The sequence below is a fragment of the Gossypium hirsutum genome, chromosome A05 (genome assembly GCF_007990345.1).
Source record: "Gossypium hirsutum isolate 1008001.06 chromosome A05, Gossypium_hirsutum_v2.1, whole genome shotgun sequence".
Classification (NCBI taxonomy): Eukaryota; Viridiplantae; Streptophyta; class Magnoliopsida; order Malvales; family Malvaceae; genus Gossypium; species Gossypium hirsutum.
This window is the reverse complement of record NC_053428.1, coordinates 105,197,634-105,269,722: the sequence shown is the minus strand read 5'-3', so window position 1 is coordinate 105,269,722 and position 72,089 is coordinate 105,197,634. Positions and strand designations below refer to the sequence as shown.

General features: G+C 32.2%; 4 protein-coding genes and 1 pseudogene across 6 annotated transcripts in view; 2 read left to right on the top strand and 3 right to left on the bottom strand.

Annotated features, from left to right (window-relative positions):
* Positions 1 to 1,906, top strand: part of LOC107960922 (phytoene synthase 2, chloroplastic) — a gene marked incomplete at its 5' end in the record, with an annotated part of 2,762 nt that extends 856 nt beyond the window's left edge. Inside the window, 4 exons of the mRNA XM_041112040.1 lie at positions 552 to 602; positions 880 to 1,052; positions 1,138 to 1,373; positions 1,464 to 1,906. Of these exons, the coding sequence (XP_040967974.1) occupies positions 552 to 602; positions 880 to 1,052; positions 1,138 to 1,373; positions 1,464 to 1,818 (815 nt within the window). The remainder of the gene's footprint in view (positions 1 to 551; positions 603 to 879; positions 1,053 to 1,137; positions 1,374 to 1,463) is intronic.
* Positions 1,907 to 4,051: 2,145 nt separating this feature from the next.
* LOC107959640 (TLC domain-containing protein 4) lies at positions 4,052 to 10,595 on the bottom strand. 2 transcript variants are annotated; one of them, XM_016895736.2, is made up of 9 exons: positions 10,364 to 10,595; positions 7,941 to 8,146; positions 7,581 to 7,669; positions 7,357 to 7,495; positions 5,694 to 5,768; positions 5,475 to 5,596; positions 5,302 to 5,377; positions 5,123 to 5,182; positions 4,052 to 4,466 (listed from the first exon to the last, which is right to left on the bottom strand). In XM_016895736.2, the coding sequence occupies exons 2-9, from the start codon at positions 8,052 to 8,054 to the stop codon at positions 4,338 to 4,340; spliced, it is 804 nt and encodes a 267-aa protein (XP_016751225.1). In that variant the 5' UTR covers positions 8,055 to 8,146; positions 10,364 to 10,595; the 3' UTR covers positions 4,052 to 4,337. The 2 variants fall into 2 exon arrangements, with proteins under 2 accessions (XP_016751225.1, XP_016751226.1); XM_016895737.2 differs by having other exon boundaries at positions 5,306 to 5,377; positions 10,364 to 10,591.
* A 23,590-nt stretch (positions 10,596 to 34,185) lies between these two features.
* LOC107959639 (DExH-box ATP-dependent RNA helicase DExH6) lies at positions 34,186 to 43,733 on the bottom strand. The gene is made up of 14 exons (XM_016895735.2): positions 43,452 to 43,733; positions 42,849 to 42,939; positions 42,346 to 42,655; positions 42,133 to 42,207; positions 41,837 to 41,881; positions 40,789 to 40,879; positions 40,628 to 40,686; positions 40,084 to 40,215; positions 38,423 to 38,475; positions 37,794 to 37,827; positions 37,601 to 37,690; positions 36,518 to 37,519; positions 35,087 to 36,211; positions 34,186 to 34,931 (listed from the first exon to the last, which is right to left on the bottom strand). The coding sequence occupies exons 1-14, from the start codon at positions 43,534 to 43,536 to the stop codon at positions 34,461 to 34,463; spliced, it is 3,663 nt and encodes a 1,220-aa protein (XP_016751224.1). The 5' UTR covers positions 43,537 to 43,733; the 3' UTR covers positions 34,186 to 34,460.
* A 1,356-nt stretch (positions 43,734 to 45,089) lies between these two features.
* LOC107959638 (oxygen-evolving enhancer protein 2, chloroplastic) lies at positions 45,090 to 46,580 on the bottom strand. Its single transcript, XM_016895734.2, has 4 exons — positions 46,088 to 46,580; positions 45,725 to 45,957; positions 45,591 to 45,641; positions 45,090 to 45,425 (listed from the first exon to the last, which is right to left on the bottom strand). The coding sequence occupies exons 1-4, from the start codon at positions 46,329 to 46,331 to the stop codon at positions 45,165 to 45,167; spliced, it is 789 nt and encodes a 262-aa protein (XP_016751223.1). The 5' UTR covers positions 46,332 to 46,580; the 3' UTR covers positions 45,090 to 45,164.
* A 14,522-nt stretch (positions 46,581 to 61,102) lies between these two features.
* LOC107959637 (uncharacterized oxidoreductase At1g06690, chloroplastic-like) lies at positions 61,103 to 69,815 on the top strand (annotated as a pseudogene). The gene is made up of 12 exons (XR_005927523.1): positions 61,103 to 61,187; positions 61,517 to 61,630; positions 66,406 to 66,594; positions 67,057 to 67,148; positions 67,228 to 67,268; positions 67,397 to 67,561; positions 67,644 to 67,666; positions 67,795 to 67,866; positions 67,960 to 68,127; positions 68,457 to 68,539; positions 68,613 to 68,675; positions 69,331 to 69,815. The product of XR_005927523.1 is annotated as an uncharacterized oxidoreductase At1g06690, chloroplastic-like (transcript).
* Positions 69,816 to 72,089: the final 2,274 nt, after the last annotated feature.

The window sequence follows — 72,089 nt, the reverse complement described above, 5'->3', positions numbered from 1 at the left end:
ACGTTTACATGTTTTGTCAAAATGGCCTTAATTGTATTTTTTTAACCTTTTTTGGCCATCAACCTTTGTTTTTTTTTTCAAACTGCTTTTTCTAACAGATTTGATGAAAGTATCGTCAAAAAAATTAATGGGGATGATGTGAAATATTTTTAATAAGATATAATTTATTACTTAGGTAACCCAATAAGATAATTACATGTGAAAAATAATAAAATAAATAAATCATATATGAAATTAAAAAATAACTCATAATTTACAGAAAATAAATGTAATAATCTAAAAAAATGTTTCAAAATAAATGCATGCATTTTTTAATTAGGGGTTTCAAAAAGATAATTAATAAATCAAAACGAGAATACTGAATGTATGCATTCATTTTGAAGCATTTTTTTAGGAACATTTTGACAAAACAATTTGAAAAAAAAAAAGAATATAGGTTGATGGTAAAAAAAAAAACTCAAAAATTTAATTAAGGTAATTTTGACAAAACATTTTCATTAAAATTTCTCCGTATCCAATTTATGGAAGGAATTGTTTGTTGTTGTTTGAAGGTACATTGCTTATGACATCAGAACGTCGGAGGGCTATTTGGGCCATTTACGGTATGTAATGTTTCTCTTTGGGGGCTATTTGGGATGTTGCTAAGGTAGATGTTATGTTATCAAGAATATTAATTGTGAGTATCAAATACGAGTATGTGTTTGAGATATGTATATGTTCAATAATTTTATATGTATTTGGATGGTTCATTAAAGATCATATCTTTATAATCATATCCAAATATGTGTCAAACACAAATAGTTGAAAAGACAAAAATCGAAATTTTTAGTGGATGTTTAGAAGGTGACTGTTAAAATATCCAGTCCTTTTGCCATGCAGTTTGGTGCAGAAGGACAGATGAGCTGGTAGATGGACCAAATGCTTCACACATTACACCAAGGGCTCTTGACACTTGGGAGAAAAGATTAGATAACATCTTTCAAGGCCGTCCCTATGACTTGTTTGATGCTGCTTTATCTCATACTGTCTCAAACTACGCTCTTGGTATTCAGGTTAGATGCATAGCCATGTTTGACATTCACAAAATTATTGAGATTTGGAACTATATCAACAAATTAATTAATTTTGTTTGTGCAGCCCTTCAAGGACATGATAGAAGGGATGAGATTAGATTTATTGAAAACCAGATATAACAACTTTGATGAGCTCTATCTATACTGCTACTATGTTGCTGGGACGGTCGGACTAATGAGTGTTCCGGTAATGGGAATCGCATCCGAATCAAAGGCATCCATCGAAACCGTCTACAGTGCTGCATTAGCCCTCGGAATCGCTAATCAACTTACTAATATACTCCGAGATGTTGGGGAAGAGTAAGTTCAATGGCATGATCATTACTTTTAGTGACAATAATAAGCTTCATGCTCATTTTAAAGATTTAATTTGAATAATTAAATTAACAGTGGTAGGAGAGGAAGAATATATCTTCCACAAGATGAACTTGCCTCGGCAGGGATATCGGAAGACGAAATATTTCGAGGACAAGTGAGCGATAAATGGAAAATTTTCATGAAAAATCAAATAAAACGAGCAAGAATGTACTTCGATGAGGCCGAAAAAGGGGTTGCGGAGCTAACGGAGGCAAGCAGATGGCCAATGTGGGCATCATTGTTGTTGTATAGACAAATCTTAGATGTCATCGAAGAAAATGACTATAATAATTTCACCAAAAGGGCTTATGTAGGGAAAGCAAAGAAATTTGCTTCACTTCCACTGGCTTATGGAAGAGCAATTATGGGCACTTCCAAATTCTTCTAACTTTTACATCAACTATTCCAAAATCGAATTGGGTCGGATTTCAAATCTTTTTTTATTCACAAATTCATCCTTACTTAAGAGATATTGAACTTTTTACTACTCCAACCCATTAATTATCGGGATATCCACTTAATTGCAACAAATCATTGGTCCGTAAATTTGTTGTAAAAAAGTTTCTACATTATGTAAATGCTGCTATCAAATTGAGCAAAGATTGACTAGAACCATTAATTAAAATAATTTTACTTAAGTTAAAATATGTCATAAGTTTGTGTATTTTTCGTAAATTTATAATTTAGTCTCTTATTTTTATTTTTTTTAGAATCTAGTTCCTTTGCTTTTTAGATTTTAAAATTCAGGTCCAACTGTTAATGTTATTAAAATTATTTTATTAAATTCAAGTTCATTACAAAGTATTTTTTGTAGTTACATTCTTACCAAGTGAGTAATTCTTTTTTTAATTTTAAAATGTCATACAAACAAATTTAACAATAAAAATGTAACAATATTAACAATTGAACCCGAATTCTGAAATCTGAAAAGTAGAGAAACTAAATTTCTAAAGAAAAAAAGTATAGGGACTGCATTTCAAATTTGTGAAGAATATAAGATCTAATGTTTATGAAATACTTATTTAATATTATAATTAGTTATCTAATACCAAGAAGTGTGAGGTAAAATAGTAGACTGATGGTGGTGGAGAGTTTCAGGTATTACTTCCACATCTTAAGGAGTACTAAGCATAGGTTGTTTGTTACTCAAGTACTTACTACACCTAACCTAGACTTGTTACCTTCATCATCATCAATAGTTCCTATTGTTCCGGCTTCTATACCTTCAATAGAAGCATAAAATACTCATACCATGATCAATCGCAACAAGGCAAACGTGTTCCAAGACTAAACCCTATATAGCACCAGCAATAGATGAGGACCTTGGAGATATACACACTATTATGCAAAATCCTTTGTGGTCAAGTGCAGTTAAGACTTAGATGTTCTCTTCAAGAAGAATACTTAGTTCCAAACCAGCAAATAGGAGAATTATAAGCTGCAGATGGCTTTTTAAAGTCGAAAGAAATATTGATGGCACTATCTCTCGCCACAAATTAAACAAGATTGGTTGCCAAAGGGTACTCACAATCTGCAGGATATATAACCTATATGAAACCTTTAGTCGGTCCTATGGTGAAGGTCAATGCAGTAAGAACCATACATACCCTTACTGTCATACAACATTGGAAGCTACCACAAGTGAATGTCAATAATGGTGACTTGCTCATGGAAGTGGTTATGGCACGACCCCTTAGCTTTGAGAAACTACAAAAAGATTCATATGTGCTCAAACAAGCATTTTGTGCTAGGTTCAAAAAGCTAAGAGGTTTTCAGTGGTCTAATTGAAGTTTACCTCATCTCAAGTTGATCTTTCCATTTTCTTCAAAAATTCTAAAGGGTCATGCTTGTTCTTGGTTGTGTATGTTGATGACATAATAGTCACTGGTTCGAGACAAGGTATGGATAGCATTGCGAGTTCAATGTTCAATTCTCTTTGAAGGATTTATGTGACCTAAGCTACTTTTTGGGATTAGAAGTGACTTCCACTGGTTAGCTCTCCGGCATTGTCATCATCGTTATGTGTTCCAATTGGAAATGCTACAGGTTATAGGAGTGCAATTGGAGCATTACAGTACATGTGCTAACTAGGCCTAACGTTGCCTACAACGTAAACAAAGTGAGCCAATACATGCAACGGCCTTTTCACATTCCGTGGTGTTTTTTTTAAGAGAATCCTGGAGTATCTGATTTGCTCTTCAAGTTGTCATCTTTCCTGGATCTCACTGGGTTTTCTAATGCGCTTATGTGGTAGCTATTTTGAGGATCCAAGGTCTACTTCTGGACATTACATTTACCTTGGTGGATGCTCCTCAAAGAAACAAGGAGTGGTTTCTCGCTCAACATCTACACAAGTCAGCTAACCATTACATTGTTTGGTTCCAGTCACTGATGAGTGAAGTTGGGATGGATTCAGATGGTAAACTTGTTAAATGGTGTGATTCTATTGCAATGGCTACAAATCCACTTTAAAGGATAGCACTTTTGGTGGGACATAATTTTTAAATCTAATAGCAAAACTTTTGACAAGCTAAACATGAAGAATCAATCTCGACTAACATTATTTCAATTCCAAACATGGATTCATGCATATATTTTAATTGAATATCCACAATATAATGTTTATTTAACCAGAATTTATCTTCTATTAATTCAATTCACTTCACCACGTACACAGATTTCCCATCATACACCAGGTATTTAGTTTTCATCGTTCCTTCAGATTTGTGACGTTGAATCAAAACTCTAGTTTTCACCTATACCCATTTACGTATTTAACAATCAAGAGGGTGAGATCAAATGCTAAGGACATTAGGCCTAATAGAATACAATGATTTTCTTTGCCGGTCAATCGGTCGATCCATGTCCCAATTCATCATCAGTTTCTGTTTTGCTATACCCTTTTCTTCACTGCCGCTTTGCTAATGTCTTCCTTAATCCCCTTATAATCTTTCCGAACCAAAATAAGTTCATAACTGATAGGACTGACGGCACAACGAATATTAACAACAGCCCATAGCTGTGCATCTGCTTTACCTGTTTTCACGAGAAAATTGCAGTTCGCTGTTAACTTATTTATCAGAAAAAAAAATGTATGATAACAATTTATTCATGTGAAAAATCCCTGTCAACATATTAAAAACGAGGCGTATGATGTTAAAGGTATCATATCAAGTTTTTCTACTGTTCTCAAGTGATATCAGGTTTGTTCATTACTTAACACAAGCAATAACAAATACACCTTCGATTTGAAACTAAGAACTAATTCAGTTAATTCATGCCTAATTGTTATCTCCAGAACTACAATCTCTTTTGTCAAAAAGGAAACGAATACATCTACCTTGTGTTACTCAGACTCAAAGGTAAACGTGAGATGCAAGTACGTGTCTAATACAGTTAAGCCTCATTTTTTGATGTTTTTCCTTATAATTGGATAACCATAACCCCATATCCGTGTCTAAATACAGGTCAGATACGAGTAACAGAAATTGATACCTTAGAGAAAACGAAAAGTCAAAACAATATAGCACCCAGTATGTGCCAGCTAAAGTAAGATAGTATAAAAGAAGTTTAATACTTAAAAGCCAAGATAATTTTAATAAAATTTTAGATTAAAAGGCAAATAAGCTAGTAAATAATAAACATGCACCCCTAGGGATGACAGCAGGTAAAGTTTTGCAGTAACAGTTTACCTGATCATAGTGCAAGTAGATGTGATAAAATAGATACATAAACAGGAGTACTCTAGCAACCTGGCAAAAACATCAAAGTTCATTATAAGTAACTGCAAGATAAATTAGTGGAGAGGACTTTAATAAAAGCATTAACAGAAAAGGAAAAGGACCAAGAGCAATAAACTGATTTCACTCACCAACCATGCGACAAATATTACAACTCCATTGACCAAGTAAGCTTTGGATCTCTTCATTCCAACTGTGTCAAGATACCTATATGAAACCAGTAACATCTGTAACATAGAGTAAAGTAACATGTATTTTACAATTGACATACAAGAAATGAAGTAGTCAATATGTAATCTTTTACCATCTCAAATTGATCCCAGGCGTTGTAGTCTCAGAGATTAGTACCATGAAGGTGTAAAGCTGCCCCTCCCCAGTCAACATAGAATATGCTACAGCTGCTAATGACAGAAGATGATGAAGGACCTGAATAACAAAAAATTTAGGTTGATTTACATCAGGATAGCTTGAATATCAGGGCTTGACATAGGCCAAGACTTAGACCCAATAATAAAATACTTACATACTCCATTCCACCTAGAGAAGGGTAAAACCAAATAATCATCCCAAGGTCAGCCAGAAAGTAACCAACAGATGCCTGTCAAAAGAAAATTTTCAAGAAATGGCATGTAAGATAATTACTTAGAAGCTGGCTCTGAGATGATAAGATATAAACCGAGAGAAATGTTAAACACAAAATGAAAACGTTCAGCAAGATGAATTTCTGAAATATATTTTCCTCTTGTACAAACAAGAGTGCTACAACTAGTTTCCAGCCACATTAAAAACTGAGTTGATAGGCAGAGTGTGTATCATGACTTTCACGGCTTCTCTGAGTGTATTTATTATTTATTTAGTCATTCATTAGACAGGTCGTCATTCTGCAATATAAAAAGGCTAACAGACTAAAAAAAAAAAAAAAAAAAGCCTTCTACTTTCTCAGATATCTCATATTAGCCCCTGTCTTTGTTTTATTTCAGACAAGGGCTTATAAGAGCTTATCTAAGAAATTCAAGGTACAGCTCATGAGCAATGTGATTTACTTATTGAGTTAGCAGACCATGCCTCATCGCCATGAAAGCTTACTGAGAGACACAGGATGACATTGTACATTTATAGTTTCTGCGACTGAGCTTTTAATCGCAAAATTGCAATCACAGTGAAAAACTTTTGCTGTATGCTAGCTACATGTGACATCGGAGATCTTTATTTTAATGAGTAGTCTTCACATCAAAGGTGAATTGAACCAGGGTCTGACTCCCCTCCATTAATTTCCATTACACATTAATCACCATTCAAAAGTGACTTTCACAACTTTCAAAAGAAAAGTATAACTTCCACAAATAATAAATGAGTCCTGCAGAAGTGAATGGTAATGATGGATGTATTGAAAAATAATAGACAAAAGATAATGTTTGGGATCCTAATCCATTGAACCAAGACTAGCAAATCCCTATGAAAACCAAGCCCAGCTTACTATAAAGTTTCAATGAAAAAGTTTGACCATGAATTCAAGAAATGCTTGTCCTAAGCTTAAAGTTAAGTTTATTAAATTTTGTGAAAAGGAGTTAACATGAATGCATATTTTTCCACCACAATTATGCTACTCGTTTTGCACAAAAACAAGAGATTTGGCTAAGGGTACATAAAATACTCTGTTAGGGCTATGAAACAAAGTGGCTGAGAACCTTAAACCATATTAAATCAGAAGAATTGCACTTGCAGGCATGACCAAGGATATACATATTACATAGACAGACATATGATGGTACTCTTCATTGCTGTCCCTGGAAAATGAGAGGTCAATTTCAGCATGAGAAAAAAAACAGCAATTCACAAATATTTGTCGTATCAAGGGTAGAGCCACCCACGTCATTCAAACTTATAAAGTCAAACATTTCCATTCACTAGAAATTTAAATATTCAATAAAGAAAACTCAACATTTCATTGCTTCTTCTAAATGATACAGTAAATGTGCTCAAAATAAACCACTCAGGAGAATTTTATGTATCACAATGCATGACTAAAACAATTATCACGATGACGTGTTACTAAAGGCAGGCAGATCAATTTTTTACTGATAGCCAATATTAAAAGTCAAGGATAAAAGACCAGACATAAATGATCAAATAATATCTCAATTCCAAAAGTTTTCATTGAAGATGAAGGAAAAGGCTATCCTCACCCCCAAACTGAATGTAGACAGTGCAGAACTGCGGAAAGTAACCATGCCAGCATATTGGTTGTCAGAATAGAGGTTTGACCAAAACACGAAGTATAAGGACATGGCAGTTATGAACATGGCATGAAAGGTTGATATGGATCTGCATAAACAATCCCGACATTAATTCTGTATATATAAAAGCAAATAGTAATGACAAATTCAAGATAACTAGAAATACTAGTCACCGGTTGCTCCACTCAGTGCGTTGAATTTTTGGTAGGCTAGGATAGCTCTTAAAGTAAACACTGCTAAACAACTGAGTAAGATCATATACCTGGAAAAGGATAACGCAGTCAAAACTTGAGAGGAAGAGAAAGAAGGAAAAGGTAGCACAAAGGAAATAAAGGGAAAAAAAGATGCTTAAACATAAGAAATGAGAAAAATAACAGAGAAAACTCAGAAGAAACTAAAGCTCAATGAAAAGTAACCAACATTATAGAAATAAGATAAAAAGTTCAGATCATACAGCTGCAAATCGTCATTCTAACTCAACTGAATTATTTTCAATCTGAACAGTAAATCAAAAAAATGATTAGGGAACATACCATCTTGCAGGCACAAATGCCACAAATGATTGATGTGTATGGGATGAAGGAATCCGCTAGTAAATATTCCTTTACCAGCAGCTCAGCTGGATTCTGGTAAGATTTTATCCCCATAATTTCTGTTTTAGAAAATGCTAACAGAGCATATTCGTTAACCAATCAGTCCAAGAAAATGAAATTCTGTTGTCTCCTGTACTCTGCTCGTTCTTCATGATGAATAAAACATAAAACAATTGAATGAACGTTAGAAAAATATTTCAAAAAGGAAAAAATTCTACATTCCAAGTATAGTTGATTTTAATTTGAATTATAATACACTAGAAATTCAAATATAGTTTGCACAACTAGCATTCCCCTCTAAACAAGAAAAAAGCACGAACCACACCATTCACCATATATGAAAGACAATCAGAACATCAATAGTGTCTTAATTTTCACATTCCAACCATCTAAAAGGGTGAGAATAGGTGCAAGAGAGGATGGCTATGACGTGAAAATCAGAAAATGTACAGAATCTGCAGTCAAAAGACAGTTAGCAGTCCCAGACTTGAATTTGGGATGGGCATATCCTCAAAGTCATCTTTAGGGCTGAGTTGAGACTTGCAGTAAAAGTATCTTGAATACATTTGAATCTTGAACACAGTTTATATTGGAAACAGCGTAATGAATATAGCAATAAGGATTTCCTTCAAAGATAAGGGGTATTAAACATAACAAGACATGCAATTCAAATAACATATGCTATAAATTCATTTCAATAAAGAATGCTCCTCCATTCATGTCAATGGTGGTTTAATATGAATGAAATTGACGATAATTGCTTAAGGAAAAGAAGTTCTAATCTAATTAACATACAAGAGAACAGCAAAGATTCAGAATCTCTTCCCCCCCATCCCTTCTTCAAAATGGAAATATATATATATATATCAGGATCTATTAAGTTTGGCCTAAGCAGCAGGGATGCAGATACAGAATACTTGTACAACAGATATGAACAGAGGAACACGAATTTTTTTAAAGAAAATTAGGCATGGATACAGTAGAGCACAACAAGAAAAAGATTTATTATGGAATAATAAACAATAAAACTGTAAAATTGATACCTTTGAATAAAATATTATTAACGTGAAAATAGTTTTTTTTTTCAATTTTTTAAATAAAATTTTAAGTTAAAAACTTGACGTTAAAATTTTCATTCAAATAAATTCCTCTTTATTGCTTCTATATTTGAGAGAAAAATGTGAAAAAGACCCTTCATCGCAAATCCAGCTGTGTCTAGACTTATCCAACTGTAAGGCCTATTTTATTTTTATGTGTACTCGTGTGTCCGACTTATATTCAGAACACGAGTCCTTGCATTTTTGACCCATTATTCCTTGTTCTTGGCAAAATGTTGTTCAAGTTTTTTCCTCTCTTTTTTTAAATATATATAATGATCCTGAAGAAGAAGAAAATGACATAAAGAGTCAAGCTTCTTTTTCTTTGCAGCCATTGAATTTAACAGAAGTAAATACAAATATTTCAGTAGGCAAGAGAACTCTAAACGTGATCAACTTATTCTCTTTTGCATCAATTTAAAACAACTGATTCAATCATCCGACGAGGTTTTTCCCCAAAAAAATTTTTAATTTAAAATAAAAAATGTATCAAACAAAACTATCAATGCAGAAAAACAAGAAGAAAACAACACAGCATGAAACAACAGAAATGAACCAAAATATTCAATAATTAAACAATTAAAACCAAATTGATCATCGCAAATCCAGCCGTATCTAGACTTATCCAACCATATCTTGACCACATTTCAGCCTATTTTATTATTATTTTCATATTTTTATGTGTCTGAACATGTCCGAAAAAGCATTCAGAACACGAGTCCTTGCATGTTTTAACCACAATTTTTTAGCCAAGTGAAACAGTAAGCGTCCGAGCTTCATTGTTCTTGGCGAATGTTATTCAAAGTTTATTTTTAATATATATCTATGGTCCTGAAGAAGGAAAAGATGACATAAAGAGCCCAAGTTCTTCCTGTTTTTTATTTCTTTACAGCCATTGCATATAACAGAAGTAAAGTACAATAATTTCAGAAGGCATGGCAACCCTAATCGTGATTAACTTATTATCTTTTGCATCAATTCAAAGCAACTGATTCAATTGCAATCATCCAACAAGGATTTGCAAAAAGAAATTAAAACTTAAAAATAAAATAAAAAAAATGCATCCAACAACAACATCAATGCAGAAAAAACAAGAAAATAACATATCATCAAAGTAACAACTGAAATAAAAATATGGAAACAAAAAAGAGCCAAAAATAATTCAATAACAAACCAATCAAAAACCAAAATGATCATGCAAGATAGATAAAAAGAAAAATATCGAAAAGACAAGAAAGAAGAAAGGAAGGAGGAAAATAGGAATACCGAAATCGGAGAAAAATTAAACAGCGGGAATTACGGAAGAAATCCGGGATTTAGTTTTTTGGGCAAACAGAAAGCGACGGAAACTGCTGCTGGATTCTCTGCTTATTTTTTCTTCTTTTTTCAGAAAAAATAATTTGAAGAAATATATAGGCGTAGGAATGAATACTCGATAAAAAAATTTCTTAATCAGTGCTTGCCATCCTGTGTGTCATATTTCGCCTTTTCTTTTAATTGATTGGATAGATAGATATATATATAATTTATATATGTATATGTTATTTTAATTTTAATTAATACAAGATTATGATATTTCTAGAATAATTTATGAAAAACTGAGGTCAAATAAGGTTATCTGTATATAATAGATTATATTATTTCCGGAATGCTTTTCCAAAAGACAAAGTGCAGCATCTATTCCACGTTCTACAATTATATTATGATAATTTATAATAGATGCAATAAAAAGAAGATATGATATCTTTTATATATATATATGATATCATATTTTTTAAAAGATGTTTGTACTATTTTAAATATAGTAGGTTGATTGAATATTGATTGCTTGATACTTAATCACTTATTTGTTTTACTGAAAGTAATTTTCGAAAAATAATTTTTAAAAAATAATTTACATTTCTGAAAAAATTAATATTTTTCGGTATTTTGATGAATCTATGTAAAATATTTTTTATTGTTCGGCAGATTTCTTGAAAATATTTCATAAAAAAAGTTGTTTTCAATTAAACAAACATACATTTTAAGATTTATGATAAGTAGTGAATTGATTATAAAGTGATGTTAAGGTGAAATTATAGTAAATGATGAATTTTCATGATGTTAAGGATTAAATTGTAAACTTTGTGAAATTTATAATTGAAACAAGAAAAGTTATATCTATGAAAATTTTTTATGTGAAATAAGATATTATAATGAAAAATAAGGATTAAAGTGATTATATGGTGAAAAATAAATTACATGGCAATAGGGACTAAATTGAAAAATATACAAAAATTTAAGTGTGAAACAACTTAATATGTGAATAAGGAAATTATGATAAAAGTTTAATGAATGTGTTATGAGATGATAAAATATGCATAAAGTATTGTAAAAGTGAAATTGTGGAGAAGTATGGAATTTTTATGATGACAAAGACTAAATTGTTAAACTTGAGAAAATATGTGGATAAAATAATAGAAGTGAAATACATATAAATTTCATATGTGAAACAAGATATTGAGATAAATTATATGCTTAAAGTGTAACAAGAAAGAAAATTGATTTAATATGATTAATTAGTGAATATTGAACTTTTATGACAAAAAGATACTAAATTGAAAAATTATAAAAGTTTATAAAATTTATTTGATGAGTGAAGAATGTAGTAGAGAATGTAACATTCCAGTGCTTTGACCTGATTTCCGAGTCAGGCATGGCGGTGTTATAGCGAATAGAGTCTTATCAGTTTGGAAAATGTCTTATAGAAAAAAAATTTGGTAAGACATTTTACGGGAATAAGAGGGTAATTTTACATTGACTAGAAAACTTTTTACGTTGACCATCATATTTTACATGAAACAAACATTGGAAAAGGCTGAAAATATTTTCTGTAAAAAAAATTTACGTTGAAAAAAACAGAGCTTAAATCTTAATTAATAGTGTTTTTTTCTGCTTTGTAGCACGTTTTTTTTTTCCGTTTTGTAGCACATTTTTCCTTTTCTCTTTGTTCTAGTTTCATTGGTCATTGTTTCTGTAATTGTTAAAGGATGACAAATGTGGAAGGGAACATTGCTGACCTATCCCTTAGGGATGAAGAGTACGGAGAGACCAAATCTAGTGGTTTCTTTTGATAATTATTTTGTGGGCTCTTTTTTTACATCAAATGTCGTTAGTTTTCAGTCAATATGAGCAACTTTGGTAAACATTTGGCATCCGATTTAGAGTATTTTGATTTTTTATCTGAATGAAGGAAGGTATCTTTTCGATTATATCATAAGGTGGATGTGGACAGAATTGAGGCTAGGGCACCATGGAATTTCAATTCTCATCTTCTCGTTATGCATCGATTAAAAGATAAGGATGATCCAATGGCCATGCCACTGTTTATTGTAGATTTTTAGGTTTTAATCCATGATCTATTGCATAGATTCATGTCCGAGATGGTGGCAAAGCAGCTAGTAATTTTATTGGGGTGTTCCTTGGGTTGCAGGTTAAGGCCCGATTTGATATTCAAAAACGAATAAAGCATAAGAAAGAGTTTGTGTTGTCGAATGCAAGGCAGGCTTCTACGAGATTTGAGTATGAAAAGCTCACACTTTTTTTGCTTTCTCTATGGCAAACTTGGTCATAGGGAAAGTTTTTGTCCTATTAGGATTCTCTATGTGACAGCCCTAATTTGACCCTAGTCGAAAAGTGGTTTCGGGACCACAAAACCGAGTCATAAAAATAATTAATTGTTAAATTCTATGTTTATTATATGTGTAAATGCATGTGTGAAAGTTTCATGCTTTGATTTTGTCATTTGTATGTGAAATTTATAAGATAAGACTCATGTGATAAAACTTGAAAGTGTGATAGGTAAATTTTAAAGTGCCAAATAATGCATGAAATGTTGACATGAGGGATTTGCATGTCAAATGGACCAATTTTGTTAGTGGCCGGCCATAAATGATGGTTGATGTATAATATATGTTTTAGTTAAGTATTATAATAAGTAATGGCTTTATTTTTGAAATAAATTAATTAGTAAAACAATAAAAGATGATAAAAAAAATAGATGTTCATCTTTCTTTCTTGATTGCTGAATTTGGGAAAGAAAAATAGTGAAGAAGAAGCCAAGGCATTCGGCCATGGTTATCTTCATTTAAAGGTATGTAATGCAATTTTTATTTGTAATTGATTATGAAATTAAATGGATAAATACATAGCATAGTTAACCCATGGTTTAAATTCATGAATCAATGAACAAGTGTCATTTCGGCAAGTGCTAAATTTGTATTATTTTGATAAGTTTTTGGGAAGATGTTAGCTATATGTTAAGTAGCTTAAATGATGGTTGAATAAGTAGAATTCATGGTTGAAAAGTATGAATTGAAATTGTCGTATGTGTGTATATGCATTTTGGAAAGAAAAATGTTGTTGTTTAGTTGAGTTTTCATTTGATTTGTACATTCGGTCAAAAGAGGGGGGAGGAATAAGATGAATTTAAAATGTTGTGGTTTGTTTTTAAAGTTTGTTAAATAGTTGTGGTCATTGCCGAATGCATTTGTGTTAGGGGAAAATATGATTAAATATCGGTTTGATGAGCTAAATATATATGTATATTCGGCTATATAAATTTGATGTGTACTTGAAAATATAATAAGCCTTAAGAGATTGTGTTTGTGTATGTGAACTAGATGTTTTATGGATATTCAGCTAAAAGGGTAAATGGTTAAGTCATAGGAATTGGGGTGATATATATTAGGTCATTAGGGTTATATGTACTTGGTAATGTGAGTTATGTATTAAGTAAGTTATTTCTTCGAAATGTATATTCAGTCATTGTTTAGCATAGGTGAAACCTATGTGCAATTTGCTACATTTGATAATGAAATGGAATTTGTATATGAAAGCTAAGTTTGAGTGGTTAGGGCCGAATGTGGTATATGAGATATATTAAGGCATGTTATGATTATATATCTGTGTGTATACGTGGTTGTGCATAAAATGAGTAATTGATTAAATTGTGTTAGTCACACATAGTTATATAAAAATATATGCCTTAGGTAAGTACCTTGTGACATAGAGACATTCGGTTATACATATATATATTATATAGATAAATTCGTGTAAATAATAGGCATGATATCGAGTCATGGTACATTTTATAAAACTTAACATGTATGGAAGTTATATGATTATCAAATGTGATTATTAAAGAATTAAAGTTGAGTAGGTAATTAAACAAATTCAACTGTTTAATTTTAAAGCTCAAGAGCAAAGAGGAACTAAATCAGATAAGGGGAAGGAGAAAGCAATCGAGTAGCCTATCCGTAACTGTTCAATTATACCCGAGGTAAGTTTTGAGTAGTTTCTTTTAGTATGAAATTGATGACGCTTTTATAAGAGTATATTAAGTGAATTGAAATCTTTGGTTTGTTCTTGATTATAGTTGTATAATAAATAGTGTATGTATACCATTATAGTATAATGGTCACTTTTGGATTAAGCTTGAATGATGAAATGAATGTGTGGTATTAAGTATAACTCTTGAGCCGAAATGTGAATGATGATGTGCATATTGAGCTTATATCCGAATGCAGTAAATGACTACTAAAGTGATAGGTTGAATGAGATATGTTAAAATATGACTAAGTATGCATGGTATTTGAAATATATCTGGACATGAGGTCCGCAGGCTATATGCTGGAAATATATCCGGACTTGAAGTCCGCAGGCTATGTGCTGGAAATATATCTGGACTTGAAGTCTGCAGGCTACGTGTTGGAATGGTACCCGGGTTAAAGACCCGTGGACTTGTGTTATAAATGTGTTTCGAGTTCTAAGACTTGACAGGACCGAGGCTAGTAAGTTAAGTAAGACTACGATATTGAATGTCCGTGGTAACCATCGTCGAGTAAGTAATATATATACTTTACATGTTAACGTACGTATTATGTGCTCATATGTGAATTGATTTCAAAATGATTTATTAGTATCAAAGAACCATGTATATATATAGGTGTGTGGATGAATTCGGTATTTGAGGATAAGATAATGACATATTCGGTCACTGTAAGTCATTATAGGAAAATATGTGACTAAACGTAATTGTATAAACCATGTAGATAATGAAACACGTGCTAGAAATTTTCTTGTGTATACATAAATACATATTCGGCCAATAGGATTTATAACTAGTGTACTTATGTATATTCGGCCAAGTGAATTACAATTACAATACGAGTTTTGTGATATTTAATGTTCGTTTTATATGATACGTTTTGATTGTTTGAAATGCTTAAAACTTACTAAGCATAGTAATGCTTACTTTGTTGCCTTAATTCTCTGTTTTATAGATCTTGTTCGTCAGCTACGGTCTCGGGATCTCAAAGTCGAAGTCGTCCACACTATCTAAGCCTTTTGGTACTCTAGTAGTTAAATTTCGATAATGGCATGTATAGGCTTGACTTTTTGTTGTTAAATAATTATCTTTTTGATGATGTATATATGTATAGCCATGCGAAAATGGCTTGATAAGTTACTATATGTGTTCCAAATGGTTTATGTGAATGTGTGGTTGAGATTTGATTAATGTTTTCAATGTTTGATATGAATTGAACTTAAGAATGAATCACTATACCTAATTATCTTGATATGACTCTTTTGTATATGGTAATACTCTTTAACCCTCCGGCGACGGGTATGGGTTAAGGGTGTTACACTCTAGGAGAACCAGGATTTTGATTTGGGGTTGGACATCTCTCTTCGAGCTCCGGTCAAGCAAGCTGTGGCACCGAAGAGTCTTTGGCTGAAGGAGGAAGACAATTTTGGTACTCCAAATTCTAGGGTTACCAATGTCAGAATTTTGGGGATAAATGAGAGATCTCCGAAATTTCATTCCTACAATTTAGGTGATAATCTTCAAAGAGATATGGTTGAAAATATCACTATTAATGTGACGTCAACAGGTGTGAAGTCCTTAGGACCGCGAAACAAGGTTATTATTGGGTCAAATGTTGACTCAATTCTAGCCCATAATCAAAGGTCACAATATGTAGATTTTGATGAAGAAATGGGTGTTGAAGGGGAAGACAGACTGATTGTGCAAATGGATAGGCTTAAGCAACCCCGTACCCAGTTAGCTAAATCAGGAGTTTCTAGTAATATGGTTTCGAATATGGAAAAATTTCTCTATCGGCAGACCCTGCTTGGTAGGCCAGTCGGTCGCAATGAAACTCTTAAGTTGGAACGTCCGGGGTTTGGGGAACCCTCAGACAATTCGTCGCTTTTAGCATGTGTTGAAAGATCTGAACCCCTCTGTAATTTTTTCAGTTGAAACGAAATTACAGAGTACTCAAATGGCGAATGTACATCGAATGTGTGGATTTTAGAATGGAGTTGATGTTGATTCAATTGGCAGAAGTGGTGGTCCCTCTTTTGGTTAGAAGCATAAATGTATTGTTTCTTTTCATTCTTTTTCAGGAAGACATATTAATGTTTTAATTACTAATGATTCTGAAGGAAATTGCTAGAGATATATAGGTTTTATAACACACCTAAGGAACAAAGAAGAGTGGAGTCTTGGAATCTATTAAGACAGTTGGATGATTGCTCGAAGGTACCATGGCTTGCAATTAGGGAATTTAATGAGATTACTTTTTCTTTTGAGAATCAAGGAGGATTTTCGCAAAGTGAATGTCAAATGAATGATTTTCAATGTGCCTTAAAGGATTGTTCTTTGGAGGATTTGCGTTACAATGGTGTCTAGTTCACTTAAGAGAGAGGGAGAATAGCGAGTAATAATATTCGGGAGAGGCTTGATAAGAGTGTCATGAATGGATGATGGTGGCGGTTGTTTCCGCATTATAAAGCATCCCATCTGCCACATCCTTTTTTTTATCATTGCCCTGTTTGGTTGAGACTACTTTTGGCCTCATTAGATCACCTAAACAGTGGCATTTCAAGTTTGAGACCACATGGTTATTGAAAGAATCTTGTGAACCTGAAGTGAAGAGGCTTTGGGAAAGCTCATTGGGTCCTATCCCAGATAAACTTCGAGTTGCTAGTGAGGGGCTGAATGTGTGGTTTATGAAGATAAAGCGTGAAAAAAGTTGATTGAGCTAGATCTCAAGGATAGATTCGGAAGTAGGATTCTTTCTTGAAGTGCTCAAAATCTCTCCATAAGGGGTAAGGAAGTCTTCATAAAGTCTATTTTGCAGGATTTACCGACGTATGCAATGATGTGTTTTTTATTACCTAAATATTTTTGCAAAGAACTGGAACCTTTAATGGCTCATTTTGGTGGCAAAAGTCTACTAAGAAAAGGGGAATTCATTAGTGTACTTGGTCTTCATTATGTGACCTAAAAGGAAATTGTGGTCTTAGCTTTTGAGACTTATCAAAGTTCAATATTGCTTTACTTGCTAAACAAGGTTGGCACCTTTAACAAACCTGACTACTTCCATGGGAAGGATACTAAAAGCAAAGTACTATCCATCTACAGGTTTTTTTAATGTGTCTTTGGGTTCTAACCCTTCTTTGCTCTGGCAGAGCATATAGTGTGCGGATAGGCTTTTGGAACTAGGCCCTAGATGGAAGGTTGGCATGGGTAATTCAATCTTAGATTGGAATGATTACTGGTTGCTCGACCCTATTCCCCAAAAGATTTAGTCCCCACAAGTGGATTATTTTACTTGGGTGTCAGACCATACGGTGCAAGATCCTATGGCATGGAACTTGGATCTAAGTAATTCTATATTTTCCCATGGCGAAGCTACTATTATTAAGAGTATTCCCCTTTCGAGTTTTTCACAAGAGAACTATGTAGTATGGGGTGGTGAACACTCAGGCTTATATAGTGTTTGTAGTAGATATTGATCATTACTGAGCCCTTCTAATTTACACCCCAATGGATAAAATATTATATCAACAGATATAGCTGCTCTCTTACCCTTCAAAAATTTGAATCGCTCTGTGGAAATTTCTGAAATATTTTGTACCTACAAAATTGAGTTAGTATAACAAGAGAATTGCAAATGACCTTCTGTGCCCTAGATGTTGTCATGCTGTTGAGGATGTGAATCACATTCTACGATACTGTGGTTTTGCAAGGGATGTGTGGCTAGCTTTATACTATGTTAGCCCAGGTAATAACGAACATATCAACTTTCATGAATGGTTATCATGGATGTTAGAAAATTATTCTGCGAATAAAAGAGTGAAGATAGTAGTGGTGTTGTGGGTTATTTGGTATGCTAGGAATAAGCTAATACATGGGGGTACAAACTAGAGGATGAGGGATTTGGTTGCCTTTGTTCGAGGCTACTGTGCGGATATTGAAGTGCTTGTTGCAAGTATATATCGGTCGTCTCCACCTCAGGCTGTTAGCTGGTCCCTTTCTCCGATATCATTTGTTAAGATTAATGTCGATGCCAATATTTCCCTTATACAAAGAAAAATATGTTCAGGAGTAATTATTAGAGATGAACATGGACAGATTACAAGGGTATGTAGTCGTCTTACCTTACATTCGCCTACAGTATTTGCGACCGAAGCTCTAGCGACAGTACATAGGTTAAGGTTTGCACTTGATCTAGGCTTTTAGTCAGTCATCCTGGAGAGTGATTCCAGGTCGGTCATCCAAAAGTTAAACGTAAGCTCAGAAGAATTCTCAGAAATTAGTATACTTATTTGGGAAGTAAATGAGCTTTCAAAACGGTTTTTAGACTGTCGGTTCACCTTCATAGCTAGATCAGGGAACCAGATTGCACATGCAGTGGCTCCAAAGGGCATGTTAAGAACGAATGATTGTTTTTGAGTATAGGAAGTATCATTGTTGGCCACCTTTGTTGCCGACGAAGACAGAAGATTGTACAATCCACCTTAGTCTAGGTTTCAGCAGGCTTTAAGTTGGGGAATTTCTTGATATCTTTGTTTCCCCAAAATTTCCTCTCAAGTGATTTTTCATCGTCCACTTGTTGTTTTGCTTGAAGGCTTAGCGTCGGTTAGGGTCTCCTCCAGGAGAGAGGCCTCTTTTGGGTTTGGTTTGCTTTCCCAGTTTTCTTTATGATTTTCATTTTCTATATGGTTTGTGTCATTTTGTTATTTCTCATTTAATAAAGTAACCAGCATTATTTTCAAATATATATAATAGGGTCATAAATATAATATTCCTTGATAAACTATAATCTAGAATCAAATTAGTACAAAATATTAGAAATTTTATGAAGAATATTTAAAGAAATTTATTAATATTTTGTATAAGTTAGTATTTATTACACTTGTAACACCCTATACCCGGTCCGATTACCTGAGCCAAGCTATAAGGTATTACAAATATTAAACATTTCTATCATACAAAGATTCGACATAAATAATCAAAAAATCTATTAAACAACATTAACACAAGTGTGATGTGATTTACAATCAAAATCGGGCATTAATTAAGCATACAAGACCTTTAAACCAACTTGGTAACAACTTAGGACTAAACTGAAACTTTTACAAAAATTCAAGTAAAAAGTGTAAACATGGGTCACACGACCATTTCGCCAAGCCGTGTAACAGACTGATACCATGTGAATAAACTTGCACCAAAATCAAACAGACCACATGGTCATGCCATACAACCACATGTGGCACACGACCGTGTGCACCTGAACATGCCTTCAAAACGAAGCCATCACACCTATAATCGCTTAGGCCACAAGTAATGCAATTACCATCCATTAATCCTACATAAAATGCATCAAAACTTATCAAAACATACCAAATAGCATTCAACTTAAGTGCCTAACCAATATGTCATCATTAGCACCACAGTTCAAACATTAAACTTTAATGATTCAAGCATAACAACCTAACATTCTATACCTATTCAACCATTAAACTAACTTCATTTTCTCATGTTCACATTCATAAAACAAAGTTTATCAATTTACCAAATACATAAACATCATTTAAGCTTAACATCAACAACAACAAAAATAATATTTAAGCTTTACATCCAACTACTCAATTCACACACAAGGTGACATAAACCTCAACCAAAGTTCTCATATAGAAAAGTTACCAAACCCTATTTACATGCCACTTATAATCGAGTCAAAATAAGTAAATAGCTATTGAAAGAATTGACGCATAGTGTGATCTTCAGAAATGGTCCAATCTATAGCTTGAATCTAACAATCTATAAGAAAGAAAACAAAACGAGGTAAGCTTACTTAAAGCTTAGTAAGTTTGTATAAATCAAACATCACATACCTGTCATTTTAAGCATACAATTTAATTTAACATATAGCAACAATTCTTGCCTTATTTCACATTACCTACCATACCAAAAGATTAGTAATCTTCATAACATTGGCAATATCACAAGATATAAGTTCCATATACCCTTTCACTTCTATTTAAGCAAACAACCATTCATGCCATGAGTTTCATTCCTAAATATTCCAAAATATTAAAAGCCTGGAGAACTTTAGTAACTTACTTTGGATACACGGGGAAATGAATGTTCATACAAGCTGACAAGAATCTGTAATAAATGCTAGATTACAACTATCAGTACGGTATCCACCACCGGTACATAGTACCTGGATATATATATCACCGGCACAGAGTACCTGGAACTGTAACACATGTAAATAGTACCTGGAAACTGTAATCACTGGCACCTAGTGCCTGGAACAGCCTAATGACATGTCATCTGTATCCTAGCTACTCATTGAGTTCACGCTGGCCTTAACTTGTATACCTTAATATTTTCATAATTATAACCTCATACCATGATCAACTTGATCACAAACATTCCATATAATAACATGATTCAATTCAAACAAGTACAATTGTCATGCTTTAAATTTAAAGCCTTTATTTCCACCTTCAAACTTACCTCATTTAATCATGCCCATTATACACATATACATATACACATATATGATTAGAATTCAAAATATTAATAAACATAACAAATCTCGTACGAACTTACTTAAATGCAATAGCTACCAACACCTCGATGAGGACTACTCGACAATTTTTCTTTTTTCGCGGTTATCAACTGGTTGATTCATTTCTTAATCTATACATATAATAATTTAACTCAATTAACCAATTCAAATACCTTAAAATGTCTAAATTCATGTAATTAACCCTTTAATGATATTTTATATTATTATCCTAAACTTTTACCTTTTACTCAATTTAGTCCCTAAACCTGAAACTTATACAATTATCACAAGTAAGCCCAAAATAAAGCTAGCTGAATTTTTATGTATCCATTTACAGCCCATAATTATTGAAATTTCAAAAGAATTTCATGTCAAGTTTATTATTTTATCATTTTAGTCATTAAACTTAAAACTAACCAAAATTCTTTTACAAATTAGTCCTATTCAACAACTAAGCTTAAAAATATATCATTTAACTTCAAGAACATAAAAAATCATCAATGGAAATTTTCAAAACATTTAACAATTTTGCAAAATAGTCCCTAAGTTAGCTAGAATAAACTACAACGATCTCAAAAATATAAAATTACTAAAAACGGGTAGAGAAAACACTTACATGCAATCAAACTAAGCTTGGTTGATTCCTCCCTAATGAAACAATGGTGATTTCGGTTGCTAAGGAAACAAATAGAGAAGATGACCACTTTTTCCTATTTTGTTTTTGTTATAAATTATTTAATTACTATTTTCCCTTTAATATTAACTTAAATTTCACAATATACCATACTTAAACTGTCCACTATGGCTAACATGGGTTATTTACTTCATAAAACCCTCCAATTAAGATTTCTTATCTATTTAGCACATATAAACTAATAGCGATTAATTTTTTCAACTTTTATGATTTAGTCATTTTTCTTTAATTAACTATCCAAACATTAAAATTATCGTACCAAATTTTAATACGACACTCCAACAACTTAATAAATAATAAATAAATAAAATATATTGACTCACTGGTTGGAATTGTAGTCCTGAAATCACTATTTCCAACACCATTGAAAACGAAATGTTACAACACTGATCTTATAATTTTTTTAATCCATAGGCAGTCTTGAAAATTTGACATGTGAATACTACCAGTGAAGTTTTTAGACTCCATAGCAAGGTCAAAGGTTAACAAGTCTCTTATAGAGGTATAGTAAAATATTGAAAAACTAGATATTAAAAAAAAGACACATGGCAATTTTTCAATATTACTTGTGAAATAAAAAAAAAGTTTAGTGCTAGTGTACCAAATACTTACCTTTATATATTTTTATTTTTTAAATATTAATTAAAGAAACTTACCAATATTTTAAAAGGTAAACTATTCTATTAGTCACTAAACTATGGGTAAGTTTTTGTTTTGGTCACTTAACTAAAAAACATTACAATTTGGCTATTGAATTATTCAAAAGTTTTCACTTAAGTCATCAGGTTGTTAAAATTGGTACGACTTTTTTTGTTCGCACTGTCTACACCAATTGAAAGCTCACTTCACTCTTCTTTTCTCTAGTTCATTTTTTTTATTAAATAGTTTTGGATGTCATGAATCTATGAACCAAAATTCAAATAGTTTTTTTTTTCTGATCTTTGACACTGACCGCCGGATTGACTTGGATTTAAGGTATGTTCTTCTACTCCTCGATGGGTATGTTGGATCCGGTTCCCTATATGTATTATATTAATTTGTAAACTTGTAATTTTTTTGAAACAGCTTGGTTAATAAAATGATTAATGGATTACATTAATATTCTTTGTATAATGTCTTCATGTGGTTTTTGCATGCAAAGCAAAATAGAAGCAAATATTAACTCAATAGTTGTCTAATGTTTAAACTAATACTAAGTGGTATTACATGGTCAGATCGTAATACGGAAAGACAACTTATATTAGTAGATGAACCTAAACATGTTCTTAGTCTAACCGGAAATGAGCAAATCGATTTAAAGATTAATATGTCGTCTATTAAGTCCAATTGAGGAGGTGTCTTGTTTTGGGCATCAGAGTAGATGACTCCTAGAAGATAGAGACATAGATGTGACTGACTGGACTGGTAGTACATCAAACTGGACCCAAGCAGAATAAATCCTGAATCCATTTATGGATTTATTCACTTGTCACGTTCATAGTGTGGCATACATTAATCCTGAGTGAACGATGGACTATGTATGCATGACTCGTATACTTTGGTGTAAGCAAAAGTTTGAGTTCAAATAGATAAGGAACTGAAAGCTGGTACGTTGGGTATATGACTTCTACAGTATGTAGCATCATTCACAATAGTGGAATTTATAGCCGAAGACATGGATAAATGATATCCTCTTATTGGAATTACTTGATAGATGAAAAGTAAACGTGGCCACGTGCAACATCCCTCGCCCATATCCGACGCCGGAACAGGGTTCGAGGTGCTACCTGAATTAAACAATAATAAACATATAAAACCGAGTCATAAATTTGTATTTCAATTTAAAAATTTCTCAAATTTCATCTTTAAGTCCTTAATATGGACCTACGAGACCCAAAATATGCTTAGGAAGTGATTTGGAACTAAACCGGGAACTTTGAAAAAATTTTCCTTGAAAATAGGGGCACACGCCTGTATGGCCTAGGACATGCCCGTGTGGCCTGCCCGTGGGCGATTCTGACTTTACCACACGGCCTGGGCACACGCCCATATGACTTGGCCGTGTGAAAACCTCATTTTTAACTATTTTTAAGCTATTGTCACCTATCAAACACACTTAATTTATACCCAAAACATTGATTTATAAATCTTGATCAAATAACATTCTTTTATCCATTTTCTTGTACCTAAACACAATTATACACTAATAGTACCCAACCAATCAATTATTTCAATCCAAAATATGTATATTTCATTTTCAAACACAAAACATCACATTTAACATACTTTACATATTTAATCATTCACACAATTACATTATCAAATCAACTCCTATACATGCCATATAAATCAAAAAGTTGTTTAACAAAATCTACCGGAGTAAACCTGGATAGTGTGAACCTTGATGTAGATCCGATCCTCCGTATGTATATAAGTCAATCTACAAAACAAATAACTTACACAAGTAAGCTTGTAGAAGCTTAGTAAGCTCATAGACATAATTACACAAATCTTACCAAATATTATACACAATTATATATCTATTAACTTATCTAATTCATCCTGCAAATCACAATTTCATTAATAAACTCATTTGGATAATTTCCAGGTTGCTATTCACAAATTTAATTCCCTTGGGCCCATTTCTCATTTACTTCCATTGTCAAATTAAGGAACAATAAAGGAATTGAGTGCTTCATTATCACATTGCCATAGTAAACTATGGACTTTCACATTGTCACACATCACACACTGAAGCCATAGCCCTGCCATGGTCTTACACGGATCACATAACATACTGATGCCATATCCCAGATATGGTCTCATACAGAATCACATTATCACATCACACCGATGCCATAACCCAACTATGGTCTTATACGGGAACTCAAGTCACATTGTACCGATACCATAGCCCAGCTATGGTCTTATACGGAAGCACATATCACATCTTTTTCATCAATTCATTATGGTCACAGAATGGAAGCACTCAAATCTATTGTTCCGAATATTATGTATTTTTACTTAAATACTATTTCATACTTTTTTACAATTTAATAGTATTCATATACAATAATATACTTAAAAACCATAATATTTTCATAACGAAACATTAAATTTGCCATATGAACTTACCTGGGCTAATTTGCAAAAGTCGTAGAAAGTCAGGGACTATTCTTGAATTTTCTCCTCTCCACGATTCACTTCGTTTTCTTGATCTATAATTATAAAATCATTCCTTCATTAGCATCTATTTCGATTCTATTCTATTTCACAACTTATGCCCTTAAATTTTTAAAATTACACTATTATCCCAAACTTTTTAGTTTTTACAATTTAGTCCCTATTCAATTTATTCATCAATTAAACTAATTCCTTTCAAATATCATTTTATCTAAACACTACAAACTACTTCACAGTATTTGACATTCAAGTTTCAACACAAAACCCTAATTCCAACAACTTTCACAATTAAGTCCTAAAATAAATTTCTATGCAAATCTCTTCATAAAATCATCATATAATGAAATTAAAACCTTAATTCCATGATAAATCATCATAAAATTTCAGCACTTATTCATGGAAACTTTCAAAATTACCCATGAAATCAAAAACTAATGAATTAAACAAGTGGACCTAGTTGTAAAAGTCTCAAAAACACAAAATTTACAAGAAATAATCAAGAATTGAGCTTACATGTAGTAAAAATATGAGAGACCAGCTTAAAATAACCCTTCAATGGAGTTTTTTTTCTGGAGAGGATGAAGAAAAATGAAAAAAACTCTAGATTTTACCTAATATATCATATTTTACAATTTAATTTTTACCCTATTTCTAATTTTGCCCTTTGTTCACACTTGATTTTTTATTTTTCCTGCACACTCATGCCGTCCAGCCCAATAATAGGTGTTTAATTTCCTATTTAGTCCTCCTTTAATTATTACTAGAGCTTTTTAATCACATTTCACAATTTTGTACTTAATTCAATTTAGTCCTTTTTACCCAATTCACTACTGAAACCTTAAAATTTCTTAACGAAACTTTAATACTAACTTACTAACACTCTATAAATATTTATAAAAATATTTATGGCTCAGTTTATGAATTTGAGGTCTCGATACCTCATCTTTATCTTATTTAATCTACAAATTTCTTTTAATTCATAATTTCACTAATTCGAAATTATTTCTAAAACCACACTTAACTTTTACTTACTAATAACTAAACTCACATGTCGGATTTAGTGATCTCAAATCACTATTCTGATATCACTGAAATTTGGGCCGTTACACACGGGTTGTTCGTCTTTGTGATGAATGACTTAATTACTGTTTGATAGTAATTGACTTTTCATGAAAAAAGATATAATGGTTCCCATGAGATAAAGTAGGATCATATTGGGAGAACGGATTTATCCTAATGAGATTAAAGATATCATTTGGGGGTAACACACTTATAATAAGGACATTGGACGAGTACAAGTCGAGTTGCTTTTGTAATGGTATGTCATTAGGGAGAGCTCAGCCATGATACTATAGTAGAATGATTTTGTGACTAAATAAGTTTATAATTAATAAGCTAAAAGCTAGAACTTAATTATAAATCATCTGAGCGCTAATCACATATGTCTAATCGGTCCCTTTGCTACCTCGTTGAAACCAGAAATGAATTGTATATTGAATCAAATGCACATAAATGGATATAAATGGTAAAGTTAGAGAAATGTGAAACATTTGTAAATGAATGTGATTTTCCTATCATGAAAATGACCTGAGAATTAATTTATGGTTTTTTAATTAGTATTTAATTATTTAATTAAAAAATTAAAGTTCAAAAATGAAATTAAATTAATTGATCATTATGAATCATTAAATGTATAAATATTAAATATACATTTCATAAATTCTTTTACGATAAATTTATCATGATTTTAACAGAATCAAAACCGGGTTGAGGAAATTATTTAATTGGAAAATTAATATATGATGTTTATTTTAGAAAATGGAAAAATATGTGTTGGGTTAGATTGAATTATATAGTGTTTGGTTAAAAGTTTAGAAAGCACTTATAATTAGACCCGATACAGGAGAGGCACAAGAGCCATTTATGTTAATACATGAGATGGCAAACTTTACTATATTTAACTAATGTTGTCGCCCACTCTCTCCTAGTTCAACTTTGAAGTTATTTTTCTATTAAATAAACTACTTATTCAATAAGAGTTTCACTTCTTCTCCCTATAAATAGATAGTACCAGTAGGGCTAAAAACATAAGAAGTTTTACACAACTTTGAGATATTGTTATTTTGCACGAAAATAGTGAGAATTTATTTCTAAATATAAATTCTATTTTCCGGAATAACAATTTTACCGCTTTTTATTAGAGAGAGATTTTTGTTTTCCCATTAAAAGTAAAGTAAATAATTTCTAGTCATGTATTTGATTCGAATTCGTTCGAGCCCAAACTCGAAGCAGTTCGTAGTATGAGAATAGCAGAGAAGACTGTTCGGTTGAAAGTCAGGAACGATAAGAATCCGTCTAGCCGAAAACACAAGAGCAATTTCAAGTAAAGTTTATTGCTATAAATATCACAACCGACTCGGTTTTCAAAACTTTAATTTTCCGTTGTGTAAGAAAGCTATTCTCAAACCAAAACTTTTCCAACTGAATACTGATCCACCGTATCAGTTGTGAAATCATCACTTATAGCTTGCTAGTGGAACTTTTTTTTTAAAAAAAAATTAATAGCCCAATGTCTTAAATAAAAACTTTTGAATAGTTCAGTGAATTGAATGAAAATTTTTGAATAGTTTAGTGACCAAATTGTAACTTTTTTTAGTTAAGTGACCAAAATAAAAACTTACCCATAGTTTAGTGACTAATGGTGTAGTTTACAAAAACTTCAACACATGTATAACAAATAATTATATTTTCTTTTTATTGGCAACAATAATTATATTTTTTGGGAGCAAAATATTTTTGCACACTATTAATAGAGTTTTTAGACTACACATGGTTAGAATAATGACAAGTGTCCTATAAAATATAATAAAATATTAAAAATAGATATGTATAAAATAAACGAGACACGTGATAAATTTTTAAATATATTTGTGGAATATGTTTTAATTAAAATAATAAATGTTTTTTCTTAAGAAACACATTTAAAGTCTTTGTTTGTTTGGTGAATAAAACATTTGAAGACTTTAAACGTACGTTTAGTATATGTAGTCAATGAAGCTTTGAAAAAATTATATATATTTATATTAATTAAGAAAAATAGTCACTTCAAGGTGTTTTCATTTTTCCAAAAGACTATTAAAGAAAGTTTAAGTTGTTTTATATATTTCAGCTTAAAATTTTATTATTGTGAAAAGAAATTGAGTTAAATTTATAAGTTCGTAGACATTTAAGTGGAGCGCAATTCTTTGAAGTGATATTGTTGAAATCTTAAAAATAACGAATAATTTCGTATTAAAGACAAATAATTTTCTATTCATCAAATTTATTCTTGATTAGTATAAATAAGTTGTTATTATTTTTAAATTTAAATTTATAAATATTACTAGATTTTTTCCTACCTTAATCATATTTAAAGAGTTAAAAAAACTTATATAAAATAATTAAAAATATTTATAATTGTTGTAGACATTTTTAATCCATTTCCATCGCTTACGTTTTCCCCATTTTCTGCTCGCAATAAATTTCCTTTAATTTCTTCCACTGTACCTTGTTTCATTCATTTCTAGAATTTTTTTTTTGTGGGTCTTCTCTTTATATTTCTCTCCTCCCATAAGATTTTGGCCAACTTTGTTCTATTAATTGCATAAATTAATTTTATTTCAATTTTTTTTTTAACCATTCTAACATTCTTCTCAATTTTTATTTATGAATTAAGGTTTGGATGGATTGGATGGGGTGTAATGTATTTAGTTTACTTTTTGTCTCACGCTATAATATTGTTACAGTATTTAATCTCACCGCTACCGCTGTTTTTACACTAACCGCAACTAAACGCACTACCCATCTAAACTACTGTAAATAGTGTTGTACGTGACTGAAAATAACCAAATATGATTTCTTTTACTCGATATCAATTGAAGACTTAGGTATAAATTCTTTACCACTTCATCTACAGTTTAATTAAATTGAAACATAAGTTAAATAAAAATAATTATTGTTTCTTGAGAAATCTTATTCGTAAATAGACGTAATCATAGGTCGGGTCAGACTGATGCAGAATTTTAGGTTTGCTTTGTAAGCCCGAGCCCAACCCAAAAATGGGCTTAAAATTTTTCTCAAGTCTGGCCCATATTAAAAATGCTTAACCCAAGCCTGACCGTAATAATTTTTTTTAGATTTTTTATACAAAAAAATTTTTAAAAATATTATACATCAATACAATAAAAATATTAAAATAAATTGTTAAATTAAGTTTTATTTGATAAATTATTTTAATATAACAAAAAAAAATGTTTTTGAATAAAAATAGTTTGTGTATTGATACTTGTAATTAAGTCTCGACACCTATCAAAAAATTATTGATACTTTTAATCAAGCATCATAAATCTCTCCAGATATTGATGTGAAAAAGGGTCAACAGTCATTGAATTAAACATTAAATGCTTTAAGTATTGATACTCATCAAAAGCTATCGATACATGTTGTTGCAGGTGACATTAATGCTCTGGTTTTTTATATCCTAACGGTTTTATTCAATTCTACAACAACAACGGTTGTAACTCAATTTGGGAGTATAAATATCATCTTCTAGGGTTCGATGTTTTGAAAATTATTCAAGAAATTACCCTGGTATCGATACCCATAAAAAATAACCGATACTTATAATCAAGCATCGATAAATCTCTCTAGGTATTGATGTGAAAAAGGGTCAACAATCACTAAATCGAACATTAAATGCTTTAAGTATCAATGCACATCAAAAGGTATCAATAGTTGTTGCAGGTGACATTAATGCTCTAGTTTTTTATTCAACAGCTCTATTCAATTCCACAACAATCACAATGGTTGGAAATCAATTTAAGTGTATAAATATCATCTTCAAAAGGTTCTACAACAACAAGAGAGTGCAAAAGGATCAAAAAGCTATGTGGTGTGCCTCGTATTTACGAGATGACATCACAAAAAGGATTATGATGTCGCGACGACATGATGGACAATGCCCCGACGAGGAAAAAATGACACTGCGACGTCTTCCCAAATTCAACCGAATTTTCTTCTCCTAATTAAACTCTACTATTTATTCCCTAAAACTCTAATTATTCTAGGAATATTATATCCATATTAGGACTCTAGTTTTAGCCTATTTAAAGAGGCCATTATATCCCTGATTCTAGAGGCCAAAATTAGACGCAAATCAACAATGATTTTTTTTTATTTGAGGGCGACAAGATGTAGTCGCATATGATTTTTTATGAGAGTTTTGTGATAATTATGGAGAGTGTTTTATACCCCTTTTTGTGAGTGTGTTATGAGATTTAGGATTTTGTTAACCAGTTTCTTCTTTGGGATTGTACATTTAGTACTTTTAGGTTTATTTTTTCCATATTGAACTCTCGTTTGTTTAGTGAAAAGCCGAAGTCTCATTTGCCCGTAGCTTTTTCCCTTTTGAGGGTTTCTCACTTAAAATATTTGTGTTCGTGGTTCTCCACTTTTACTATCTCGTTGTTTATAAGGCCAAACCCCAACAGTTGTCCTATCAACCTTTGTGCTTAAAAATCTTCACATTTTTCTTATATACACTTGTGAGCATTCGTTGTTTTTCTATCAACTCAAGTGTTTCTTTGTATTAGTGCTTAATTGACAAACATCCTAATCTTGTAAGGATCATTTCCTTGTATGCTTATTTGTTTGCTCTTTTGAGAGGGTTTGTTTATTAAGATTTGGGTAAAAATTTTAAGGGAGTTGTAAGGTTAAACTTTGTCATCAAATTAGTGAGTTTGGAAAAATCTTTAGTTGTAGAAAGCTAAGGTAGTGGAAAAGGCAATTAAGACCAAACCACTCTAAGTTATTGTATTCATTGTCTCATATTTTTCTCTTTTGCTTCCACAAATTTTTTAAAAGGTCAATTCATTCCCTCTCTTAGCTATTTTCAGTTGATTGATCGAGCTAACATAAAGAATTCTCAATAATTTTTTTAAAAAAAAGTATAGGAATGTGATTTGAGTTGGTTCTGGGCCAAAAAATTCTGCTCATGACCCAACTCGTTTAAAAAACAGGCCTTATTTTTTTATCCAAACCTATTTTGCGAAACTATATTTTTATCCAACCCCTCTCATGATCATATCTATGATCAAGTCTTTTTAAGTTAAATGTCTCTTTTTTTCAAATAGAATAATACATTCACTATAAATCAATATGAAATTAAAATATCTGAGAGGAAAGAAAAAGTATGAAAAAAAATAATCAATGAATTAATCAAATTCTAATCCAGGGCCTACATATAAAATATTAAGAAAGAAATTGTCCGTTTCAGTAGGAATAGCATCAAACAGAAAATTTATGATTTCAATGGAGAGAATAAATCTATGATATATATATATATGGTCAAGAGTGTTACTGTCCCAAGTGTGATTTGAGTTTGAGTCACGTTAGTCATGTTTATTGTTCAGGTTTTGTCATGTTGTTTGTAATTCATAAAAAAAAAATCTCTCTCGATAAATTAAGCATGGTAGAAGTGTTTAGCCTTGCATTTACGCATGGCATTTTTATTTATTTATTATAAAAAAGTCGTTTTAGACTTTCGTTTAATTTTTAATTTTTTTAACCTTTAAACTTATATCGTTTATCAAATCACCTCGAAAATAGATAGAAAGTTAATGTCATGTGGCAATCCACATTGTGTCAACAATTAATTAAGTTTTAGAAAATTAGAAAATATTTTAAAAAATTCATAATTTTTATTTTTTAATATATTTTTGTTTTTTTTAATTTTTTAATTTTAAAAAAATTAATTAATTGCTGACGTGATATCCCCGTGATAATTATGTGTATGTCACATCAGTAAAGTTAACAGGCGTTAACTTTTTTTTTATCTATTTTGAAATAATTTGGCTAAAATGCAAATTTAAGGGCTAAAAAAGGTGAATATTTAAATAGATGACTAAAATGTTTTTTTTTTATAAAGTTGGAAGGTCAAATAAGTCATTACACCTTATTTATTTAGTTGGGTGAGGCATTAGGGAAAGAAGAGAAGGGATTGGTTTTGGTCCTTTTACTATATTTAGATATGAGATTTAGTCCCTATAATTTAATTTGACATAATTTTTTCATCTACTTTTATAATATCAAAATGTGATTTCGGTCCTTTTATTATACCCGAATTTGAAATTTAGTCAATACAATTTAATTAAAAATAATTTTGTATCTACTTTTATAATACAATTAGTTAGTCCAACTAATTAACATGGTAATAATTTTAGTTAAAAAGTTTGAAGTGAATATTTCCTTAAAATGCTTATTCTAACAAAGAAATATATATATATTAGTATCATTAACTAGATTAATACACTCAATAAATTCGTAGATTTTTTCCTTTTAACATATTCATTCCAAAAAAGAAAAATATGTTTTAGTATGATTAGTTAGAAGGTGATTAAGCCGTGAATTAGTTAGAAGGAATGAACTTAAGAAAAAAAATGCATAGTTAAAATTGTTAGCTTTTTGGAATAATTAATGACATTCTAAAAATAAATTAATTAAATTATGTCAAAATTAAAGTATAAGGTTTTAATTCTAAATTTGGGTATAATAAAGGGACTAGCACCAAGAAATTATAATTTATTAAAACTTATTTTAAAATTAATTTTAAATATTAATTAAATAAAAATTATCAAAAATAAAACCCCCAATGTAGCGAGGTTACAATTCTAATTAATGATTAAAAATCCCTATCTATTTTAAGTTATATAAAAGTACGGGACTAAATTCATAATTTATGAAGAATATAAAAACTTATTATATATTTTAACCAAATAAATATAAACAAATAAATAAACATAGCAAAGTTTTTTTATTACAACAAAATTATATTTTATTGTGTTTTTTTTTAATCTTTAGTTCCATTGAATTTTCTTACCAATTCCCTTTGTTTTTCTTTCTACTATCGCGAATCCTTAATCTATCCCTCGTTTTTTTTTTTTTTTATGTTTCGTTTTGGTTGAAGTAATATTTTTCAAAAATAAGAAAACTTGTTTAAGAGAAGAAGTTGAATTGATAGCAAGACAAATTTATATACGAACAATAAAGAAAGCGATGTAATGTATTAAAAATTTTAATTATATTTATTTTATTTTGAAGAATTTTTTAAAGTGTGATGCATTTTCAATATATATATTTATATTGTGACAATGTATCAAATACATACTATTTTCAAAACACCCTACTTTTATTATACGAATATCCTGTTAAATCACATCATCAAAATTCTTTAGCAACGAGACACTAAAATTCACAGTTATGTCCAATTCATTTGGCGACATTTCACCGGACAACTCACAATCAAAACAATGCACCAATTGAGTTAGAACAAGTTTAACTTTGATTAGCCCTAATTTTTTCCTTGAGCATATTCTACTACATGCACCGAATGAGATGAGTTCAAAATCTTGTCCATGAAGATCTATATTATTATTAATGAACCTTTCTAGAGAGAACTCTTCAACATTATTGGACCAAGTATTAGGATCTCTCCCAATTTCCCAAATGTTCACTAAAACCTTTGAATTTGTCGGTATGTAATAGCCATTAATGACTATGTCCTCAATTGACTCGCGAGGAAAAATATGATGATCAGGAGATCACAACGAATTTCTAGACTCGAAGGTTATTTGATTATATGTAAATAGATTAAAGTGGTTCAATTAACATGATGCTAAAAAGGAACCTATCTCTTTTTTCATTTTTTTTTAGTGTTACGCATATCCGTTTTACAGAAACCTAAAACCTAAATTATCTCAACACCATATGGGGAAGAAAAGAAAAGAAATTTGATTAAACACAATTTTATTGCTCAAATAAAAACCCAACTCTTTTAATATTTTTCTCTTCACCAGATAGTTGCCGCAGACGTCGGATTCCACATGAATACCATTTTTCAATCCGGACAAGATGCTTGTCGCACAGCCCTTTGATGATGGTAAACTCAACTAAGGAATCATCTTTACCCACCATAAATACAAAAAGATGCCGTGCATATTAAAGCCTCCATTTAAAGTGCAGTAAAAAAAAATTCAAGAATTAAAAAGTAAATATATTTAAATCATGCTTGTGGAATTAAGATATTCCATTTGCAATGTACCAAAAACAAAAAAATAAAAAATAACATTAACTGTTAATGATGAAACTCAAACTTAATCCAAAAGTTTCATATTATATCTGTTAAAAGAATCTAATAAATCTAAATTTTGAATATTAACATCTGCAATTTTTCCTCATCTATCAAACTACAACCTCTTTAATAATAGTAACAACAACAATAATAATAATAAAGATCTTTTCCATTAATTTAGCAGAGGAAAATATTAATTACGCAAAAAAAAAAGGTCATATAAAACAGCTAAGTGGCTGCCATAGGTTAGTAGTATAATATTCCCTAGTTCATGTAAGTATCGACTCTTATATGTCAGCCTGTAGCATAGACAATGATTCTCAACCCACTGGGTTACTTCAATGGAAATGCAAAACCTTCAAAACTATGAGCATAATCCACCATCCACTTGCTCTTCTAGTTTATAAAATATGTTTTATACTACCTTCACGGTCTAGATATAGACCTCTTCCCGCGTTGTCGCTTGCAAGAACCATTTCCAGAACCCTGTGATTTAGACACACCTGAACCGGAAGCAACTGACGTAGGGTCCTGCAACTCAGCTTGATCTAAGCTCATCCCAGCTGACATTACAGGTGCCTCTTGGTTGTAACTCATGGACTCAACTCCATTTGTTACAGCCCCTACTGCAGGGCCCTTAACACCTTTCTGGAAACTTGACCAGCTGAATGGACTTCGGTTCAAAAGTGACAAAAGGAATCTACTTGGATTGGGACTTGTATCTTTCATCACTGGCATAGATTTGTTGATATCAGTAGAACGCACCCTCGAAGTCAGTGAATCTACAGATTCTGCTGGCGTTGGGATGCCTGATAACCCATCATAAGATAGAATACAAGCTATTGCATATACAGACGCCCCGAGAACAGGAGGAAGAACTTCGTGTGGATGCATTACCTGGAAAAGTAGAGAAGAATATAACAAGAAAATGAGCACGCTTCACGGCTGCACAAGTTTAAATGATACTATTGATCAAAGAAAACAGGGACGGAGAAGGTGGGCAAAGTGTATTTTAGCTCTTATGTATGTACGCAGTCAATGGAAATGCCTACCTTGAATAAGATTGCTGCCAATAATCGTTCTCTCAAGCAGTAAATTTGAGCAACATCAAGTGCTGTTGATCTGAATGATAGCCAGCGATCAACAACCACCATAACAGAATTATCGGGAGAGGACATGACCTTATCTTCTTTTCCACCTGACTTACTAACAACCAATTTTTCATCACCATCAGTGTTGCATGCATCACCATCACCATCATCACTTCCATCATCATCATCACCATCATCATCATCCCCATCATCTTCATCTTCATCATAAACAATGCCTTTTATAGGAGCCACTGCAATCTCTGTTGCAAGAAATAACAATGGAAATGGCCCAACAACAGTACAGTTCCTTATGAACATACCCCCATCCCCACGGGTTATTTCATCATACATAATCAAAGGGCAATCTTCGGGTTTCTTGGGTACTAACTTTGAATTAACAGAGCGAGTGTGTAACCGAACTTTACTGCCATTGGCAGCCTCTATAATCAATCGTTTACCCTGTTTTACAGGGAGTATCCTTCCCACCATTGGATACAAACCAGCCACAAGGACTGCATGGAGTATTCCAGGGTGATTTGCATTTAGACTACAGCTTGAGACATCATCTGGAATAAACCCATGCCGTATTAGTTCACCCTGGAGCTGCTTACGCATGCCAAACAGCAAGTTCATGGTGCTTGATGAGACAAAGTATTGTGAACAAAAACGTCCCTCTAGACCCTTTCTTTTAGCATTCTTCCAGCACTCAAAGGCAGCTATGAGTGCCAGCTGATCACTTTGCCCACCATACAGAGACGCAAGCTCATGCCTGGCAGCAGCAGCCTTCTGCTTTTCATTTGGTCGCATGGGAAGGACAAATGGATCCTTGAAGTCTGAAGCACATGCTAGTGTCAATGCCGGATCAAGGCAATTCATCAATATGGCAAAGAAAAGCATCCTGCATGTCAATGGATGAACAGGAAGATAACCAAGCTTCTCTCCAAGTTCTGTCAGTTCCTCATCTTGCGTGAAAGCCCCAATATCTTGAAGGACTCTAAGTGCATTATGTACAGTTTCAGAAACAGGAGGGTCCAATGTCTTTCGCAAGAAATCCTCTACTTTGCAAGCTGGGTCAAGCAATTTCACCTGCCAGTGCAAATAAAATCATGCACAAACTGTTACATTTCAATTATTTCCTTCTTTGTCAAAGAAAGTAACACCTCTTCCCCCATCCCTGCAAAGCCCTTTCTGTAAAATAAGCAAAACCACACTTGGGAGAGAAAAAAGAGGCACAGCCTACTACATTGACAGTATCACAATATTAGTAAATAAATGTAAAAGAAAGGAGATGAACATGGTTTATGACAGGAAAACTTCTGTAGCAGATATCCCCCCCATCTTCAGTGAGAGAGACAGAGAGACCTAACAAGCACAAAGCAGAACATATATTACCTGTAAACAGAGCTCTTCAATTGGCATTCTCTTAATCTCTGGAACTTGAAAGTCAAGCATAGAAGCTGCTCGAAGTTTTGAAAAAAGATGATAACAAATTCCAGGTTGACATCGACCAGCTCGCCCCTCTCTCTGCTTAGCATTTGCTTTGGAGACCCATGAAGACTGAAGGGTTGATACATTATTATATGGATCATAGTTTTTCTCTTTCATTCTACCACTATCTATAACATAGACAACATCATCGATTGTAATGGAACTTTCAGCAACATTGGTTGAAAGAACGATTTTGCGGCAGCCCAAAGGTGGACGATTAAAGACCTTCTTTTGATCAGCAGATGGAACCATTGAATGCAAAGGTACTATAATAAATCTGGAAGAATCTTTAAAAAAGGGGTTGGCGAATAATTTCTCTTTCATTCTGTTTATATCCTCCCACCCAGGAAGGAAAACAAGGATGGCTCCTTCATTTGAATCAATACATATCTTTCTTAGTAATTGTTCAATAAGAACAAAATCAATGATTTCTGGATTACCTGATGCTATATACTTTTCGAGTAAGTTCTGTCCCCCAATATTATTTTGGGAACTTTCAATATGATTTTTAATTATTTCAGCAGCTTCCTGCTGGTTTTCCTGCTCAGCCCAATCCAAAGCACTCTTCCCGTCCTTGGAGATTATACTGCAGTCTACACCAAACGAGAGGAGCATGCAAACTTCCTCCACTCTACCCTTTCCAGCAAACACCATTAGTGGCGTTAGTCCAGTCAAAGAATGCTGGTAATTATGAATCTTTGACCCTCCTTCAACAGAAATCAAATCTAAAAGTGGATCAAAGTCATCAATTGACCAAGCCAAATTAATAGCTTCATCCAATGCGATCTTATCTTCTTCAGTTAATTCTGGGTCTTCATCCTGGGCACTTGCATTAGCTGAAATAAGATGATTATCGTCTGTGGATTTCAGGATAGAAAGCACATCCTCTAAATAGAAACTTCTTACCTGAATTAAGAATATCAAGAAAATTATGACGTGATCCAAAAAAGAATATAAATGACAAAAAAATCAGTGATAGAATTTTACAGAATATGTAAACCCAGGAACACGGATAATTGGGCAACCACCAAAATATTGTGAAAACCGTTCAGAATCAAGAGTAGCACTCATCAGTACCTATCAAATCATACAACAAAAGAGGAAATACTAATTAATTTTCCATCAAGATTTTAAAATAAAATTGGAGCAATATTATGAACGCATGAGGTGAAGAACTAACCACCCGTAGATGAGGGTACGAAGGAAGTATATCCCTGCAAATTGACAAAGAGAAAATTAAAATGTCAAACATTCTATTCAACTATTATCTTCCATAGTTCCATCTTCAAAGACAACATGCCCCTAGGGAAGAAAATAATTAACACGAGGAGGGTATAAATTGAATTTGACTCAATCAATAACTTGAGCTTCTGGAGCTCGATATTAGCTCAATAATGACCGAACCAAATTTGGAGTTTTTTTCAAACCTAACTCGAGTAGGTTGCGAGTATAATTGTCTCGCTTTCTCTCTGCATATTAGATATTCTCAGGAATTTATGAAATCTATAAGACCATCCCTTAGGATATATTGCCAACGGGATAACCTACAATTTTCAGGGTTGTTCTGACTCAAAACAGGCAGCTATGTGACTAGGGGTGAGGCCCAGAGAGTATGGATATGACTGCCACACCATATACAATATACTAAATTGCTTAAAGAATCATTGCAAAAATGGTAAACCCTAAACCATTTTAAGCCTTAAATTTAGACTCATATGATATAAAACTTGATGTTAGTAAAAGCAAGCAAACAAGGTTGGCCAAAAATGCAAACAAAGAAGGTGAAATTTTGAATCACAGTACATGTACCTGATAATTGCCAACATGAAATCGCAGAAGCAGTCCCTTTCATGAATTTCATCCTACAAATTTCAGAAATTAGCAACTACAACTGTAAGCCATAATAAATATAAACAAATGTGCATGCACAAATGAGAAAAATAATTTATATGTATATACAGCTTTGAGAAGAAAATAAATATGGATTTATCTGAAAAACAAGAGTTCCCCAAGAAAATTACAAGCACAAGATCCCCATCACCCATCTAAACCAAATAAAAATATTCCAAGGTTTTTGGACTGAACCAGTCCAAGGAACTAATTGCCAAATAAATCTTTTTTGCCTGGAAGGGCCAGTATATGCCCAGCATCCACCTTATTATTAAATTCTCCTGGTATTGCTGGGTTAGTAATCAATTTTCAAACTGCTCATCGTAGCTAGTCAGATGCAGAAATAGAGAACCTTTTCCAGTTCTCAAACTCAAACACTAATCTGTCCTTTTTCTGCGGAACAGTCCTGGGAGAAGAAAATCTTAGGTTTGGAGTCAAGAACCAAAGGGAAAATAGCAAAAACAAGCCAACCAACATGGTGCCTATCATGATCCATAAAATTCCTAGGAGTAGATAAAAGGAGGGTAGGATACAATTTTTAAACAAGTACATATGGCCAGCAAAGACCCAAAAGCCTTTATATCTTAATTAACATCACGGAGAGAACAAAAGGAGAAAAAAAAAGGCACAGTTCTTCATTGACATTGGACAAAAGCCAAAAGCTGAGAGGAGCTAGTGCAGCCTCTAAAAATTTCAAGAGGAAAGAACAGTAATCCATAGAGGGGATCAGAACTTCGGATCAGTGAAGGTAAATAGACTTGTTAGAAAATGTTTTAGTTTCAGTTTTATAGAACAACAAATACTTCTTGTGGTATCACCATAAGAAAATTGTTTTCATATAGAAACACCTATATTTGGAACTGCCTTTCCTCTGTCTTTTCTTCTCTTTCTTCAGATCTCCATGCAAATGTAATTGAACCACACTTAAAATGGAAAAACCACTAACAGCCCATTCCATTCATTTTCAGTCTTTTACACAATAACCACTTAGCTTTTTCTAGATAAACCCTTCTACAAGTAAATACCGAAGAAGGGTAACAATTATATTTCATTAGCATATAGAGTGAGAAATAGAAGTCAGGTTTTTATGGAAACAGTAAGCATTTTATAGATAAACCCAAGAAGTTTCCAGGATTTTAGCAGGGGCAATTGGTCCTACTACTCTACATCCCTATTCTAGTATAAGTCCATTCCCAGCCAAGGATGCAAGCAATATAAGTGGGGAAGTTAGTCTCAGTATCCTATATCCCTATCCCAACATGCATTATCCCTAGCAAATCATGTTGGCAATACAACTTTAAAACAGTCAGTCCTAATATGAAATGTGGAATGAAACAATGTCAATGTAGAATCTGGTAAGCACCTTGGCCACATTAATATGAACAGCTATTAAATCTAAGCATGTTAATAAATAGGTTCAAGAAAATTCTGAGTTTATGTTGAAATATATATTCTCCCCAGCCCATATTAACATATTCCCCCTAAATTTTTCTGAATTTTACCAAAGAAAGAAAGCTGTTTTTAATCAACTGAATGAAATTTAAGAAAATTTACAAGCAAAACAAGAGTAAATTAAATACCATAATAATGTGAGTCATGTCAGAGATGTCTTCCCTCTTTGATCTACTGTTTGCAACCAGCACTCTCAATAATACCCCATTCGTGCAGAAGACGATTGATGAGTGTCGACCGCCTTTACTTTCCAAGCGAATCTTCATAAAAAGATCATAACCTTTAGCAAGGTGGTATAAACTTAAAGCTTTTCCATTAAAAAGCCAAGAAATCAAACACTCATTAGCATGTTAGCTAAATGCAGCATTTCCACCTAACCTAGAAAACAATAAACTGCTGGATAAATAGCAAGGAGCCACACTGAAAAATATACATTTGCAGCAAGAAATGCAGATACTTTTTAATTCCTTCAGTAGTTAAAGAACTGTGAAAGTTTGAACAAATGGTTCTAGTTCTATGCCTTTGGTAAGACTACCTCTAATACATTACCCCTCCTCATGTGGTTAAAATGCAGTGAGAAGCAAGCAGTAATTTCTCTTAAAATGCCATGATTTTAACAAGTAAGATTCGCATCACACTTGCATATTTAGAAAAAAAGTTTAGTAACAGTACCTTGTATCCAACATTTTCTCCAACACTTTCCCCTCTTTCATTAGCGATTCTCTCAGCCACTAGTAAATAAAGAAAAGAGCAACCATATGAAGGTTAGCAAACCATAAAAGCAGGGGAAAAAAAAGTAGAACAAGGAATACACAGGCCTAAATTATCCACACCTGATGTAGCTGATATACGCCGAGGCTGAGTACACAGTATTTTACAGGCCTCACCTTTCCCCCACATATAGTCCAAAAGAAATTGTGGAACCTGGACCAGATGCACCGGCAACATAAGTCACAAACCCAAAAACAAAAGAATCCTTACATCATGAACTTCGTGGAACAGTGAACTAAGTTCCTCAGTCTTGGGTATAATTTGAATTGTACACTAATAATTCTGAGAAACTTTGAGGTAGCAGTACTTCTATAAAAGCGACTGGTTCTTGATATTATTCTTTTAAGAAAACAATTGTCATACCTTACTTCTGGCTTGATTTAATTATATATGTTTAATCATTTATAATATAAATTCATTTTTTAAAATATTGTATATGCTCTCTTTTAGACACAATTATAATATAAATTCAGTTCATCATCATTAAGCAGAACTTCACTTAATCTTGGTATTCATGAACTCTACTTTCAATTGATTGTATCCATAGAGAGAAAGCCACAATTAGATTCTGATTCTTAAAAGAAGGTATTATTTGAAGTACTAAGATAAGATCAGAAGAAGACAACTAAAGAAAAGCCTTCACAGATCCCAGCTACCAACTTTCTACTAAGAATCCTATAAGTAACATAACACAAAATGCAGTAAATTAGCACCCATTCCTGACTTTGAGTTTGAGAAGCTGCACACAGATGAGAATTTAAGAGTCATTTCAGAAACAAGATAAAGAGCCTCTGAGTTAGACAACCAAAAAGTTGCAGATTAGTTTGCCACAATAGCAACCCTTTATTGTTGCATAAAGGATTAGAATATTTTAAGGACAGTTTCAGCTGCATCAAGAGCCTTAAAACCTGCTCATTTTAATTTCATAGGATTAAATAGGATTTCATTAGAATTATCAATTATAGCTCATCAAGCATCATGTGAGATACATTTCTTCTCTGTCCGTGTAGACTAATCAAGAAGGTAAAATGATGGGCAGGGGTACTTCGAAAACAGATAGTTCAAAAAGTTCTATTAAATATACCCAAAAAAGAAAAGATAAAAGAATACCTGTGTTGTCTTGCCACACCCAGTCTCGCCAGAAATGAGGATAATCTACATTGGAATTTGGAAGAAAAAATAAGTATAACAATATGAAATAATCCCAACCATCCAACTGTAACTCAAAGAGAACAGGAAAATATGGACTTCTCATTGGGAAATAACAACCAGATTGAATTGAGACAAAGGCAGAAATAATTGAGAATACCAATATAAGTAACTCTGTATTACTACTACATTCTGAATCTGTGCACCAGGCACAGACACACGTCTTAAAAATAAATACGTCGAAGACAAAAGGCAACCTGGTGAGATTCTACTGCAGATGTAATGGCATCCCTAAACCCAGAAATTGGAAGCTTTGACCTCTCTTCATCAATCTGCATGCGTGATGTCAGAAAACCTTCTCTCATAAACTAATTTAGAGAAACTACAAAATCCCCCCTTATGCATAAGAATTGAGTGAAAAAATAAGTAGCATCCAGCCAAAGTTTCTAAGCCAGCTTGTAAGGAAGAACCTGTCTCATGTTTGGATACTTCTCTCTCTTAGATGCAAGTGTTTTAACCTTCTTTGCTATCTCCGCAGCATTCATCAATGGCTTCGAGAAAATATCATCTTTCTTTCTTCGTATTTTAGCAGATTTTCCGCTATACTTTCCAAATACCTTCTCTTCAAGCTCTCCATCATCTGGTGGATAATTTGTAAATAAGTCCTGCAAAACCAATTGTGTCCCCTCCGAAAATGACACAGTAGTTAGATTCTTCTCTGTCATACTGCTGGCTTTCTCTTTGATTTTATAGACAGAGACACATCTCTGGCTCCCACGCCTGAAAACAAAATTCAGGCTCCTAAGAAACCAAACTGGAAAACTCATTTGCTAAACCACTTAAAAGAAAAAAAAGCAGTGAGTATCTATTCCACAATTAAGAAGGAATTCATCAAAATAGTAACATTATTTAACATTTTCTAAGTTAATATTATTAATATCAGTGAAGCATGAAACCAGCAATTAACACTTACCCTTTACTTTTGGATTTCATACCCATTTTCCGGCATGCCTTGTGCACCAATGCTCGTTCTTTGTTAGTAAGGTTGGATTCAAAGGTATACACTACATACAGCATCGAAAACTCAATAAGCTAATATAAAAACTTAACCACAAGAAAAATACTGCAATGAACGTTTAATGCATAAGAAGCAAATAGCATTCTTCAATATCATTCTAGCCATTGTAATCCAATTAATCACCAAAACATCATTTTTTTTTAAAAAAAAGCGAGAATTGTCGGATTCAATAAATATATCAACACAAAGAAGCAAACAAGGTAGAACTTTCTCCAATTCTCAACATTGAGACAAAATTCGGTTTGCTAGCATTAAGTTACAGCATTCCCAAAAACAAGAAAGGTTTGTTGCTACGCAACAAACCACGTCATGCAATTTTGAAGAACACATTTTCAAAGAGATGAACAACCAACCTCCCCCCCCTCCCACACACACACACTCAATAACTATAGTATTAAGAAGCCCTAAATAAAACTATGATAAAAAAATCCAGTATTCCCAATGCATTTAATCTTCAAAATAGAAAATTTGAACGAGATTTTAATAATAATAAAAAACCTTCATCTTCTGATTCACGAAATTTCTCAAGTACGTTGTTTAATCGGATAACGGAGATTTCAGCTAAGGGGTTCTTCTTTCCCATTGATTGGGGTTTGTATTTGGTTTTCCAAATGCAGAGTGAAAGAAGAGCAGGGTAAAACAAAAACCAGAAAAGAAGGAAAGTAGGAAAAGAAAGAGACGTAGGTGAAGAGGCGCCTGTCCTGTCTCTTAATTGCTGCCTTTCGGGTTTAGGTTTCACTCCTCTAACTTCAAACCTTCTATTACATTACCACCGCTTTACTCCCTTCCAATTATTATTTTAATATTTTTATATCTTGTTTAATAATTTAAAAAAAATAGAATTTCATTCCGGATAAGTCTTAGCCCTACTATTATGGATATTTTTATTAAGATAAAAGGACTGGTATTTGAATGTAGTAAAAATTTACGAGTTAAAAAGAGAAATTATGGATATTTGTAAGTATTATCTTATAAAATATAAAAAAATATAAATAAGTAAATATTAAATGTACTCCAATTAGTTTTTCGTGTAGATATTGTTTTATAGTAAGTTTAAATGTGAAGTTTCATTAAACATGTTAACAAGATGTTATTTTGGCAGAAGAAAATTTCAATTATCGATCGAGCTGGTGTATTTAAGATGTTTAAGGTTTTAGGTTCAATCTTATTATATACATGTTTTATTTCTATTTAATTTTTTTATAAAGATAAGTTAGTTTCATTACACATCATCAAATTATGACCATCATTTTAAATTAGCCTCTAAATTTTAAAATGTTCTAATTACATCCTAAACTATTAATATTATACCAATTAGGTTATCTCATTATTAAAATTGATAAATGATACATGAAATCTTATATAGTTAAATTTAAAATGAATAAATAGAATATTGTTGTGTAACTTTTAAAAATAAAAACTAAAAATAAAGTAAAACTAGAAAAAAATGGTGAACAATAAAACTTATGTAAAAGTTTCAAAAATCTTAAAATTAATATTTTTAAAACATCTATTTTTACAATATTCATTTTCTTAAACTTTTCATTTTAAATTATGTCACATAAGCTCTAACGTGCTATTTAACAATTAAATTAATAATTGTAATAACAAAATGACCTAATTGATATAACATTAATAGTTTAAGGATATAATTAGAATATTTTGAAGTTTAAAGACTTATTTAAAATGAGGGTCATAGATTAGGAATGTTTGATGCAATTAACTCTATGTATGGAAATTAAAAAATACTCCTTAATAATATTTCTTAATTGCATAAAGTTGGTTTTTTTTTATATTTTCACCAATAAAATTTGATATTGAATTAGGTATAATATTTTTTAATTATATTTTTTATAAAATAATTTATAAATAATACTTAAAATTATTCATTTTTTTTTCTCAACTCCCATTACCAACAATGTTTATATCAATCAAATTAAAACTTAATCCCAACCATTTATTTTTTCTAGTAAAAGAAAAACCTTAATATTTATAATTAAAATCAAAACATGAGGCATTATTTTGAGAATGATTGGTCCGACCAGAAGTTAATATTCAACATCCACAAGTTTCCCCTAAAAAGACAAAAAGAAGAAATAAAGACGACAAGGTTTGGACGATAAAATAGCCAGCAAATTCAAATCCAACAAAATCATAACTCGTAAATTAATAAGATTTACATAAAATCCCTCTTCCATTTTTAAGCTTTGTTTAAGCAACACTGAAGGAACTAGCAGCACTCTCCACAAACTTTCTAGCTCCCTTGAACCACCTCTTGTCCCCAGCTTGTGCCTTGCAAATGTAAAGCTTGCCGTTGTTGACGGTGGCTGTTATTAGCTGGTGCTTCCCGCCTTCGTCTCCGTCGGCGGTTCTTGTCAACACTGACAAGAAGTAGTACGGCTTCCCGCCGACTGTTGAACTTGAACTCTCCAATATGTTTGCGGTCGCCACCGCACCGGAGTCAAAACCACCCTGCATATGCGCGCGCGCACACACATGTATGTACTCAAACCACGTATGTAAATGGTTGCTTTAAATTCGAAAAACAAGGGAATGGCCGAATGGGAGGTACCAAAAATGAAGTCTATGATAGCTATTACATATGTTATATATTATATGCATATGTTAGTGAATCACCTCAGCATCAGTTTTACCAAAGTAAGCTTGTTTTCCAAGAAGATAATCCACCTGCAAATATTCAATGAGAAGCAAATGGATGAGCAAAGATTAAATATTGATAAAATATTTAAGCTGGTGGGAAAACGGAATACCGAAGAGAGGAACTCCTCAGGGGAACCGTAGTCGGTGATGGACTTCTTGTCCGTGGGAGTGATCATGACGCTCAAATTGCTGGTGGTGTCGAAGTTGTCCTCGTACCTCAGCACTTGACCTGGGAACTCCACCTCTTTGCTTGGGTTCCATTTCGATGGTATCGAGAGCTTGAATCCATCCCCACTGTATGGCATGAAGTCTGTGTCTGTTTTTGGCTTTCCAAATACATTTGCTGCATCCAAATCAACCCACTCATTTTCATTCACTTAAATTAATATCATTATCTCTTCATGCTAGCTAGGGTTCATGAGCCTAAACGTACGGCTGATAAAGAAAGGAAAAAGAAAAAGGAAGATAATTACCAGCTTCACCATAGGCAGCATCAGCAGGAGAAACCTTAGAGCCAACAGCGGCAGCACCAATGAGTACAGTGAGAGCCAACCTACGGGACACAAGGCTTCCATCATCTTCCTGCTTTTGAGCCTTGCACACCACCTGCTGGGTAGGCTTCATGTTTGAAACCTGGCGCAGCGACGGCGATAATGATGATGATCTGCCATTGGTTGTGAGTGCGTGGTGGTGCAAGAAACATGCGGCGGAGGCCATGGTTGCTACTAGTGCTAGTGCTAATGCTAGTGCTCTCTAGGCTGGTTGGAAAAAATAAAATGAGTGTGAGAGGATTTGGATGTTTTAGATATGTGAAGGGAATTGGGGGTAGTGTGTGTCTGGATATTGGATGAGGAAGGAGGATTGGATCATGGATGTCGGGATAAGGCTCTTGAGGCTCTTATTCGTGCCATGTCACCTTTCTAACTCTTCCCTATGTCCACGTCAGATTTCATTTTGAATGGTTATGAACCAACACATACCACTATAATAATTTATATATATGTTTTATTTTTTTATTTAATGAAATATTTTTATTTCATGTTAAAATAAGTAATTACTAGTTAAATTAGTCTTATATGCCAGGAAAAAATTTGATAAATAGGTAGATTTTTTTGAAAATTTAAAGAAATATATTATTTTTAGAGGGAGTGCGTAAAAGTATGTCCAACTGAGTGAGTTTTTTGCTGACATGTTAGGAAAAGCGTGCCTAGTTAGTTAGACGCGTATTCTTTGGAATTTACAAAAAATATTTCCAATTGGGTGTACTTTTCTTGACATGTAGCTGGACGCGCTTTCACACACTCTCTCAAAAAATAACATATTTTCCTAAATTTTTAAAAAATCGACCTATATGGCCAATTAACAAACTTTACTGACATATTTGGCTAATTTAACTGTAATTACTATTAAAAATAATTAAAATATACTAAATACTAAATATTAAGAAGAGTTGTGTAGTAGTAAAACACATTACACTTTCAATGGAAGATGCAGATTTGAAAAAAGGCAGCTTCAAACATGAATTAACCAAAGTAATTTGATTTTACCCGAAAAACATATAAATTCCAGTTAATTCGATTAACCGACTGAATTAATTAAAAAAGTTCGGTTCGTTAATTTTTTTGAAAAAATATTGGTTCGGTTAACGGTTAAGGGTTTAAAAGAGTCGATTAATTCAGTTAATAGTAGTTCGGGTCGGTTAACCGATTCCACTATTATAGAGTGACCAAATTGACAACTTTTCTAACGAGAGTGATCAAAATAAATAAAGTTTTAAAATAGATAACTAAAATAAGAACAACGATAATTTACCCTTATTGTTATATAAATCTATTTAATAAAAGTTATTTTAACATAAACAGAATTCTTATTAAAATTAAAATAACATAATATCAACTTCATAATTAAAATTATAACATATATGGAGGAACAGCAACACAAAGAAATGTAAGTTTTAATTATAGTATTAAGTTTGCCTGTAGTTGGAGTTTAAATGATGAAGGAATGGATTGGAAAATGGGTGAAGAGGATAGTTGAATAAATGAGATGAATGAAGTTGGAACATCTACATGTTTCAATTGCTAAGCTTGCAAAGCTCCCCACATTCTATCTTGAATTTTGTATGTTGGCTTGATAATTAGGGTATTTATCACTTTAGGTGTGGTCCAGATTTGGGTCATACTAGTCACGTTGTTTTTAGGACTTTATCCTCTTTTTGTAATTCACACACACTAAAAAAAAACTTTCTTTTTATACATGCTTATATGTCATAAATCATATATAGTATACGAAGTATTTTAGGAAATTAATTTTGTGTCATAACTATGTATTCGTTATTATTTGTTAGTCTAAAAATCAAACACATATAATTATTGAAATAATATAAATTTATTAAAAAATTATGGGATAAATATCAAAATTATACATAAATTTTGATAAATTTTGTAATGTTATACATCAACTTTAATTTGGTATATTTGTATACATCAAACTTTAATTTTGATTTAATTTTCACATTTCATTAATCTTGTTATTTCTGTGGAACAATTTTCGTTATCTATGTGGCACAATTCTTCATTAAGTCACGTGTAAATTATTGATAAGACATTTTATTAGCTTAAAAAACAAACAAACAAACAAATTTAAATTATTTCCTCTTGGATTAAAAAAATTAACACACTTGATAAAAGGTATCTTAATTTTCCTGGAAAATCTATTTTTTTAATCTAGTTGGAAATAATTTAAATAATTTATTTGTTTTCTAACTTAATAAAATGCCACATCAACATTTTACATATGACTTAACGAGAAATTGTATCATATAGATAATGAGATTAGTGAAACGTAAAAATTGAATCTCAATTAAATTTTAATGTATAAAAAAATTAAAAGTAATTTTAGAAAGCTATCTACAATATTTTTAAAATTTTTTCAAACCTAGTTAGAACTTTTCAAACAAGGAATAAAAAAAATTATGGAAAATCAATTAGCACTAAATGCATATTTTTTTCTACCCTATAAATATTATGATAAATTCATAATTTAGTATATGGCAAAATTAAAATAGAAAAATCTCTGCATACACAACTAACGAGCATAAGAGAATTAAAAAAACCGATAGTTTAAAGGTAAAAAGAAAAAAATTGTTATTTTGTTTTTAGAATGGTTTTGGAATATGCTTAAATCACTTTTGAGATCAATTTGAAACAAGATTCAAAAGAAGATTTCAAAAACAAGTTTTTCACTTGATTTAAAAAAAAAAGGATAATGGCAGAAATTACTCTTTTACTTTACTAAATCTTTTAATATGGTACTTGAATTTTTAATTTGTCCAATTTGATATCTTTACTATTTTTCATCTATCACTTTAGTACTCCAAATTAATGGTGTTAACTTCTGATAGTAATTGATATGAGGCCGTCGACCATACTTTCTATGGCTTACTCTAGTCTCTAGCACCAACAACGTCTTCCTCCTCTCTTTTCTCTCTTTGCCTTCTCCTTCCTTATTTCTCTTTTATTTAGACCACCATCAGTCTTATCACTCTCGACCACTCACACCCCTTAAACCATCCAATCCCTTCTTGTAACCCCTTTCACCCAGTCCGGTCGCCAGATCCGAACAATAGGATGTTACAACTAAATATCAAACAATTACAAGCAAATTATAATTTTGAAAATCTAAATTAACCATAAAAAATCATAATTAAATAAATTAACATGTGTTTCAATCAATTCCGGGTTACTAGCGAGCTTACGAAAAGTTAACACTAAGCAGACAATCAATTTGGATCAATTTGAAACAAATTTAAAAAGATAAGAAAAATATGAAAACATGAGACACGCGGCTGTGTGAATGGGTCACATGGTCGTGTGAGTAAACCATGTAACAATTTGATGCCGTGTGAAATTGGGGACACACAATTGTGTCGCTAGGCAACGTGACAAAGCTCAGCCCATGTGCCTCAAGAATATGACCATGTGGCCAGACCGTGTACACTTCAAATATAAGGTCACACAACTATGTCACTAGACTATGTAACTCCCTGAGACTGTATGGACAAACTTGTACCAAAATTAAATAAGCCACATGGCCATGTGGGGTGACCATATGGTAGACCGTGTACACCTAAAATAACTTCAAAATCAAGCCATTTCACCTACCATTGTTTGGTTACCAAGCCATACCATTTGCACCTATAAATACCCATCTCAAAACACACCAAATCATATCAAAACATGCCATATATCATTTGACCTAAGTGCCTAACCAATATGCCCACAAAGACACCTCAATTTACAATTCAAAACAACCAAAATGAAAATGCTCAAACATACCAAATCACTAACATTGTATGACATCTTCTCAATCACTTACTTAAGCATAACTAACCTTTAAAACAACTTCATGTTTCAACATCCATATATATATATATATATCAAAACATATCAAACATAATGCTTAACATATAACCATTTCATCCATGAAAACATTTAACAAATAATTAAAGCAACGATCAAGCTATCAACAAAGTGACCATTGCTATTATGCTATACATATTTACATAACCTACAAAACCAACAAGATTTAAAATACCATCAACTACAAAATAAACATTTCAAACACAAGACTTCCTAGGTACATGCCAAAACCAAAATAAGAGCATCACCAACACTTAAGTTCAAGATTGTTGTTGGATGCTGAATCGACATACGAACCGAATAGTACCTAACCTATGCACGGACAAACGAAAACATACGTAGAGTATAACTCAATGGTATTTCTATAATCTGAACAATAAGTATAATATGAATCATAAAGGATCATAAACTTAAAATGAAAATAACATGCAAATCATCAAGCCAAATATGTTATTTCACATAATCATGTACTCAAAACCATCTTATTTCTCTTATATAAACTTAAGTCTATCTCATTTTGCATCATATAACTTATGTAAGATACATTTCATCTCAAAATCCAACTTCATAATTTTATGGAACATAACATATTAATGTTTCCAATTCAATTCACAATTCAAAATTCACATTTCATTTTCCATTCTAATTTCATTTCTTGTTCTTTTTGCCATATCAAAATCATATAAATCATTTCACTCTTTATATCCCTATTAACACAATTCGGACTCAGAAGGATACACGGATCCAACCAACACACTAGTTTGGCACCCAGTGCCTCATTCGACAAATTCAAAGCAAATAGTAACGCTCAACGCTATCAAATAGATTGACACCCAGTGTCTCATTGGCTAAACCAAAGCATATTGCCACTTAGTGCCTCATCAACTCATAGTCAAAGAAATCCCTGAACTTTTCCTATCTTATAGCATGGCAACTATATCCGACTCTACCTGAACATTTAATAAGAGTTTTCATTTCGTAATCCAATACTAACCAATGTCTTAATTTCACAATTATTTCAATCAAGTTAACATTTATTCAACATATATAGTAGCCATAGTTATCCCAATTCATACTCAATTTTCATAATTAATAAAAATACACATATTTGTCAAACATATTCATTTTAATCCTCAAACTCATTATTCGATTCTAATCATCCAAGTGAACAAGAATTTTTACCTCATATCTTACCATGAACGAACAAATCAATATGCATCAATTTATAATTAGTTCGTATTATAAAAACACAAACTGTAAACTCCAAGCTATTCATTGATGACTTTATCTTTTTCCTTTTTTTTTGAGAAATCCAGGTTGACGTTAGCTATGGAATAAAACATACAACACATTTCATCAATAAACAAACAATTTCACATTCAATTGCTAATATATGCAACTTTTATATTTTTTTCAATTTAGTGATTTTAAACTTGTAAAATTGGGAAGAAAAAATTAAAAAGAAAAAAGAAAAGAAAGAAAGAGAAAAAAAATAAAGGGAGAATTTTTATCCTTATAAGGCGAAACTTGAGTGTTATGATTTGTAATATGATTTGTATAAAAAACTTAGTACTTGTCATATAATATATTTCATTTTTTATAAGTTGGTGAGAAAGATTGGGAAAGTGAAATCTATAACCCTTGGCCACATTGAAGGTGTTGAAGTGAAATCATGTCACTCAACTTTACAAATGCGAAAAAAAAAATTTGTATCTCTCTAGGTATTGTGTTTGTGTTTAGTCAACAATAGAGCATGGATGGAGTTAAGGTTTCCACCACCATATAAAAGGAGGGAGAAGAAAATTTGTATTTAAGGTTTTTAATTTTTTTACCTAAAAAAGGAAAGGGAAATTTTTTTCAAGTCCTTTGCTAATTATTTAACTTTTTTCGTTCTTTTAATGGGTTAGTGTTCTCCAATGTTAGAAATTAATACCATTAGATTAGAGTACCGTAATGATAGACTCCAATGCTAGAAATTAATACCATTAGATTAGAGTATCGTAATGATAGACAGAAAAAAGTACAAGTACCGTATTGAAAGATATGATAAAGTATAAATGTAATTTCTGCCATCATCCCTTCTAAAACAAATTTAAAGTTCGGATTTTTTATTTGATATTTAAAATAAAATAAGAAAAAAGTCATTTTTGAGAAAATGGTACTTAAGTTTTGAACCAGAAATTACACAAAACCAAAATCAAGTTTTAAAAGAGTAAAAATGGCCTGTCAAAATTTAGGATTTGATGCCGAAATCTGAAAAATTATAGACTTTCCAATGAAAATATGAAGTTCTCATCTGAAATGGAGGAACAATAGAGGCAAAATTTAATTATTTTGTAAAAGGTCATTTCTCCAACGGTAAAAATTCAAACACGCCAACGATAAAATTTTGAAATAGCTCAACGGTAACTTTAATTTCTTATAAATACCTAGGCCATTTTTAATTCTTTTCATTTAAATCCAACTCTCCTCATTCTTTCTAAACTCTCAATTCTCTTAATTTTCTCAAGATTTGTTTGAAATTTTCTAATAAATTTGTATAAAAATATTATAGTTTTATTTTATTATTTCGTAGATTATTCATTTTGATTAATTTTTCAGGAATGACAAGTTCTCTTATTCGTTTTGATGACAAGCACATTTTCTTCACTCAATCGGTAAGGGTAAGAAAAAATTTAAATTCTATTATTTTAAATTAAGTTCATTTTAAAGTTTTTACTTTTTTTTAAATTATTTTATTTTGTCGATATAAATAGGTGGATGATCATGTTTTGGAGAGGTTTATACACAATTTATCAAAAAGCACACCTAGTGAAATTCGTGGTTTTTTACAAGATGTGGGATTCTTATATGCGTCTCGTATGTTCGGGGCCTGTAAATTGGACATTATACTTATCAATGCATTGGTGGAAAAATGAAGACCAGACATACACACATTCCATCTTCCATGACGTGAGTGTACAATCACACTCGAGGATGTAGCTGTACAACTCGGTTTACCTGTGGATAGGCTAGTCTTTACGATGGCAGTGATTGTTTCCAGTAAATAGGATCTTTGTTTGAAGGTGGTCGGATAGAGATGAGATGGTTGCAAGATAGTTTCAAAAACTTTCCTCTGAACGTGATTGACGTTGTCAAGGAACAATACAGCTAAGCATTCATCCTGAGGTTAATCGGGGGCATTCTAATTCCTAATAAATCTCAAAATTTGGTACACATAAGATGGCTACTACACCTAGTCGACTTTAGAGAATGCGGTCGACTGAGTTGGGGATCAATCATGTTAGCCACGTTGTATAGGGAGTTGTGTCAGACAACAAAACTGGATAAGATGTCAATCGGTGGTTGCCTGCTCCTGCTGCAGTCATGGGCATGGTGGCGACTACCATTTTTATGTCCCTCGGTGGATGCCCCTTATCCATTCTCATTAATGACAAGGAAAAATTCATTTGATAATAATATATAGTTATCATAGTAAATGTTATTTATTTATTATATGTTTGAATTAACATATTGCTTAAGTAGGTGGAACCATGGGTCGAGTTATGTGTGACTACCAGAATTGTTGTTAGATCAATGCTAAGAAGTTGAGGGTAGTTATTAAAATTTTCAAACCTATAATTATTGCACAATGATTTAGAATTTAAAATTTTATAGATAACAAAATTTATAATTGTGCACTAAAGTTTGAATAGGAAGTTTTCAAAATACAAAGTTACTAAAATATAAAGTTCCCAAATATAAAAATTAAAGTTAATATATATTTTGCTCCTTGAATTTGTTCATTTGTATTTAATTGATACCTTCTTGGTAATTGAAATTGTATTCTATTACATAATTTGGTATCTCTGTACTAACATTGTTGATTTGTGCTAACATGATATTGATTGCCAATCCAACAATGGCATGTGGCAACCTTTTAATACTATGACAAACATAAATAATAAAAAACTTAAATATATATATAAATTAATAATAATAATTTTGTTCACATTAAGTATGAACATGGACAAACTGGCATCTAGATAGATCTAAATCTAGATTCATTTAGATGTGTTTTTCATAATATTATATAATTATAAAATATCAAATTTTAGGTTATTATTGTTTTAAAAAATATAAACATCTATCATATTCTTAAAAATATATAATTTATAAATTTATAAAGATATATAAATTTATTAAAAAACACATTTAGAATGAATCTGAACAAATTGTTGTATAGATGCATTTGAATTTAGACAACAATCTATTTAGATTCATTCTTACTTTTGTATACTTTTTGATTGATTTATACATTTTAAATTTTAAAATAATAATATAAATAACCTAATATTTTATAAAAATAAAAATATATGTAATTACTAAAAAAATAAATCTGAAATGAATTTAGACAATTGGTTGTCTAGATTTAAATGTTGTACACAGCCATTTGCCCAAGTTCATTCTTAATGTAAAAAAAATATAATTGATATATTTTTCAAGATTTTTAAAATTTTTATTTATGTTTTTCAAGTAGCATACTAAGAGATTGTCATATATCACTACCGAATTAACTATAAATATCACGTGAGTATAAATTAATGATGTATTATACAAAATACAAATTCAAGAGAGAAAATATACATTAACCCTAAAAAACCCAAACATACAAGTTGTAATACCCCTACCCGTATTCATTGCCGGAATAGGGTACGAGGCATTACCGGAGTTTACGAATTAATTTTTTTTTATATTCAATATAGCCCTTTTATAAATATCTAACCTTCCCTGTAATATTAAATCGAGACCAATCCACATCAACCAAATCAATTCAACATATTTTCATGATAGATTCATGCATTTATATAAGATAACGTCATCACATATCTATAACCAGGTTCATTAACCATACTAATGGCTAACTTTACATTCATTTCACGTTAACATTTACTTTGTTAGCTTATACATGCCATTGATTTCCAAAATAAAGTTTCTTTATATACCGAAATCCTGAGGTTGACAGTGTGATGTGTCTCCGACCAAATCCGACCTCCGAGCTCTTAACACTACAAAACAGGGAAAAGGAAACGGGGTAAGCACTTTGTGCTTAGTAAGCTCATGTAACAAGAATTATACTTACCTAATATTTTCAATACAATACAATAAACATCCATATATCCATTCAATGCATTATTACCCTAATATGCACAAACTCAACATTCAAGTTAGTACAATAATTTCCATGTACCAATAATATATACTATGATTGATGAGCTCTTCAATACCATGATTTCCATTTCCTTATTATTTTTCCATATTTATCCCGTTGAATTTCTTGGAATTTTCGATGGATTTTCAAAGGTACACTTTTAGTGTACAATTCTGAGTCTGTCAATTCATATTCAAGTGCGCACATTTCCATTTCAGAGAGCACACTCCCGCGAACCTCAACCTTGCAGCGGGATTACCAGTCCAGGCTAAATCCCCTGCAATATAAACTCATAGAGTATTGTCGGGATTACCAGTCCAGGCTAAATCCCCTGCAACGACAATTACTCTAATGAGCTTGGATCTGAATTACCAGTCCAGGCTAAATTCAGACCCTAATTCGGATTACCCGTCCAGGCTAAGTCCATTTTACACATATTCTTCGGGAGGGCTATATCAGGATAGGATCACCCGTCCAGGCTAGATCCTTTTTACCGTCAATTCCTTTTCAGAGATCCATCGAATTTTCCTTTCATTCAAACGGGATTTCTTCCCATTTTATCAAATATATCAATGTTTCATAAATTTTCATACAATGAACATTCAAATCATATTCATATCAAAAACATGCATTTCAAGCATTTAAGAATATAATTCAAGTTACACGAACTTACCTCGATACTTGTTTGTAAACAGTAAAAATCTATTAATCCCGAACTTTTTCCTTTCCTCGATCTAGCTTCGTATTTGAATCTTCTGGATTTGGTGCAAAAATTATGAAATACCAGCTTAGAGAACCCTCCTGTGGCGTTTTTAGCTGCTGGAATTGAAGAGAAATGAAGAAAAATCTAGATATTTCCTATTTAGTACTAGTTTTATTTAGTTAATTTTGCAATATTCCAATTTTACCCTTAATTTATCAATTTTTCTGCTGATTTCATACCCTTGCCGTCCAGCCCAAATAACTTTTGGGTCTAATTGCCTTTTATATCCTTTCTCATTAGACTAATAAGCTATTTAATCACTCTAGCAACTTTTACACCTATTACAATTCAGTCCTTTTCATTTAATTGACTACCCAAACATTAAAATTTCCTAACGAAATTTTAATACCACATTAATAACATTTCATAAATATTTATAAAATTATTTTTGACTCGGTTTTACGAGATAGAGGTCCCGATACCTTATTTTACCCAATTTCTTCAATAATTTCTTTTTCTAACTAATCACTAAATTGATAAAATTTTCCTATCAATATTTTCATACGATTTTCCTATCACATAAATTTTCAAGCAAAAATATTGAAATAAATTTCTCTTTAAATCGGATTTGTGGTTACGAAACCACTGTTCCGATAACATTGAATTTACGCCATTACACAAGTTTTTGGAAAATGAAAACTTTTACCAAAATTAAAGTTTTATGACTAATTTGTCCAACAAACATCTTTTTTTTAATATTTGGTGCAACTTATTTCGAATAATCATTTTTGAGTTTTAAGGTTGACCTATAAATTTTTTTAACTAAGTAATTTAGAAAAAAAGTCCAATATATTAAAACATCATAGAGCCATTATAAATGATTAATCACACCCTTCAAAATCAAAACATATTTAATTATTTAGCCATCAATTATATTATATTATATACGAAAGTAAAATAAAACTATACTTAATTATTATTCAAAATTATTTAAATAACTTGAATTATAATAGTCTGATTTTAGCTAAATTGGAACAGTGGTTACAAGATCACAAGTCTGAGTCAGAAAAATATTTTAATATTATTTTTGGTGTTTACAGTATGTGAATTAATATTGTGAAAGTTTCGTGTGAAAATTTTATCGTTTGTGTGATCGATTTGATAAAAGGACTTAATCGCGTAAAATGCAAAAGTTGCATTCTAAATGATAAAGGTGCTTATTTGCTATGGCTTATTAAATGTGAAGTAATTATGTTGTAATTAGACCATAATTTTAGTAAATGTACATGGATGGATATATTTTAGTGGATTTTAAATGTATTTATAATGGTTAAAATGGTAATTAGATTATTAATGATATATTAGATAAAAACAAATGAAATTATCATCATTTTAGTTCATCCTAGTCAAAAATAAGAAGAAGAAGAAGAAAGCCATTTAGGGCTTCTGATATTCAGCACACACTTGGCTTGATTAAGGTATGTATTTTGCTCGGTTTTTGATAATTTTTACGTTTTTGTGATCGTTTCTTTGAGTTCTAGCTAGCCCATGCCTTAATTTTTGAATTGGTTGATGATTTTATAAGTTTCAATTGATGAATTCATGTGTTTTATAATGTTTGATGATGAATTATGAAAGCTTGGTGCTTGATATACATGTTTTGTAAAGTGATTTTAAGTAAAAATGCATATTGTGGATTAAATTGAGAAAAGTGTAAATGGAAGGGTTACATTATGAAATAAATGAAAGATATGGGCTACTAAGGGCATAAGGGTAATTCGGCTAGCTTGGGTGTAATTGAAATTGTTGAATGTAATGTATTTATGAAATAAGGACTAAAATGAATAAATGTGAAACTTTAGGGGCTAAAATGCAAAAATGCCCAAATATGTGCTTGTGGATTAAATTGAATATTTTAATGAATAAAAGAGTTAAATTTGATTGTATATAGATCAAGAAAAGAGGAACTCGGACTTAGATCAAGGCAAGAACAAAGTACTCGATTAATCGACTAGTTTCGTCGTTTTAACGTCTGAGGTAAGTTCGTACATGATAAATACTATTAAAATTATGTTTCGAATGATTTAATATTACATAAATTGTATATATGAGACTACGACAGTGTACGACGACAAATTTATGATATTTGGCACTCAGTGTGCGTTTCAAAATAGCTTCGGCTATAAATAGCACTTGGTGTGCGAATTGGAATAGCTTCGGTTATATGGGGCACTAAGTGTGCGATACCGAGATAGCTTCAGCTTAATGTGATGGCACTAAGTGTGCGAGATCATTATAGCTTCGGCTAATAACTAATGCACTAAGTGTGCAAATTCTTAGAGCATTGAAAGACTTCGAACAAATTAATGTATTGAACAAAGAGGTAGGAATGAAATAAATAAATACAGGAAAGTTCAGGTATGTACGATATCTATGTGATAGTTGATACTATGTGTACGAAGCTTGATAAATTTGTATATTCATGTTAAATGGTGGTAGATTGGAATTGAATGATGATATAATAACTACTAAGTGTTTATTAATTGATGTTTTGTATTATATGAACTGTTGAGTATATTTGGTATGAACTTACTAAGCTATGAAACTTATTGTGTGATATTTGTCTTTTCTTTATAGAGTATCGAAGCTAGCTCTGGCATCGGGGATCATCGGGAACCATCATCACACTATGGAATCAACTCGTTGGTACCTTTGAAGCTTTGTATATATGGTATATGGCATGTATAGGCTAGTGTCTTTTTGAGTATGTTTTGAGTTGTGAATTTAGTCATGAGATGTGTCTTGTAAATGGTGTTGTTTATGAAGTTAAATTTGGTTTGATTTATATGTTGTCAAGTGATAAGTATGTGATGTATTTAATGCCTTCTATGTTGGCTTATTTTAGTATGTTGACATTAGTTGTTGATATAGTTTAATGATGTGTTATGTGATATGGAATAGAGGTTAACGTGATGAATTTTGGTATAATGATTAGATAGGTTTTGAATGTGGAATTGAGTAGTTGAATTGGATAATGATAGATGGCATGACATGAGTATGAAATGGCATGTTTTTGATTGCTTAAAGATATATGGAATTGGTACAAATTTGGTTGTTATGTGCGCATGAGAATAGGGTGGCAAATTAGCTTCTCAAATGGCCTATTTTTGTCCACACGGGTAGAGACACCGGCGTATGTCTCAACTGTATGCGACACACGACTATGTTACACGGTCGTGTGTCCCCTGGGATAGCCCTACGAATTTAAGTCTGTCTTGAGCACGGCTTGGACACATGTACGTGTCTGACGACTATGTGAGGCACACAGCCTTGGCATATGGGCGTGTGTGGCCATTTCGAAGGGTACACGGGCTAGACACACGGGCGTACCCTCTAGATTTCACACGGCTATGGCACACAGGCGTGTTTCCGGCCGTGTGGTGCAAGTCAGTATGTATGCCCTTTTTTCATACGGTCTATGACACGGGCGTGTCTGGTAGCTGTGTGAGGCACACGGCCTGTTCACATGGGCGTATGACCCTTAAATGTTTGAAATTTTATTATGATTCCTTAAGTTTCTAAATATTATCGGTTTAGTCCCGAACCATTTCTATGCATGATTTAAGGTTTTATAGAACCTTGTAAGGGACAATGTGAATGTTTATGAATGGTTTTTGATAATTAATGTATAAATGTATGTGAATGAGATGTATTATTTGGTAGTGCCTCGTAATCCTATTCTGGCGTTAGATATGGGTTAGGAGTGTTACATGAATATACTAAATTATTTAACTCGAAATTTATTTTAATTTTAAAAAATCAAGTCACATATTGGATAAATTAGAAGAAAAAAAAAGGTTGTTTTAAAAAGTTAATTAATGATTTAGGTTTTTTTTCATATTTAAAGAAATATGTTGATTCTGGTGAGAGAAATAAAAAACACTCTAAAAGATGCGTTCTCTGCTAACGTGTTTAAAAATGTAGTTTTTTTTAATAACTTAACATATCAACTCCTTTGGTCAGATGGCTAAATGTTAGTAGTTTTATTTTTTAGTTTCGAGTTTGATTCCTCTCGTATACATGTTTGTATTTTTTATTTCATATTGTTTTAAACTTTTTTTATTTTTAATTAAGAACTCATTTATTATATATATAATAAAAAATATTTTTATTTTATAATATTAGAATTTACCATAGCCATATGTAGATGAAAAAACAATGATATTTGACATATTTTACATATAAAAATAATAATGATATTTTTTAAAAAATCAAACTGGGACAAAAGAATAAGCCCAACTGTGCCAAAGACCACCAATACAAAATCCAACACAGAGACCCAATCGTCTAAAAACCATTAAAAGAAAAATCTAGAAACACTTAAAATAACAAAAACACTCGCCGAGAAAACCCTAGTTTGCCATTAATGTTCTGTTACCAACTTTCCTCTTTTTATTATTTCCTTGACTTATCGGTTCCAAAAGCCCGAGAGTATAGTGACCAAAATTCAGAGAAATGGGACCTCTCAACTCCCAAATCACCATTTCAAACCCTTCTTTCATCAATCTGGTTCTCATGGCCATTCCATCTCTAGTCACCGTTGAACATATCTAGAAACACAACCCACCAGGTAAATCATTTATCCATTCTTTAGACTCATCGTAGCTAGGTTATGGGCCAGTTGATTAGCCGACTGGAAAGCAAAATGGAAAACTAATGACCGAAAACTGTTATTTTCCTTCTGAATGTTTTTTGATGTGAGCACTAATTTAGGACTTATCTACTGAACTAGTTTTGCAATTGTTAATGATGGATATGGAATCCTTTGCCACTATTACATCTGTTAAACCCAACTCAATCCCTATGAGCACAGCTTTGAGACAGGCGAAGGTTTCTGCATCAAAGGCCGAGCCAACCATCACGTGCAGACGAGACTTGGAGACCAAAACTTCCCCTTTCACATTTCGTACCACAATCCCCGAAGCCTACTTAAAACCCTGGCAGTCAAACGGGGCATCAAAATTGATTTTAAGGAGCTGCCCTAAGGTGTTTTCCAATTCTCATTCTCACCAACAAAGGTAGTCTTTTTCTCTATCAAACAATCGAGTTCTCCAATGTAGTTTTTGATAAAATTAGCTACTCTTATACCTGAATGAGTTTTCCCTCCATGCAGGTTTTTATTCCTGTTTAACCAAAACGATCACAAGCCACAACCAGAAAAAGGTCTTTGGCGCTTTGTGTATCTTCCAAATACCCAAGTAAGCCATTCAAAAAAGTTCATATGTTGCCTTGTAATTACCCATTCAAGCTTTAAAATTTTTCATGTTTCTACTGAAATAGGACATTCTCCAAAGACATGTCATAAGGTCTCTAATCATACCTTACATCTGGGATAGTTTTTACTTTAAGTCAATCTTTTGGTATATAAGTTGACCATCGTGGCGATGAAATTCCAAAACACTCTCCATAGCATTATTTTAATTTTGTTGGAAAGTTCTAGATTCCATAGTTGTTTGTAGAAATGTTGTGTTTTAACTTATAAGTCATTAAAAGTAGGGTAATGTTCTAAGTCTGTAATAATTTATAGGCACTTCGTACCGAGAACACACTCGAGGGCTCACCGCGTCATATTACCATGTCAATATGCTCATCCATCACAAGTGGAATCTACAGGATTCTATCTGCATCATCCGTCTCAAAGGTATTGCGAATAACCTCCTTCTTCCATACTCTATTAGTACTATCAATTAAACAACCAACATTAGATAAATTTGTATTATTAATTTGATTGTGAATATATAATTTACTTCCCTAGGCAGCCACGCATCCTCGTTGATTAAAATACTTTCCCCGTATCAACCCTCTAACCCAGACCGTCTTTAAGGAGACATTTTGCCGCCAAAATACTTTTCCAAGTATACAATGGTGCACACCCTAGCTCCGCTTGTAAAAAGTTGGTAGATAGATAGTATTTTGCTTTTAGGACCCGCGGTAATAATGAATCGTGTTGATCAATGAGACGCCATCTTTGCTTAGCAAGTAAGGCCACATTAAATTTCGCCAAATTCCTAAAACCCAACCCACCATCCAGGAGACCTTTGAACCCATGCCCTTTTTTCCACAAATACTTGGCAATTATAGCCTCTATTTATCCACATAAAGTTTTTGGTAAAGAAAGCACATCATGGAGTATGTAGGGATCGCTTGCAAAAATGATTTGATAAAGACTTCTTTACCCCTTTGTAACAAAAACCACAAACTCTATCCATAAATTTTCAATCGAATTCGATCCTTTAAACTTTGAAAGGAGGCTTTCTTGTTCTTACCTATCAAATTTGGAAGACCAAGATACTTCTCAATATCGTTCGAGCTCTTCACCCCCCAACAATTTCATAACAAGATATCTATCAACCTCCGAAGTATTAGTACTAAAAAACATTGTGGATTTTTCAAAGTTCACACATTGGCTAGAACACAATTCGTACGTACTCAGAATTTCTTTTATCTTCTTAGCTTTCATGGTTGTTGCTTTTCCAAATAAAATACAATCATCTAAGATGATCGAATAGGAAACCGAAGTTAGATACCTCACAATAAACTCTACCTAAGATTGCACAAAACCCATTCACTCCATATAAGCTTTAAGAAATCTCATTCCACCTTATTATAAGCCTTACCCATACCCAGCTTGATTGTTATGTGCCCTTTTATTCCAATTCTTTTATTCTTCAATGTATGCATGATTTCATAAGTCACAAGCACGTTACTAGTGATTAAACATCTTGGAACAAAAGCACTCTGTGCATTATCAATACATGCATCCAGAACATGCTGAAATCGATTAACCACCACCTTAGCAATCACCTTATAAAGAACATTGCATAGACTAATAGGTCTAAAATTTTCCATATTTGTAGGATGTGAGGTTTTGGGTATCAACACAATATTAGTGACATTTAAGAATTCCAAATCCTTACCCTAATTTAATATTTCCAAACAGAAAGAAGTTACCTCTGAACTTACAATGTGCCAATACTTCTGAAATAAAATCGCTGGGAAACCATCATCATCATGAGCCTTTGTAGGACCTATCCCTTTCAATGCTGCCCAAATCTCTTCATCAGTGTAGTTCGTTGTAAGCAACAAATTTGCTTAATCAGAAATGCAATGATCAATTCCTGGTAAGACCGATTCCATATTGCTCACCCCTCCGGTTGTAAATAACTATTGGGAAAATCTCTTAACTATCTTTCGAATCTCTTCCACATCACTAACTTCTTCCCTATCCTTGTTCCGCAAGCTTCTTATAATAGTAGATCTATTTCGTTGAGTAGCAAAATTATGAAAAAATGTCATGTTTTTTTATCCTTCAATTTCAACCAATAGCACGCGTTATTTGCTCCCAATAAGCCTCCTCTTTATCAATTTCCAAATTAAGATGTATCTTCATATTAATGATTTTAGCCAAAGTCTCATTAGTCCTATCCTCCTTTAACAAGCTTTTCAATTTTTTACTTAAATATTTTTTGAGCCCCACCTTTCTTTTACGAATCTTAAACGCATATTGAGTCAATCCATGTCTTAAGTTTTCTAATTTATCTAATGTCAACCCCAAAGATGATCCCCAAATGTCCTTAATCATCATTTCAAATATTTCTTTCAATATCCACCATGCCTCAAACTGAAAGGGAGCCTTCCTTGTCTCCCTATACCCCTGCTCTATATGAATGAGCAAAAGACAATGATTTGAATGTGAGTAAGACAAGTGTTGAATACGAGCATGTGGGAAAACTGAAAACCATTATGTATTTGCAACCCTCTTGTCAAAACTTTCCCTTGTGTTTGTTTCTGGTAAGTTTCCTCTTTCCCATATAAACCACAACCTAGAGAACTCTATATCCAAGAGTCGACACTCGTCAAAAACTTTTTGAAAAGTCTCCATTCTTTATTCATCTATTAGCACCCCTTCCTTCTTCTCAAATGAGTACAAGATTTCATTAAAATCCCCAAAAATAAGCCAAGGATGAGTCTGAGTCCTTCCTAATTTTCGAAGTAAATTCCAAGTACTACACCTTTCAGTAGTAAAAGGTGCTCCATAAAATCTTGTCCATTCCTTGTCAACTTGATTCTCCTTAATCAGAGCATCAATATGATTTTTAGAATAGCTTATAATTGTAACATGAACATCTCCTTTCTATGCCAATGATAACCCACCCCTTGAACTTTCTGCCTCAACATCAAACCCATTAATAAATCTGCAACTCCTCCTAGCCCTATCCATATGTCTGCCATCAACTTTCGTATCCATGAAAAAGACCATTTGAGGATTATGTTGCTTCAGCATGAACCGAAGCCTTCTTATTGCCTGTGGACTCCCTAATCCATGGACATTCCAACTTATGGTTTTCATTGAGTCCAGTTGGCTTGCCTATGGGTAACCGTCGATCCTAATTGATAAAAAAACAACTAGTTGTTCTTGAGGAGTCTTCAAATACTAATGATCAAAACCATCTCCTCCAAATCCTCCCCATTTTATAATTATTTTTACTAAGAGAAGAATTTTTAGTTTCATCCTCTATAACTAAAAAAACCCTTCCTCTTACTTGTCACGCTTTCCATTTGGACATCATCAATCTGCACAGTCCTTTCCAATCTCTTCTAACTTATTCTTTTGTGCTTTTCGGTCTTTTCTGTTGCTATTGCACCCAACCTATTCAGATTCTCATCTTTCCCCCAAAACTGCTCAATCCTTAGATTTGAGACATGAGAATCAGCTTTTTTAGATTTAATTTCTGTAGAACAACGTTGGCTAGATGCCTTAATTTCCTTAGGATTACAGAACAAATCCGTAGGTCGCATTTCTGTCAAAAACTCCACCTTTTGCAGGATCTCCTCCACATGATGAATCGTTGTCGACATCTTACTAAGGGTGATGTCTTTTTGAAATTTGACCTCCGATGTTTCCATCTTCACAGTCTCCCTAATATATGAGCATTGTGTCATAGATTTTTTTTATTGAGAAACTGAATTGCAGACATTCTTTACCTACTGAAGTAAATTCAGCTTTTAGCGCTAGTGAGTAAGAGAAGTCATCTTCCAGCTTCTCTTCCCCCGAAATTGAGATCTTAGTACAATCTTTCACAGCATGACCCATATGACTACAACCAAAGCAAACATTCGGTAGGTTTTCATACTTAAAGGAAGCCATACTTTCTCTTGATTGCCAGTTGTAATAAAAGTTACCATTCGTAGCGGTTTTTGGACATCCAACTGAACTTTCAAACGGCAAACATTGCTTTTTATCTCTGGTCGCATTACTCCTCCAAAAGTAGAAACCTATTGCGTGCATAAAATCTTTCTTTTCACACTCTAGTGGACAATGACCAATTTTGAGCCAAAACAGGGAGAAAACCAATTTAATATTTCTCCTTTCTGTAGCCTCCTTCAGTCTATCAAAAATAATCAATTGTCTTCTAAATAACCACGGTCTTCCCTCCATGATCATCTCCAAATCATCCTCATCTTCAAACGAGATCTAAAACAGATTTTGCCATATCACTTGGATCTCAAATTTTCTCCTAGTCTTCCATATACTCTTCAATTGTGCACGAAGACTATTCGGGTTATACGATTTCCTCGTCCACATAGAGCTTAACAACGATAGGTTACTATTCGTTATAACCAAAGAACTCTTCATCGTCAACTGTACTAGTTCTTCTGCTAAGAGAGAGCTCCCGTCCCTTACCATACCGAGAAAAGTCACCACCCTACTCCAACCTAACCACAACAAGTATTGTTTCTCTGGGACACTAAAAAAGGGCACTCTTGACTTTTTCAATAATAATGATATTTGAAATACTTGATTTTATAATATTAGAAATCACCATACCCATAATATGAAGAAGTAGAGAAAATAAATATTTAATAAATAAAAAATTATATATAAAAGAAAAATATATCGAACAAATTAATTAACATTAAAATATATTTAACATAACCATAAATTTAGAAAAAATGACTTAAATTTTTTTTAATTCATCCCATAAGTTTTGAAGGTAATACATTTTTTTTTACTTCCTTTTGTATAATTATAGTATTATTATTCTTAATATTTAATTTTTTTATACAATATTTAAAACTAGTATGCCTTCTCTAACTCATTTAAGAAAATAATGCGAATATAAATACTAATATCGGCCGAGCTAATATTAAATGAAGTATTTTGACTTTATTGTGGATACTTTCTAAACTACGTAGGTGTGTCAGTAGTTGTGGATTTCGTTTCATTTTTTTTTTCTGTGGATACTTCACTCTCCACTGGATACAAAAATTTCCCAGCAAAACTAAATAATTATATATATTTTAAAAATAAAATAAAATCTTATTTGTGTTAGGAATTGCAAGTATAGAATTTGCCCTTGAGTTCCAAAGGAATATCATCAATGGCCATGAATGTTAGCAGTGCCTGTTTCTTAGTTTTCAGTTGCAAGAAACCCAACCGAATAAGAGCGGTTGCTTCCGAGGATTTTGCCACTACTGCTGCTCTCAAAATAGATACAGAAGACAAATTGAAGTTAGGAGGATCGGAGCTCAAAGTGACAAAGCTCGGAATCGGAGCTTGGTCTTGGGGTGACACCAGTTACTGGAACAACTTTCAATGGGATGGTAAACTTTTACATTTTTCAGCTCATTTTTCTTTGATTTTTTGCTTATTTTATGGTGTTTTGTGTAAGTAATTTCATAAAATGAAAATAATAGAATAATGGGTTTTTTTCTTCTTCTCTTCCCCCCTCCCCATATTTTAATGTAATTCAGTGTTTCTTGCTTGTGTATCGTGTTTTTATGGTTCAAAATTTAAAAGGTTGTTTGATATCTAGAATTTGGATTATTTTACTCTTTTTTTCTCTCTAATTAAGTTTATATATTTGTAGGCCTTGTATACTGGCAGGTTCTTGGATTAGAATTATTGATTTTGTATTCTTCCAATTACTAGGTTTAGTGTTAGATTTGATTTGTACAACTGCCACAAAGTGATGTGTTGAGAATGTTCTATTTGGAACTCTTGGTCTGCATTTGTTGCTTATGCTTTCTGCATATCTGATTGATTTCTACTTGCTGTGGAAGCAGATCAGAAATTGAAGGCTGCTAAGGCTGCTTTCAATAAAAGTCTTGATTGCGGTATTACGTTTTTCGATACAGCTGAAGTTTATGGCTCTCCGGTAAAACACGAGATCATCTATAGATTGATTTATTTACTTTATTTATGGAAGAATACCGTTGATGATTCCTTTTTCACAGCTCGCCTGAGGTGCTGAAAATTCTGAAACTCTACTGGGAAGGTATGTGTCTTGAATTTCATTGAGGACAACGGTGTTATTTTAAAATCTCGCCAAAGGTGGAATTAGCTTGCTCTAGTTTAGTTATCTGCTGGCTTACTCTTCTAACAAAATACATTGTATATTTAAAGATTTATAAAGGAAAGAGAAAATGATAATCCCGGTGAAGAGGTTGTTGTTGCAACGAAGTTTGCAGCTTTGCCTTGGAGGTTTGGTCGTCAAAGTGTCATCAGTGCACTCAAGGATTCCCTTAATCGGCTTGGCCTTTCATCAGTAGACCTTTATCAACTCCATTGGTCTGTAGTCGTAATGCTTTATAGGATTTATTGATTGTATTTCTTAGTAATTCATCACAATTTTTCTTCTATTGCATTTCAGGCCTGGTATATGGGGAAATGAAGGTTGTTCGCAATGCAACGCCCACTATTTCATTGAAGAACCAGACTTTATATAAGCTAGTACAATTGGATGTTTATGCAGCCCAATCATGTTGAATAGAAGCTGAGTTCATTGAAAAATGATTTTTCAGGGTATATTGATGGTCTTGGCGATGCTGTTGAACAGGGCCTAGTGAAGGCAGTTGGCGTCTCAAACTACAGTGGTAATATTTCTGTTGTGAATTACTGATTGCAACAGTTCTTATTCCTACTTATACATATTGTAACTATCATAATGTAAAAACTCCTTGCTTCAGAGAAGCGACTTCGTGATGCTTATGAAAGGCTCAAGAAGAGAGGAATTCCTCTAGCTTCGAACCAAGTGAATTACAGTCTCATATACAGGTTACCTGAGCAGAATGGAGTAAAAGCTGCTTGTGATGAGCTCGGGGTCACGTTGATTGCTTATTGTCCTATTGCACAAGGTCATGTCCGTCTTTTTTCTTTTTTTAGTTGCTTGTTTATATTCATTTAAGTGCGAGTCTTTTGTTGTTTGCCATGATACTGATGTAAAGAATTAACAATATTAAATATAAAATCGAGCACGTTAAGGGATGTGGATTTGGAACTACTAGCATTCATTTTAAACAACACTTTTGCATGTGCAAGGTCGATTATCCACCAAAATGGGATGATGTAGTACACAAAGTCAAATAACCAGAGTTTGGAAACAAGAACAAATGTTAAATGCATAAACTGAGCCTGGCATATATATTCTTTTTAACACAAGTAGGGTGCCATATCTTCTTTTCAGGTGCCCTTACCGGGAAATATAAACCAGAAAATCTGCCATCTGGACCTAGAGGCCAGATTTACACTCCGGAGTTTTTAACTAAGGTATGTCTCTTGAGTGTTTTGTATCCCAATTCTAATTTCAGACTTGATTGCTAAGGTCTTTTTAAATATACAGCTCCAACCTCTCCTTATCAGAATTAAGGAAATAGGAGGGAATTATGGGAAAACTCCAACACAGGTTTGTTCTTGTTCTTTTGCTTGTGTGTGTGTATATATATATATATATGCTTACATCTGTTGATAGATCTGCCGCTTCAATATTATGGTCATATTAACAGCACTTAGCAAAAAGACAAGTGCATTAGAAACTCGATATTTCATGTGCTGCCCATTGGACAACCAACATCTTTAGGCATTAGGCTTTGATGGCGTTTTCTTTTCATTGCACAATATGTGACTCAGCTTAATTACAACCATGGGCACTAGTCCGTCTACAACAACCTCATAATCATGGCCTACACCAGCTGGGAAAATCTTGGCTCAAGTTGGTGAAGTAATTGGCACAGAAGTTGTCTTCTTTAAAGTATATTTGATATCCATGACCCATTCCTCGACCAAATAGCATATGCAGTCATGCACTAAGATCACAATGAGATGAGAAAAAACCACAAAGCTTTGTAAGTGCTTTAAGTCCTCTTTGATGTCATTATCCTAATTTGGTATCTATGTAGCATCTCCTCTGTAACTTTTAGATACACATCTGGAAGTTGTCACAAATAGGTGGAAACAGGCTGTTTTCTTCTCATGCTTTTTTCATCTCGAGTTGCAACTACTCGATGGGTTATTTTAAAATGTGCTGAGATCTTTTATGAAATGAGCTTGTTTTACTACAGGTGGTACTCAACTGGTTAATAGCACAGGAGAATGTTGTGCCAATCCTAGGAGCCAAAAATGCTGCACAAGCTGAGGAATTTGCAGGTGCCCTTGGCTGGAGACTAAGCAACGAAGAAGTGGACGAGCTACGCTCACTGGCATCAGAGATAAGTCCTGTTATCGGTTTTCCTGTGGAGAAGCTGTAATTCTTTTTGCTCCAATTAAGGTTGACTTAATTCTTGAATGTTAAACATAGAATGAATAACTCATATTCTAGTATTGGTTCCTTTGATCCTCATCGTTTGGCCCATTGGTCAAGGGTGTTTATTCTCATACCCAATTTATGGGATCAAATAATGGGAATTGTCTACTAGTGGTGTGTGGGGGAATGATTTCTACAAAAAAAAAAAAAGAGTAATGGTTCCTCTCTCTCCCCACCCTGGTTGTAATAGTACCATGTAATGTATGTATATCTTTGTGGCAGTCCAGTCAAAGAAATTCAATCCGAGTAGCCTTACCATTTATTATAATGTATCAATTAAAGTTTAAAAAGGACACATTTGTCTCCAATTCTGAAGAGCAAAACCATGAGGTGTTTATGGCATGGTAGAAATCTATAAGCTTTAGCATATGGAAGATTCATAAGCAGCCATGGAATAGCTTAAGCTAGATAAACTCATTTCCCAAGATTTTTTTTAATTAAATAAAAATTGAATCCAACACTGAATATAATGTTTTAGGCAATGCATTTCTTTAAATCAAACAAATAATTTGATCTCTCAAACCCAAAAAATAGTCATCCTTGAATGCTTTATATTAAGTCAAAGTAATGTCAACCAGATTTCCATTTTATTATTTCTGAAAGTTACAATAATAACAAATTACAAAACTTCCTTTTTCATATATTATGACGCTATGAATTTCAAATTTTTTAAGAAATGATATATTTCTTGGTTTATAAATTTTACTTTTTAAAAAAAAAAGTCAAATTAATAAACAAATTTATTTTCCAAATTAAAAAAATAAATAAAATTCTTGTCTTCTACTTCTGAGCCTTATAATGTATGCTTGCTTGGTCCAATTATCGTCACTAGTGATAATTAGACTGAAAGATTTTCATTTTTAATATGTTGTTGAATTTTTTAATAAAAGTAAATTAAAAAAAAAATCTGGTTAGGTTGGGAAAGTTGTGGCTGACAAAAGTATGAAAGTTGGGTGTATCCAAGGCATGGCCAATTGGAAACAAATCCACCAACAGCAGTAGAGAGAGAGAGAGAGAGAGAATTTGTCTTGGTTTTCATAGCTGAAAAGGACAACAAAAATAACACCCTGCTCCATTACGCTCAACGAGTGATGGGTTGAGGTTAGGCGAATTCAGAAAAAAATTCCGGTTGAAATTTAATGGTATAAAAAATATAATTTTATTATTTAATAGTTTATATTTTTATAATTTTTTAATAATTAAATTAATTTTTTATTTTTATTAAAAATTAAAGTGTAATATTATTATTAATTTAAAATTTTATAAATTATAAAATAATTTAAATAGAAAAATTTTCGTTTTAGGAGGTTTGTCAAGGATTAAAATAAATTGATCATGTTGTCATTTGTTAAAATAATTAAAATAAATTAAGTTCATTTGTTAATGATTTTCGTCATTGATCATGTTGACCGGTAGAATCAATTAAATGATTATCCTTTTACTTGAAGTTTAAACTGCATATTTTACTTGGATATGAAGGCTTTTATGAGATAATTATTAGTTATAAGTAAAGAGATATTTTTAGCTTTTAAATGAGAGTTTAAAGTTTAACAAAATGCCGTTGAAGAGACTCTTGTATTAGCCTACAAATAGGTTGTTGATTGACTTCTTCATTAGTCATTTGGAGGTGTATTTATACACTCCTTGTTTAAGGATTTGTATGGAGAGATATTTGGGTAGAGTGATGTAACAATTTGAATTCAACTTTAGGGGGCTTTAGCCAATAGTTGTACCATATAAATTGTTGAATAAAATTATTTTCTAAGCGAGACTCTGCAGATGTAGAATTGATGAATATTCAAATTGCGTTAACGATTATTGTGTGATGATTCTCTATTTACTTATATTTTTTACTCACATTTTAGATTTGTGTTTTTTTCTCTTATTACTTTGCTTTTTGTATTGACGTGTTTAAATTATTTTGTCTAAACTTTTGTTTAAACATCTATCTGAAAATTTGTTTGAACATCAAATTAAATAAAACATTGTCCAAAGTTGATCTAAAACTAAAAAACTCGGCATTCCCAAATTAAAATGTATAGAGCTTTTTGCTACTTCAATAAAACAATCATAACTTAAGTTTTAAAAGCCAAATTGACACGATCCAAATTGCGTTGAAAAGATAAGAAACAATCCTACACATCCAAGTTGAAAAATCTACTTAGATATGCTTGGTTCTCATCCAAAAGTTTATCACCAAGTTTGTTAATTTTCCAAACTTTTAAAACACAATTATGCTAAGTGATTTAGGAATTCAAAATGGATGGAAACGTTGACATACATGCGTGGCATACAAGTGGATTGCCACTTGGATTCTAAATTAGTAAATTTAACAAAATTTTTGAGTAATTTAATAAATAATACAAATTCAAAGAATTAAAAAGATAAAAAAAATTATAGTAATTTTTTATATATAAAATTGAATATTTTATTAATGCATTGGATTTTGTAAAGATAGTTTTGAATAGGAGGGAGTGTATAATAAGAATTAAGGTAATGGAAGTGGAAGTGGAAGTG

What these genes read in the sequence shown, in the direction of transcription:
- LOC107959640 (XM_016895736.2), bottom strand. Translation starts at nt 8,054, where the DNA reads ATGGGGATAAAATCTTACCAGAATCCAGCTGAGCTGCTGGTAAAGGAA. An exon ending in GCATTTGTGCCTGCAAGATG is followed by an intron (nt 7,670 to 7,940) that starts GTATGTTCCCTA and finishes ATCCTTTTCCAG; the next exon opens with GTATATGATCTTACTCAGTT. An exon ending in TCTACTTGCACTATGATCAG is followed by an intron (nt 4,467 to 5,122) that starts GTAAACTGTTAC and finishes TCGTGAAAACAG; the next exon opens with GTAAAGCAGATGCACAGCTA.
- LOC107959639 (XM_016895735.2), bottom strand. Translation starts at nt 43,536, where the DNA reads ATGGGAAAGAAGAACCCCTTAGCTGAAATCTCCGTTATCCGATTAAAC. An exon ending in AGTATCCAAACATGAGACAG is followed by an intron (nt 42,208 to 42,345) that starts GTTCTTCCTTAC and finishes TCACGCATGCAG; the next exon opens with ATTGATGAAGAGAGGTCAAA. An exon ending in CTGCAGTAGAATCTCACCAG is followed by an intron (nt 41,882 to 42,132) that starts GTTGCCTTTTGT and finishes ATTCCAATGTAG; the next exon opens with ATTATCCTCATTTCTGGCGA.
- LOC107959638 (XM_016895734.2), bottom strand. Translation starts at nt 46,331, where the DNA reads ATGGCCTCCGCCGCATGTTTCTTGCACCACCACGCACTCACAACCAAT. An exon ending in CTGAGGAGTTCCTCTCTTCG is followed by an intron (nt 45,642 to 45,724) that starts GTATTCCGTTTT and finishes GAATATTTGCAG; the next exon opens with GTGGATTATCTTCTTGGAAA. An exon ending in TTGGTAAAACTGATGCTGAG is followed by an intron (nt 45,426 to 45,590) that starts GTGATTCACTAA and finishes GCGCATATGCAG; the next exon opens with GGTGGTTTTGACTCCGGTGC.